Source organism: Phoca vitulina, unplaced genomic scaffold (assembly GCF_004348235.1).
Source record: "Phoca vitulina isolate PV1807 unplaced genomic scaffold, GSC_HSeal_1.0 scaffold159, whole genome shotgun sequence".
Classification (NCBI taxonomy): Eukaryota; Metazoa; Chordata; class Mammalia; order Carnivora; family Phocidae; genus Phoca; species Phoca vitulina.
This window is the reverse complement of record NW_022589862.1, coordinates 94384-160115: the sequence shown is the minus strand read 5'-3', so window position 1 is coordinate 160115 and position 65732 is coordinate 94384. Positions and strand designations below refer to the sequence as shown.

General features: G+C 40.1%; 1 gene segment (V, D, J or C); it reads left to right on the top strand.

Annotated features, from left to right (window-relative positions):
* The first annotated feature begins 5021 nt into the window (after nt 1-5021).
* Nucleotides 5022-58731, top strand: LOC116628969. The segment is given in 8 exon segments: nt 5022-5085; nt 5174-5475; nt 43041-43051; nt 43403-43452; nt 50665-50994; nt 52714-52839; nt 56889-56936; nt 58589-58731. Coding segments are annotated over 8 exon segments (1053 nt in total).
* The last annotated feature ends 7001 nt before the right edge of the window (nt 58732-65732 follow it).

Genomic DNA, 65732 nt, shown 5'->3' with positions numbered 1-65732 from the left:
CACACACACACACACACACACACACACACACACACACACACACATGCCCTGTAGTCAGTGAGCTTCCTGAAAGAGGAGGCATTTTACATTCTGATATTCATTAAGTTTACAGGCTGACACGAGGTGCAATATAGTACTAACGTACATGTATCACTAAAAACCTAACAACCTTCATAAACAGCAATTCCTTCTCATACCAGCTACATTTTTGGTCAATATTTTTCTGACATTTTATATTTACAGGTATATAATATTAATAGGTCATATAGAAAAGTCCAGTCACTGCCCCAGTGTCTATACAGGAGAATTTTTATTTTTTATTTATTTTTATTTTTTATTTATTTATTTATTTATTTTTATTTATTAGAGAGAGAGAGAGCACAAGAGGGGGGAGTGGGAGAGGGAGAAGCAGACTCCCTGCCGAGCAGGGAGCCCGATGCGGGACTCGATCCCGGGACTCCAGGATCATGACCTGAGCCGAAGGCAGTCGCCTAACCAACTGAGCCACCCAGGCGCCCGTATACAGGAGAATTTTTAATATCTTTCACTGGATTACTCTTTTTTCCCTCCATAACTGTGTACTCAATGTAAGCTCATCAGGAAGGAACATCATTAGCGTTCTCTACTGGTTCACTTCTCCGCCAGCACCCACTCGCGTTTCTTACGGAATTCAGTGTAAAATCAATACAACTCAATTCTTCATTTCCCCAGTAACTGATTAAGTCTCTACCGCCCTGCTCTGTGTTCTGAATCTGCTGCAGGGATCGTATGTACACGTGCAAGGAGCAAATAAAGGAGAGACTGAGGGATGGATGAGTTCACAGAAGTCAAGACACACTAATTGCAAGATTAGCCTGGACTCAAATCTCAAACTGAATATCACAAGAAATGAGAGAACGCTTTCATGGTGCTGGAGAGGGACGGGTTTTCTTAAACAGGACTCCAAAGTAGGCAAAGTACGTGCCAACAAGAGATTGACTACAAAACTGAGAATCTCTAGTTAATGAAAGGGCTTTAGACAAAGTTTAGACAATTGATAGATTAGCTGAGGATATTTGTAACAACTAAAACTCAGAATGGATAAATATCTAAGAGACATAAATTTGTTCAAGTTACAAGTAATTAAAATGATTATTATCATCTTAATTAATTTTTAATAATTTAATGTTTATGTCATTGTATATTTGTATTTATATTTAATATTAATCAATTACTGTTAATAGTATAGAAAATAATAAATAACAATCTTTATTAGCTGGAAACGTTCCTAAGTGTTCTGCATGTTGTACATTATTTAATCTTCATGAACCTTTGAGGTAGCTGCTGATTTTCCTGTCTGCAGATGAGGAGCTGAGAAACAGCGGTAGGAGCACTGACTCCAGGGCTCACAGGCAGGACATGGGGGGCCCGGCAACAGCACAGGAGGCCTGGCTCTGCTGTGCGCTGTAGCCTCTGCGAGCCAGCCTCCCCTTTGCTGCACCTAAAGCACACGGAGAAGCTCGTCTCTGAGGGAGACACTTCATGGACACCCGGTGTAAACAGAGACCCTCAGCTTCCTCATCATCAGACAGGAGCCCAGAACCTCCTCAGACAACGTGATGCTGTGTGGGAGCCCTCAGGCTGGTAAAAACTTCGCTGTCAGATAACAGGATGGACGGTGGTTATGGAGAACGTGGATGTGTATTTCCCGGGACCAGCAACTATGGGATCAGATTCCCGGGGAAATGCTTACTCCCAGCGTGCAGAGCTCTTGAGCTGTCGGTGACAGGCTTGCTGGTGAAGCCAGCCTGGGCAGCAGTACGAGTGTCTGTCACTGTCAGTGGATGAATTAACGCAGTGGCTGTAGCCAGGGGCACCAGGAGCAGCACCGAGGAGCAGTGAACTGGGGGACAGACAGATGGACAGACACGGATTGACAGGAATGCTATGCCATTTATATAAACGTAAATATGCATTATTCACAAGCAAATCTCTGTAGTTTTCACAGGTACGTAAGAGACCAAACATATCAGTCTATTCTCTCATTTGAGGCTGGGAAATTGGGGCCGTGCAAGGAGGAGCCACTTACCCAAAAACTACCACCCATACTGAGTACATATTTGGAAAAAACAGGTTTCCTGCCTAGTATTTCTGGGCCCTTCCCCTCACTAAGCTGATCTTTGTTGTAATAGACTACATTCACCTGGGCTCCAACACAGAGGACTATAAGGTGTGTGTCATACCTGCAATGGCCAGCAGGGGGTGGTAGAAGTCAGTGTAAGTAATAAGTAAAATAATGTAGGTTTTTAAGAGGGAAGCACATTATTTAAAACAAATGGGAAATTTAATAAGATCAGGATTTGCATTCAAAGAAACAACTCAGGGAGAACAGAAATTAATCTCTGAATCAAAAACATCCAAGCAGGGTACGTAGGGCACATGCTTCGTTAACCTGGCTGACTTGAAGTTCATGGTGTGCTCTTCTTAGTGGGGCTACTCAACCTCTCAAAGCCTCTGTCTCATCTGAAGAATGGGATTAATAACACCTGTTTTATGCTTGCAGGGAAGGAATCAATATGTACCATGTATGACATTCAATAAAGTGTATTTGACATTATTAATGGATCAATGATTACTGTTATAACCTTAAAAAAATTAGTCTCTCCAAAAGGCAAGCAGCTATTGTTTCACCAGTGTTAGAAGAGTCTCTACTACATTCTGAGGCCCAGCACTGTTACCTGAATGACTGCTCTTCAAGAACAGTTTATGCCCCTTGCTCCCTGGCATGTGAGAGATATTCTTGAATTCTGCAATCTCACTGAAATTTTCCTCATGACCCCTTACTCTTTAGAGGTTAAACATAACTCTCTCTGTCTCTGTGTATATATATGTTGAATTCTATGTATATGGAATGGGTGGTGTGACAGGTTTTGCATTTGTTAGCTTTGTGTTTGAATCAAGGCTCCATTATTTATGTGATGGCACAGATGAAATATTTTAAGATTCTAGTTAGCTGCTCTGTCATATGTGGTTGTTATAACTATGTTGACATGTTATTATAAGGAATAAGTGGTTATAAGAGTCACATCATACTTCAGACTGACTGATAGTATTTATTTACAAAGCTACCAACTTGGTCCAATCCCTGGCCCATGGTGGATGGTGTCCCCAGTGTGAGCATTATTATTCCCATTTACAGGGACTTTCCCAAGGACACACATCCTCCAAGTGGCAGGGCTTGGACTGGAGCAGTCATTCTGTCCTTGTCAATGTAATAAATCCTCCCAGAGTTAGGAGGTATCATTCAGACTCTTCCAAGTGTCCCATTTGGCAGCTACGTACTGAGAAGGACCTCTCCCCTCAGCGTACCATTGATCAGATGACATCATTGCCTGTGCAGAGAGCTGGGCTCCCAGGCTTGGCCCCATGACTGGACCATTCCTGAGGCCAGCAGGTCTGGGAGGCTGGCAGGAACATGGAGTTGGTCTGAACCCACCGTTCCCTGCAGACCGTGAGCTCCTGGCAGCCTCAGAGCCTGTGGCAAAAGCAGACAGATGGGAAGCTTTGATTGCAGTTTCTGAAGTAGATTTCTCTTATTACCACTTTAAGAACACTCTTTCTGCTTTAATGTGATGACAATTTTATGTTTTCTTATTTTTGAAACCACGAGTCTTCTGTCCCAGGAAGGATTTTCCGGGACTGCAAGGCATTGAGCTTGCCTGGGAGCGTCTGTTCTCAGAGCTGCTCCTGGGACAGCAGGAGCACATGGGGTCCTTGAGCAAAGGACGGTCACCTCAAGTCCCTGTGCTTCCTCACCTCCCAACTTCTGTGATGACACTTGTTATTTGTACTTTTTGATAATAGGCATTCAAATAGGTGTGAAGTGATATCTCATTGTGTATTTGATTTGCATTTCCCTGGATTTCAGATAAACAACAAATAATTTTGTGGTTTATGTCCAAATATTGCGTAGCATTTTGCACTATTTTTCCATTAAATCTGGCAACCCTATGTGAGGCTACCTTTTTGCCTCAGGAACAACAGCAATTCTCTTTTAAATTAATTTGCTTTGCTTGCGTTCTCGTGCTCGTGCATGCACACACACACACACACACACTCACACACACACACATACATACACCTGATTTTCCATAACTGTAATATTCCCTGTAATACTACACTATGAGGACCCCAGAAATCATCTACTGCAACTAGTCCAGTTTTAAGATGAAACACAAATCCCCAACATTTCCTGAGCTTTTTCTTTGCATCTGGGACAGGACACAGGCTTTGCTCACATTCCCTGCTTACTCTGCATGCAACCTAATGAGGTCCCTTTGACATATGAGGAAAAGGAGAACTAGCTTGCCCAAGACTACACAGCTATCATGTCATGTTAGGGCATTTACATGTTCTGAGGAGACCTCTGGGAGAAATGCCCCAGTGCTATCTCAGGGGGCCTGCTGCCTTTTCAGCAGGGATCTCTGCTCTGTGCTTGTCCCTGCATCCCGAGCAGCCTGCACACCCATTGCTCTGTCAGTACCAAGTGGCCATTTGAGGCTTGAGATTTGTCTCCAGGCAGACCTGGCTCACAACCCCATCACCTAATCCTCCTTAGGCATGTTGCCTTGGAATGGTTACTTAAAATACCAGCCAGGCTTTCCCCATTTCTAAATTGAGGGTATTACCATTCATCCCACAGGGTGATTTTCAGATGTGATTAAAAAAAATGAGCAGAAACCAATTAGTGTGGTGCTCAGGTGTAGTCGAAGTCCAATCAAGGATTGCTGTTATCACTGGTATTCCCCTTGCACAAACATTCCTCATTGTTTCTCAGCCCCCTAACCATGGATGATCCCTCCACCCCTTGTGGTCAGACCTGTCCCTGCCCTCTGGCCCCTCCCTCCCTTTCTCCTGCCTCTCTCTCATCATTACCTGCAGGTGCCTCAAGGAAGCAGAAGCTCAGATCCTAACCTGCCCTCTGCCACCACCCAGGCAGTCTCCTCCCAGCAAGTGCATCTAGGAGGTCACCCTGGGTTTCTTTCCAGGTAGGAAGCAGAACCATGCTGGGTCTCCTTGCCATCCTGTGCACTCTCCTGTTTCCTGGTAAGTCCAGACACGCTCCCCCCGTGCAGGGTACCCTGAGGCTCCTGGCCATCCCTGTCTCACCACTGTCCCCTCCTCCCCCTGGCAGGTGGTGGAGCAGGGCTCAAGCTGGATCAGCCTGCTTTGGTGGTGGTGCGCTTGCCCCTGGACAGCTCAGCCACCCTGCCATGCAAAGTAGACACCTCGGTCAGCTATGTCCACTGGTACCGCCACCAGGAGGGTACGGCCCCCAAGAGGCTCCTCTACCTAGACATGTCCAGGTCCTATGTGCAGAGGGATTTTCCCATGAAAGCGGACAAAGTCAATGCCAAGAAGGGCAGGGAGAGCAACAGCTGTACTCTGTCGGTGCTGAAGCTGGAGAAGCGTGACGAGGGCGTGTACTACTGCGCTGCCTGGGAAGAGCACAGCCCTGTGCTCTGACCAGGTCCCTGAGCAAAAAGGTCTCTGTCTCCCAGGGCGCTCCATGCCCAGCATCTTCCACCAGCTCTGGGTCCCTGGGGTTGCCCTGGGTCAGCCTCAGCACCCCAGACTCTCGCTCTCTGCGGGTCCACTGCACAGAACCCTGCAGGCTAAGGAGCCCCTGGCGCGCAGTCTGGCGCAGACCCAGCGAGCTGTCCAGTCTGGAGGGACTTTTCTAAAGATTGTCCAGCGCAGTGTTTCTGAAGCGCTTGGAGCAGAATCTGTGCTGCTCAATGCAGTAGCCACTAGCCACTAGCCACATGTGGCTCCTGAACACTCGAAATGTAGCTAGTGCACTAGTGCAAACTGAGATGGGCTGTTTGTGTAACATACAAATCACATTCTGGAGACTATAAAAACAGATGAAATATCTTAGTAATTTCTATATTGATTACTGTTGAAACACTATTTTGGATATGTCGCAGTAAATAAAAACAGTCCTAGAATTTTGTTTCTTTAACTTTTTAAAAAATGCCACAGTTAGAAAATGTGTCTCAAATTGTGACATACATTTATTTCTACTGAACAGAGCTGTGACAGACCGGTGACTGAAGATTCTGGCCATCACCAATGAAGAATGTGAGAATAAAGTATTGTGAAAATCATTCCAGAGAGAGATTTACCATAAAATGATTGAAAACTGAGATTGGAAGTCACCTTCTGATTCCATTTTCTAAGTTGCTGCCCTGCCCACTGCTAGTTACTTTACAGTGGAGAATCAGGGATCAAAAGCACAGAAAACAGCAGGGCTAGCTTCTCAGCATCCTCATGCACTGGCAAGCTTGGTGCTCAACTCCTGTGGGGGGACATGATCCTCAGGCAGGTTGATGCATCAACCTTGGATGAGGCCGGGGCCTACATCCTTCCACTTCTCCTTGAATGCTACTCCATATGGGATTTGGGGGCCAGATTCCCTGGACCTCTGTTATCGCCTCTGTAAAATGGGTGTTTTACCTGCCACGATTATGTGACTGATTTCTGTTAAAGCAAAATTGTACAGATAAGATACCAATATGTTTACTAACTTCTTATAAAGTTTGTCAACTTCTTGAGAAAAAAAAAGAAAATCTATATTACTGATCCTCCAGTCCCAAACAGGAAAACACCTGCTGCCATATGTGGGGAAGAAGCAAAAGCTCTCTGAGGAGGTCTAAGCTGAATTAATTGTATTTTCAATCAAAGATTCAAATTTTATGTACACTTAATAGCATTGGTAAACATGATTATTGAGAGGAAAGTCCAAAACACTTATTACAATTTCGTTACAGAGAAATTAGCTAAATATGAAGACACTGTCATGAGAAGTCCTCCCAAGTCAATTTAAATCTCAGTTTGCAACATGGGTCTATAGTGCCTTTGAGTTACAACCTGAGAGGACAATGGTCTTGTGCATGGAGAAAACAACCCCTATGTGGAGAGAACAAGTCATTTTTGGAGTCATTTTCTCCTCCTGCCCTTCTCCTTGAGGATAAGGTGAGCTTCACCAAGGACACTTTGACCACACACAGTAAAGCCAAACCAGCCAGAGACCAATAAGCCCTCCCATCCTAAGTAAATGTTTGCTAATTAAATGGTTGTTTAAATGGCTGATTCTAACAACACTGAAAGCATCTTGTTAGAATGTACAGGACCAAGTACAGTGGTGACTCCATTAATGTCTGTTGAAGTGAGATTGATATTTTTACTATTAGAGAGGGGCTCACATTACCTCACAGGTGGGGGATTTTGCATAGATGGATGCTTGAAATATCCTGATGATTTGGGCTCAACTCATTTATTTCATTCCTGAGGTGGGTGAGACACAATGATTTTGAGTAATAGAAACAACATTATATTATGAAATTGATGCTGAAAAAAGTCTAAGAACATCTCAAAAAATCAGTTTTCATAGTTATATTATCCATTCTCAATTGATCACACACACTAGTAGTGGGCAAAATGTCATGTCTGTTACATGAGAGTCATCTTCTAAAAATCACAATTCTATAAATTTCTGGGAACACCTGGAAATCTATGCTGATTGTTTTGTGTTGGGTGTTCTTTATGTTCCACCCCCAGAATGGGTTCAGGGACACCATCTTGGGTAGAGGAAAGGGCACAACTTGGAGAGGTCACTTCTAAACATTGGGATCAGGAGAGTTTTTACTATGTTACTTCCATACCCTAATTGACTCATGGAAAATCTGTATGGCTTTTGATTTTTATTTTAAAATTTATTGTTAAAAAGAATTCACATGTTACTTAATATTAAAATTCTTGCATATTATTGAACACTTAGACACATGAAGTCTGATGGTTAGAAATGTGTGTAATAGCCTCTGTCTTGACCACTATTTCTCCCCTCTTCTCCAACAACCTTTGCTTCTTTTACAAAACAAAATCTTGTTTTCTCTGCTGATTCCTACTGACTCCATCTGCCAAGTTAGAGACCAGGTTCATGCTTGGAGAGCTCAGAGTAACTTCTTCGGCTGAGTGGGTCTTTTCCCCAGTGAAGGACAGATACCAGGTACTATAGACAGTGGCAGTGATACTGAGTCTTCTAGTAACACTGTACTTAATTTCCTTGGTTTCCTTACATCTCTTTTGTCCACATGCAGATGAGCGAATGAGATCATCCCAAGCAGAATTGCACACAACCATAGTTTTTTTCAACACAGTTGTTTGGCACTTCTATTGCCTGAAAACATGATCTGCTACCATTCATGGAAGTTTGCTAGAAAATCAACCTCACATGTTCATCTGGAGACTGAGAGGAAGATAGGCTTTCAAGTAGGACCCTGTGTATCCCCTGCTGTGGGGGGACAGATTTCTCCCCTAGGCAAAGGACAAGAATGGATGCTGAGGGGCGCAAAGGATGATGGATACTGTGAAATCTCCTATTTCCTCCTCAGGATCAATGCTCCACTTTTCTCCCCATTGCTCTGTGCCCCAGGAACCTAACCCCTGTGGATTACAGTAATGGGAATCTTTGCTCTGATTTCCAATGGAAAGTTGGCCAATGGAATTTGAAGTTCAAAGAACCATCACCATGTCACCTGACAAAAGTATTTCTTCTTGGGAACTAGATTTCCAAGCCTGTGGATCCAGGGCCCTGAGAAAAAAGAAACACATTCCTCCAGTGAGTTGAGTGGTATAAAAGAGAATTACTTCTCCCACATGCACCTCTTATTCCTGGACATGAAGCTCTGGGTATGGCAGGAGTTGTCACTATATGTTGGTCCCTGTGAGGATACAGGCCTCCTTCAGGGAGGGAGCCCTAAGCTCACTCTCTCCCACTTCTCAGTCTCTTGCTGCTGCTTCCATTAGCTGCTCCCAAACAGCAACCAGAGAATAAGGAAAACCATCTGTGCAGTCCATGAGGGTCTACCTCGTAATGCCCAAGGCAAGGTAAAGAGAAGTAGACTGTCCATCTGGAGGAACAAAAGAATAAAAATCAACTAGACAGTCAAATAAATAGGTTGTATTTGCCCCCAGATAACTAAAACAAGTTGCAGAGTTGGGAGATTTTATCTGGTTCCTTTATTTCTCATTACACAAAGCCACCAAAGTCCCATCTCTAACAGACCAGGATGTGCCCTGTTCCCTCAGTAAGAAAACAGGGAACTGGACAAGTGTTGAGAGATTATCATTAAATGTTGTGCTTTTCTAGTTGATGAATTTAGTAGAGAGGAGCATGTAGATTATTTCTAATGCTTTTGTTCTTCAGTTAAATCAGGGATTCTGAGGTATTTGCCGATTTATTAGAGGTAAGTCATCATCACCTAAGTAGAATAAAATAAATAAAGAGATCTCTATCTCTGTCTAGAAGAATGATTATAGGGCTTTATGAACCAATATTATGATGAATTCAATTCTGTGTTCTTGATGTTCTTTAATACAATAAACAAGTGTGCAGTAGTGAACCAATCTTAACTCTTATGAAAAGAAAGTAGAGAAATGCCTGCCATTTTCATAATGTCAACTAAAATCCAGCCTCTCACGTTTGTTATAATTGTTCTATCATTTCTGTCCTTCCTTCATCTACTTTCCTGCCATTTATGAGTCAACATTTAAATGTTTCACTCACAAACTGATCATTCCTATCTATTGTGAGTTCTGTTGCCTTTACTTTTTTAACTTCTAAATTGAAGTTACCAAATAATTACCAAAAATCTGTAGTTATATTCTGAAAGTGGTAGAATTAGTATTTGTAATCCACATGTCAACATATTACTTTGATTGCTTTCCTTTGCTCAAAGAAAAAGAATTAAGTTCTTTTGAAATTTAATAAACATAATGTTCTGATAAGATTTTAATAATAGCTATTTTTTTACTGAAACCTCCTTCTGTACTAGGTAGGCAGTGTATTAAGCACTTTATATACTTCTTGTTATGTAATGCCTCAGTATCAGAGGAAAGGGAGTCTGATGGCTACCATTGTACCCCCACAGATGTCACTAACCCTGCTCTAAATGTCTGATTTGACATAATTTCCTATTGATTTGCTTTCCTATTTAGAGACTCTGTTGAAATGGTCTGATTATCTCGGAGAGAAGTAAGGTTCTCAGAGATTTTCGATAACTGAAAAGCTAAATCTGAAGGTGCTGGCAATGAATAAATTGGAATTATATCCATTTAGCTGCCAGATAATATGCTACATGTTGAGTCTGTTGAGGAAATCATGTGATCATTCTAAAAATCCTGCAGATACACCTATTTCATGGAAGAAAGAATTGATGCTTAGACAAGAACAGAAGGTGCAAGGGGGAAACTTTACATCCCATGGCGTGGTGTGAGTCAGTGGTGGTGGGTTCAGGGTTGGTTATGGCACAAGATAGTTCTGACGAAGAGGCTGAATCCTAAAGACCAGCAGGACAAAGGGCTGGAAGAAGGTGGGAGGAAGACTGTAAGAACTAACTCCGCTCTTCCCATGTGTAGTGATGTCCTCATGAGAATGAGTAGGAGACAGACAAACAAAGGATGAGGAATGTGCCAAAGGAGATTGTCCTAACTTGAAAGAGTCTGTTTTAACCCAGAGGAAACTATTTTCAGTTGGTAAGGTTAACACGTCCCTCCAATATCAGAATGAAGAAGAGATGACATACATACATTATCAACAATAATGACACTTCCTTTCCCTGCAACAAACCTGGAGTTGCAGCCTCTGTTTGTTGTTACCAGTGTGCCCTGCTCATGTGTGCCTATGTGAGGGGGCACAGTGGGGAACAAAATCCATCCCATACCCACCCTCCTCTATACCCTGAGCAGAGCTGTGTCAGCTTGGAGAAAGAGTGACTTTTTCTAATTATTCTGCAAAGGCTGTGTCCTTTTTTATTTAGTTAAAACGGAGACTTCTGTGCTACAGAGACTCTGTTCAGAAGGTAGTAACTACATAGTTATGTAGACAAGAGCCAGCGTTTTGAAAAACTTAATCTATGAAGCTTTCTGACTCTAAAAAAGATAAACTAATCTACAAAAAGTGTTGTTCAAGAACCAATGAAAATACTATTGTTTGAACCTAGGAACCAAATTTTACAATTCAAATCCTTGAGAGAAACTGACGGTTATGAGAAATGCAGTAAAACAGCAACAACAAAAGCCAGTATTTGCATAGACCCCAGGGGCCCCAGACTGTGGAGTGAGAGGAGGAGGTCAGCTGGAGCATCTAGAGTTGACTTCTGTGGAGCAGAGATGCTCCCACCCCAGTAACTGCTGTGAGATTATGAGATGAGAAATCCAAGATGCTTAGCATCCAGCCTGGAGGAGGGCTCAGTATTATCATCAGTACTTCTTTTAAATTTCACATCTGTCTCTACCCCTTACCATGAAATAATTGGGACAATTAATTTAGAAAAGTCTCCCTTGAGGCACATTTGCAATATTTCTATCTGCACTAGATATACCTGTGTCTATGTCTCTGTCAGTCTTTGTCTTCATTTCTGTCTCTCTCTCCATATCTCTCGGTCTACATATCTGTGTCTATATCTCTGTCTCACTCTCTCTCTCTTTACAGTTAGTAGCCAAAATGACACAACCAAAATATCTATATCCACAGTAGAAAAAAGGATAATTACATTTATGTACCATACTCAACATTGCACCTGCCACCTTAGTCATTTATTGGTACCAAAAAAAAAAAAAAAAGAATCAGACTTTGGGTATCTGATACATATTTGGTCTCTTATAACACTTGCTCAGAGGCAATATGAGAACAATAAATAGGCAGCACTGAGACATCCTGTCTCCTCTACTGCAATTCTTTTTATACAGTCCACAGAACACAGTAGATGAAACCACGTGCAAATGTACAAAATCTTAGAGGAGCCAGACAGTCCGCCCCAAGAACCGCTCTTCAGTTCTGGACTCTCATCCTTTCCACATGGGCAACCTCAGCCCTAGTCCCAGCCTCAGCCTCAGCCCCCACTCTGTGCTCCCTGACAGGTACCTCAGTCCTAAAATCAAGGGGAAAAGAAGCAGACAGTCCAGTCACCAGCTGTGCCTGCAGGCTGTCAGCCCTCCTGCTCCAACTTCCCATTGACCTGATGGTCTCCTGATGAGCGCTTCTGGCTGGGGTTGCTGAGAACAGCCTGAGTCAGGAACCATCAGGTCTTTGTCCTGAGAGGGTTCTAGGCAGTATGGATGGTACAGGCTTTATAACAAGGGACTTGAAATGGAGGGAGGGCAGGTGACTGTGGTCATAGACCTGACTGTGAGGGCCAGGTGCAGTGCCAAATGAAGGAAGATGAACGCAAGTGCTGCTGGGATACAAGTGCTCCCAAGGAGGACCTATGTCTCTGGTGTCTGTGACCTTGCCAGGGTCTGCACATGCCTTGTCTCTCGTGCAGCCTCCGTACACCCTTGCTGAATTAATATGTGAATCAGTGAATTTCAGGAAGCATTATTGAGGAATAATATTTAGAGTATTTCCTGTAATGAATCTTAAACATGCATTCTAGAACCTTGATAGAAATATATACACAGACACCTCTGTAAATACATACATACATACATATGTACTTATACATGTATACATATTCTTATTGCATAGTGGTATAAATATATTATGTTATAAAAAGTACATATGGAAGAAATAAAGTATCTTATTTAAGATTGTGGGTTCTAGATATAGATCCTCTGGTGCAAATTACTGTTCTGCTACTTGCTCATGTCAGACCTTTGATAAAATTCCTGGTGTGTCAAAAGCCTCCCTTTTCTCATCTGAAAGATGGAAACAATAAAAGCACCAACTTAGTAGACTTTGTGAAGATTAAATGAGATAATAGAACCAATGTGTTTGTAGCACAGCACCCACCATGTAGAAATGCCTTCAATATTGTGAGCTATTAATGTTATGAAAAATAAAGAAAATAAAATCTCTATTTTTGAAAGTATTCAAAATAATGAATAAAAGATAAATTCTGCCTTTGTTTTCTTCCCTGTTTGAAATAATTCATGAAGAGAAAACACATTTTTTCATGAATGTGTCTGAAGTGACCATTTATCTCCCTTCTTGGCTCCTAGCATTTGAAACACTCGTCTATGTCCAGGAAATTCCCCACCTTATGAATCTTAGTGAAAGAATGAATTTATTCCCAGTATAGGAAGGAAAAATGTCAGATATTGTTTCTCAGCCTTCCTTTTTTAAATTTTCTTTTTTTAAAAATTATTATGTTATGTTAGTCACCATACAGTACATCATTAGTTTTTGATGTAGTGTTCCATGATTCATTGTTTGCATATAACACCCAGTGCTCCATGCAATACATGCCCTCCTTAAGACCCATCACTGGGCTAACCCATCCCCCCACCCCCTCCCCTCTAAAACTTTTAGTTTGTTTCTCAGAGTCCATAGTCTCTCATGGTTCATCTCCCCCTCCGAATTCCCCCCTTTCATTTTTCCCTTCCTTCTCCTAATGTCCTCCATGCTATTCCTTATGTTCCACAAGTAAGTGAAACCATATGATAATTGACTTTCTCTGCTTGACTTATTTCACTTAGCATAATCTCCTCCAGTCTCATCCATGTTGATGTAAAAGTTGGGTATTCATCCTTTCTGATGGCTGAATAATATTCCATTGTATATATGGACCACATCTTCTTTATCCATTCATCTGTTGAAGGGTATCTTGGCTTTTTCCACAGTTTGGCTATTGTGGACCTTGCTTCTATGAACATTGGGGTGCATATGGCCCTTCTTTTCACTACATCTGTATCTTTGGGGTAAATACCCAGTAGTGCAATTGCTGGGTCATAGGGTAGCTCGATTTTTAAATTTTTGAGGCACCTCCACACTGTTTTCCAAAGTGGCTGTACCAACTTGCATTCCCACCAACAGAGTAAGAGGGTTCCCCTTTCTCCACAACCTCTCCAACATTTGTTGTTTCTTGCCTTGTCTATTTTTGCCATTCTAACTGGTGTAAGGTGGTATCTCAATGTGGTTTTGATTTGAATTTCCCTGATGGCTAATGATGATGAACATTTTTTCATGTGTCTGTTAGCCATTTGTATGTCTTCTTTGGAGAAGTGTCTGTTCATGTCTTCTGCCCATTTTTTGACTTAATTTGTTTTTTGGGTGTTGAGTTTGAGAGGTTCTTTATAGATCTTGGATACCAGCCCTTTATCTGTAGTGTCATTTGCAAATATCTTCTCCCATTCTGTGGGTTGCCTCTTTGTTTTGTTGACTGTTTCCTTTGCTGTGCAGAAGCTTTTAATCTTGACGAAGTCCCAAAAGTTCATTTTCTCTTTTGTTTCCCTTGCCTTTGGAGACGTGTCTTGAAAGAAGTTGCTATGGCCGATGTCGAAGAGGTTACTGCCTATGTTCTCCTCTAGGATTTTGATGGATTCCTTTCTCACATTGAGGTCTTTCATCCATTTTGAGTTTATTTTTGTGTATGGTGTTAGAGAATGGTCAAGTTTCATTCTTCTGCATCTGGCTGTCCAATTTTCCCAACACCATTTATTGAAGAGACTGTCTTTTCTTCATTGCATATTTTTTCCTGCTTTGTCGAAGATTATTTGACCATAGAGTTGAGGGTCCATTTCTGGGCTCTCTATTCTGTTCCATTGGTCTATGTGTATGTTTTTGTGCCAGTACCATGCTGTTTTGGTGATTACAGCTTTGTAATATAGCTTGAAATCAGGTAACATGATGCCCCCAGCTTTGTTTTTCTTTTTCAACATTTCCTTGGCAATTTGGGGTCTTTTCTGATTCCATACAAATTTTAGGATTGTTTGCTCCAGCACTTTGAAAAATGCCATTGGTATTTTGATCAGGATGGCGTGGAAAGTATAGATTGCTCTGGGCATAGATTGTTTAAATAGACATTTAAACAATGTTTATTCCTCTGATCCATGAGCATGGAATGTTTTTCCATCTTTTTGTGTCTTCTTCAATTTCTTTCATGAGTGTTCTGTAGTCAGATGCTTTACCTCTTTGGTTAGGTTTATTCTGAGGTATCTTATGGTTTTTTGGTACTATTGTAAATGGAATCGATTCTCTAATTTCTCTTTCTATAGTTACATTGTTAGTGTATAAGAAAGCAACTGATTTCTGTGCATTGATTTTGTATCCTGCCACATTACAGAATTGCTGTATCAGTTCTAGTAATTTAGGGGTGGAGTCTTTTGGGTTTTCCACATAAAGTATCATGTCATCTGCGAAGAGAGAGTTTGACTTCCTCTTTGCCAATCTGAATACCTTTTATTTCTTTTTGTTGTGTGATTGCTGTTGCTAGGACTTCTAGTACTATGTCGAACAATAGTGGCGAGAGTGGGCATCCTTGACGTATTCCTGATCTTAAGGAAAGGCTCTCGGCTTTTCCCCATTGAGAATGATATTCGCTGTGGGTTTTTCAAAGATGGGTTTTATGAACTTGAGGAATGTTCCCTCTATCCCTGTGCTCCAGAAAGTTTTAATCAGGAAAGGATGCTGTATTTTGTCAAATGCTTTTTCTGCATCATTTGAGGGAACCATATGGTTCTTCTCTCTCCTCTTATTAAGTGTTCTATCACATTGATTGATTTGTGAATGTTGGACCATCCTTGCATCCCCAGGATAAATCCCACTTGGTCGTGGTGGATGATCCTTTTAATGTATTGTTGGATCCTACTAGATAGGATTTTGTTGAGAATTTTGGAATCCATATTCATCAGGGATATTGGTCTGAAATGCTCCTTTTTGATGTGGTCTTTGCCTGATTTGGGAATCAAGGTAATGCTGGCCTCATAGAATGAATCTGGAATCTTTCCTTCTGTTTCTATTTTTTAAAACAGCTTCAGAATATGTATTATTTCTTCTTTGAATGTTTGGTAGAATTCCCCAGGGACTCCATCAGGTCCTGGACTTGTTTTTTGGGAGATTTTTGGTCACTGTTTCAATCTTTTGACTGGTTATTTGTCTATTCAGATTGTCAATTTCTTCCTGTTTCAGTCTTGATAGATTATAGGTTTTGAGGAAGGCATCCATTTCTTCCGGGTTGCTCAATTTATTGGCATATAGTAGTTGATAATAATTTCTAATAATTGTTCCTATTTCCTTGGTTTTAGTCGTGATCTCTCACCTTTCATTCATAATTTTATTAATTTGGATCCTTTCTCTTTTCTTTTGGAGAAGCCTGGCCAGTGGTTTACCGATCTTATTAATTCTTTCAAAGGACAAGCTTCTACTTTTGTTGATCTGCTCTACTGTCTTTCTGGTTTCTAATTCATTGATCTCTGCTCTAATCTTAATTATTTCTCTTTTAATGTGTGGCTTAGACATCATTTGTTGTTTTTTCTCCAGTTCTTTAAGGTGTAAAGTTAGTTTGTGAATTTGGGATTTTTCTATTTTTTTGAGTGAGGCTTGGATGGCTATGTATTTCCCCCTTAGGACCACCTTTGCAGTATCCCAGAGGTTTTGGATTGATGTGTTTTTGTTCTCATTGGTTTCCATGAATTGCTTAAGTTCTTTGATTTCCTGGTTGGCCCAAACACTTCTTGAGCAGAGTGGTCTTTAGCTTCCAAGTGTTTGAATTTCTTCCAAATTTTTTCTTGTGATTGAGTTCCATAAAGCGTAATGGTCTGAGAATATGCAGGGAAGCATCTCAATCTTTTGGTATCAGTTGAGACCTGATTTGTGACCCGTATGTGGTCTATTCTGGAGAAAGTTCCATGTGCGTTCGAGAAGAATAAGTATTCTCTTGTTTTGGGTGGAATGTTCTATATATATCTATGAGGTCCATCTGGTCCAGTGTGTCATTCAAAGCTCTTGTTTCTTTGTTGATTTTCTGCTTAGATGATCTGTCTATTGCTGAGAGTGGAGTATTGAGGTCTCTTACTATTAACATATTATTATTAATATGACTCTTTATTTTGATTAACAGTTGGCTTATGTAGATGGCTGCTCTCATGTTGGGGGCATAGATATTTACAGTTGTTAGATCTTCTTGTTGTATAGACCATTTAAGAATGATATAGTGTCCTTCTGTGTCTCTAACTAGTCTTTAGGTTAAAATCTAATTTGTCTGATATGAGAATTGCTACCCCAGCTTTCTTTTGAGGCCCATTGGCATGAAAGATGGTTCTCCTTCCCTTCACTTTCAATCTGGATGTATCTTTATGTTCAAAATGAGTCTCTTGTAGACAGCATATGGATGGGTCCTGTCTTTTTATCCAATCTGCAACCCTGTGCCATTTTATGGGAGCATTTAGGCCAATCACATTGAGAGTGATTATTGAAAGATTTTATTGTCATCATGTTGCCTGTGAAGTCCTTGTTTCTATAGATTGTCTCTATAAATTTCTGTTGTATATGACTCTTGGGGTCTTTCTCCTTTTATAGAACCTCCCTTAATATTTCTTGCAGGGCCAGCTTAGTGGTCACATATTCTTTCAGTTTCTGCAAGTCCTTGAAGCTCTGCATCTCACCATCCATTCTAAATGACAGCCTTGCCTGATAAAGTATTCTTGGCTACTGTTTGGTACCCTGACTATAACTTGCCAGCCCTTTCTGGCTTGCCAGGTCTCTGTGGATAGGTCTGACGTTATTCTGATGTTCCTCCCTCTGTATGTAAGGAAACTTTCCCCCCTAACTGCCCTTAAGATGGTTTCCTTGGTTCTAAGATTTACGAGTTTTACTATTACATGCCGGGGCATTGGTCTGTTCTCCTTGATCTTGGGAGGGGTCCTCTCTGCCTCTAGGACACAAATGCTTGTTTCATTCCCCAGATTAGGGAAGTTCTCAGCTAGATTTGCTCAAATATATCTTCTAGTCCTCTCTCTCTCTCCACCCCCTCAGGGATCCCAATAATTCTGACATTGGAATGTTTCATGGTGTCACTTATTTCTCTAATTCTGCTTTTCATGGATTTTAAGCTGTTTGTTCCTGGCCTCCACCAGTTCCTTCTTTTCTATCAGTTTGTCTTCTAGATCATTAATTTGTTCTTCTGCCTCATTTACCCTAGCTGTTAGAGTATCTAGATTAGATTGGATCTCATTGATAGCATTTTTAAGTTCTGCCAGATCAGCTCTCATTTCTCCCCTTAGAGAATCTGTGTTGCCATTAATCATTTTCTCCATCCTAGCTATTGTCTTCATAACTATTATTCTGAAGTCTATTTCCGACATCTTGTTTATATCTACATCCATTTGTTCTGTGGCAGAGGTCACAGTCTCTGAGTCTTTCCTATTTGAGGGGTTCCTCCTCTTAGTCATTCTGTTGAGGGGTGGTTGAGGGAATGTACAGAGTCCAAATTATTGACCACAACCCAACAGGTGCAAGATGCTTACTTGTTTTCTAGGGACCTTAGGGTTGTTGGCCTCTTTTTCTTCCAGCCTGTCTTCTAGGAGAGGGGCCTGCTGTGCTGTTACTCAGGCAATCCTGTATGTGCAGAGTTGTCCTGCTCCCTGTGGGGGGGATGGGCTCAGTTAAAACCCATTTTGGGGGGCTTTTGTTCTCTGGCAGCTTTCCCTGGCAGCTTTCCCCATCTCTTCCGAGAGTCAGAGCAGAAGTGACTGTATCTAAACCTCTGCCTCACGACAGAGAGATCGCAATCTGTTCTTCAGTGAGGTCTCTAGGCCACATTGTCTCCATTTCTGTCTGTGCTGCTAAAAACTGCAGCGTCCTTGGTTGTGCACCCCACAGCAGCACTCCCAGCCCTCACTTCCAGGTCCAAGCATGTCTCTGCTGTCTGTGCTTCTAAAACTGCCAGCCACCCCCAGCTCATTTTTTTAGAAGGACTGGAGGAGGGGCAAAGGGAGAGAGAGAATCTTAAGCATGCTCCAAGCTCAGCACAAGCCCAATGTAGGGCTCAATCTCAGGACCCTGAGACCATGACCTGAGCCAAAATCAAGAGTCAGACATTCACCAACTGAGCCACCCAGGTGCCCTAAATATTTGCTCTTCTGAAAGTTAATATTTATTAAACATGTAATATTTTAAAATTAAATTGCTGAGTCTCATTTAAATTTAAAGTCATTTAGAATGCTAAGTCTCAGCATCCAGAGACTCAGTATGTGAGTAAGGTTCAGGCTGAGACAGGGAATCACTGCATGCCATTTTTATAACATCTAAAAGAAATCCCTCTGTAACATAACTATTACTGGTCCATTTTAAAACTAAAAAAATTAGAGCTTAATGAATTTAGGCTTAATGTTGAGCCAAAGGTAGTAAGTTCATGCCTTCTGAACTGGAATAATGGGCACTGAAAGGTTTAAAGACTGCAATTCCTTAAGTGAACTCTAGGGGGTCCAGTGAATTAGAATTGGAGCAAGGCCCTTTTGCTTGGAGGTGTGGGGAGGTTGTGCCAGTATGATCTCATCGGAATAGAGCTCAGAATCCATTGAGGCTGTTAGATGTGTCGCCATATTGGGCCACTGTTGATTCTCCCTGTGAAAGAAGAGAGGGAACCTGCCAAGAGCAGAAAAGCCTATCTGAGTGTTTGTGTGTGTGTGTGTATGTGTTTGTGTGTGTGTGTGTTCTCCCTTCTGGGCATATGTTAGCTCCTGTAACCCACATCACCTAAATATTCTGTTCCAGTATAATCAGCCAGCATGTCTGACTCCTGAGGTAACTGAAGTACTAAGGGGGTCAGTGACTTATCCAGGTCCACAGCTGGTACTGGGTGAGGTGGCAGAGAAGGGGAGGGACCCATATCAGCTGACTCCTCTTGGCCGTTACACTGAACCACTTCACTGCAGGACAATAAAAGGAAAAATACACTGTCTCCCACAGCAGAGACAACCGATACTGAACACTAACTGACACAAATTGTTACAATGTGCTGCAGCACAGGTGTAGGACCTGAGGGATTAGGTGTCTTCAGAGAATAAGTAAAATGCCAGTAAATTCTCAGTTGCCTTTTCAATATAAAAGGCCTGTCTTCATGTTCCTGAGCAACGTTTCTGCAGTACAGGATTCCAAGGGGAATGGCAGAGTGGGTGTGAGAATCACCCTGCCACACCCCAGACAGACACATTTACCAGGAATTTCTTTCCAGATTGGAAGCCCTCTTACCCCATCTGCCCAGCACTCACAGGGAACAGGAAGGCCCAGAACTACTCATATTTGTGGCAGATAATGAACAACCCCAGGGAACTATCTAAGCCACCACTTCTGAGAAACCAGAACCAGCCCCACCCTCCTGCCTTGGGCCTGACAAGTTCTGTTAACAGGGACCTTTCTTACCTTGTTGCTGGGGACCCAGCCAGGCCAACAATATGCCACTGCTGAAAGCTATCATTTTCTTGTCTCCCAGGCCTGTGAGTTGTCCCCCACGAACTTCAGTTTACAGAAAACCTCAAGAAATTCTTCTTGTTGCCTTTTTCCATATAATTTTTTTCATGGGAATTTCCCTTCTTTGCTTGCAGTTGGCCACAGGCAGGTAAAGTTGGAGCAACCTGAAATATCAATATCCAGAGCAAGAGATGAGTGTGCACACATATCTTAGAAAGTGCCCACTAGCTTAACAAAAGAGCCATGCACTGGTACTGACAGAAACCAGATCAGGGAGAGAATATCTCACATTTGTCTCAACAAAGCTTACTTAGAGCCACTTAAGTGGGAAGAACAAGAAACTTCCACTTCAACCTTGAAAATAAATTTCTTAAGGAAACAAGATGGGGTCATGTACTACTGTGGCTGCTGGATTTGGACCCACAGCATTAGAGTTGCCAAGAGAAGCTGCACAAGAACCATCTTCAGGTCTGACCACACCCACATCCTTCTCAATATGGGCAACCACAGAGGTTGCAGAGCTGGGTGCCCAGCCAGAGCCTCTCCCTCTGCAGTGTTTCCTGAGCTTGGCAGGAAAATGTCTTAGATTCTGTTCACACAGTGAGCCCCATATGATATCGGCAATTATGATACAAATTAAAGCAGTTTGAACTGATATCCTACCAAATTAGGCTGTCTGGGAACTCTGAAAATACAGAGTGAATGGTTCACAGGAAAATCCATTTGTCTGTTAATGCACTGTAGAGAGAGATTTCTAGTACCTGAATGGTTCAAAATGAAGACAGGAAAGGGGTATACAGATTACATAAGTATTTCTTATTATCACTTCCAATTTTATTCATGGGCATTGCAGTTTTTCAGAGGTAGAATGATCTGTCAAACATAAAAATTCCATGCCTTTACTACCATCCTGTGGCCATACTGAAAGAATCTACTGATTGTTATAACCCTAAGTATATGGCAGTTATTTGGGTATAGGAGACACCAAGGTATAAATCGTGTATCCTAGAGATAGAAGCAGCACCTCACTCCACATTCAGGGTCAATACTAGGACAAAAGGAACACACGCGTTCAATGGGAACAGGCCCCTGAGAACAACAGGTGCCTGCAACATGGTGGATATGCCTCTAAAACCTTGTTCTCTGGGGTTCTGGAAAGAAAATCAAAAATCCTGAATACGTATCAGATGGTTAAAAAGAAGGATAATGGATACTCCCTTTATCTGTAAAGAAAAGATGGCAAAGGCCTCTCACAAATTAATAAAATTAAAAATCATGATTGAGAATAAAATTCTGTAATTAGTAGCTGGATGGTTGCCAGTTTTCAACAAATAGTGATAACCACAAGTATTGTGTGAAATTACAAAACCTCCTCCCCCACCTCCTTAGAGTCCACTTTCAAATGTTGAGATAAGATCTTTACTTCAGAAGAACTTGATACTTTTGGTAACTTGGCTATCTGAGCACATAATCACGATGCATGCAGTTTACCTCTGGTTCCTGAGATCATGACAACACCTTCATTCTCTCTTTCTCCTTCTAGCAATCAGGTGGTGCTATCAAGTGTAGAGATGCTATGGAAGCAGAATGAATTCCTGTGACAGCAGTGTCAGAACCTTCCCAGGGGCAAACTCAGGATTTTGTGTCCCACACCCTGCCCATCATGATTCCTGACTGTGGTGAGTTCCAGGGGGAGGAACCGGAGGGCCTGGGTCTCAACAAGGCCTCACCTGTCCCCTAACACATCTACAGAAAGAAGGTAAGAAGACCCCTGAATAAAATATGGAGTCAGAGAACAATGAACACTTTCTAGAAAGAAGTGAATGAAGGGCGCCTCGGTGGCTCAGTTGGTTAAGGGTCTGCCTTCGGCTCAAGTCATGATCTCAGGGTTCCTGGGATCGAGCCCCACATCAGGCTCTCCGCTCAGCAGTAAGTCTGAATCTCTTTCTCCCTCTGTGATCTCTCTTGCTTTCACTCTCACTCAAATAAATAAATAAAATCCTTTTTTAAAAAAAGAAGTGAATGGGGGCGCCTGGGTGGCTCAGTTGTTAAGTGTCTGCCTTCAGCTTAGGTCATGATCTCAGGGTCCTGGGATCAAGCCCCGCATTGGGCTCCCTGCTCGGCAGGAAGCCTGCTTCTCCCTCTCCCACTCCCCCTGCTTGTGTTCCTGATCTCGTTATCTCTCTCTCTGTCAAATAAATAAATAAAATCTTTAAAAAAATAAAGAAAGAAAGAAAGAAAGAAGTGAATGAAAAGAGGGATTAAGTTTCTCACAGTATCTGTGCTAAATATTTTACACAGATTATTTTATTTAATTCTCAAAAGAGCAGTGCAGAATGGATTGAATTGGCCATGTGGGGAGATGGAGCCACCCTGACTTTTCAGCACACAACAACCATGAAACACTACAGTGATGACAGGAGGGAAAGGATAGCCTTATCTATGTGGCTTTGAAGTGACAAGATAGTATGTGGCTGTCAAAAACCTGTTTTTAGAAGAATTATACATCAAGTTTACAAATTTATTAAGGGACAGAGCAAATTTCCTCAGGTGGGGCCTTGGTCCGTCAGCATTTCTAAAATTTCCAGGGGGTCCAGAACATGTTGCCCCAAGAGAGGACTTGATCAAGATGGAGGGCCAAAGGTAGAGTCAGTATTTCCAGCACTAATGCAGTCAGTATTTTTTGTTGTTGTTTTACATTTAATAATGAGATTATTTATATAAGAATATAAAATATAATTGTATATATAACACTTAATATGTTTATATATTTATATTTTCCCATCTAATATTACTATACTAATATACTAATACTAATACTACTCTGTCACAGCCTGAAAAAAAAAAAAGAAAAACTAAAAAGCTACAATTAACCATAATGGCAATAGTATTTACCATGGAACAGGGGGTCTGCAAACTCTGCCCACACCAGGCAAGTCCCAGTTTTGTAACTAAAGTTTTATTGAAACACAATCTTGACCATATGCTTACAAATCATCTGTAGCTGTTTCCACTACAAAGACAGAGTTGAGTAGTTGCAACAGAGACCCATAAAGCCTAAAATGTTGACTATTTGGCCCTTTACAGAAGATGTTTGTCAATCATTGCCCTCAATGATATACTGTGAGTGACATTTATTTTTATTTTATTTTATTTATTTTATTTTTTTAAGATTTTATTTATTTATTTGACAGAGAAAGACATAGCAAGAGAGGGAACACAAGCAGGGGGAGTGGGAGAGGGAGAAGCAGGCTTTCCCGCTGAGCAGGGAGCCCGATGCGGGGCTCGATCCCAGGACCCTGGGATCATGACCTGAGCCGAAGGCAGACGCTTAACGACTGAGCCACCCAGGTGCCCCTATTTTTATTTTATGTTTCCCTATTTCTCAGTGATTCCTCAGCAACCCTTGTTATATATCCATTCTCCCCATACTGTCTATTTTTAATTAAAAAAAATTTTTTTTTATTATGTTATGTTAATTACATACAATACATCATTAGTTTTTGATGTGGTGATCCACGATCCATTGTTTTCTTTAACACCCAGTGCTCCATGCTGTACGTGCCCTCCTTAATACCCATCACAGGGCTAACCCATACCCCATCCCCCTCTCCTCTAAAACCCTGTTTGTTACTCAGAGTCCATAGTCTCTCTCCCTCCAATTTCCCCCTCTTCATTTTTCCCTTCCTTCTCCTAATGTCCTCCATGCTATTCCTTATGTTCCACAAATAAGTGAAACCATATGATAATTGACTTTCTCTGCTTGGCTTATTTCACTTAGCATAATCTCCTCCAGTCCCATCCATGTTGATATAAAAGTTGGGTATTCATTCTTTCTGATGGCTGAATAATATTCCATTGTATATATGGACGACATCTTCTTTATCCATTCATCTGTTGAAGGGCATCTTGGCTCTTTGCACAGTTTGGCTATTGTGGACCTTGCTTCTATGAACATTGGGGTGCATATGGCCCTTCTTTTCACTACATCTGTGTCTTTGAGGTAAATACCCAGTAGTGCAATTGCTGGGTCATAGGGTAGCTCGATTTTTAATTCTTTGAGACACCTCCACACTGTTTTCCAAAGTGGCTGTACCAACTTGCATTCCCACCAACAGTGTAAGAGGGTTCCCTTTCTCCACAACCTCTCCAACATTTGTTGTTTCTTTCCCTGTCCATTTTTGCCATTCTTTTTTTTTTTTTTTAAAGATTTTTATTTATTTATTTAACAGAGATAGAGAGAGAGCACAAGTAGGCAGAGTGGCAGACAGAGGGAGAGGGAGAAGCAGGCTCTCCGCCGAGCAGGGAGCCCAATGCAGGGCTCGATCCCAGGACCCTGGGATCATGACCTGAGCTGAAGGCAGCCACTTAACCCACTGAGCCACTCAGGCGCCCCCATTTTTGCCATTCTAACTGGTGCAAGGTGGTATCTCAATGTGGTTTTGCTTTGAATTTCCCTGATGGCTAATGATGATGAACATTTTTTCATGTGTCTGTTAGCCATTTGTATGTCTTCTTCAGAGAAGTGTCTTTTCATGTCTTCTGCCCATTTTTTGACTTGATTATTTGTTTTTTGGGTGTTGAGTTTGAGAAGTTCTTTATAGATCTTGGATACCAGCGCTTTATCTGTAGTGTCATTTGCAAATATCTTCTCCCATTCTGTGTGTTGCCTCTTTGTTTTGTTGACTATTTCCATTGGTGTGCAGAGGTTTTTATCTTAAGGAAGTCCCAAAAGTTCATTTTTGCTTTTGTTTCAGTAGCTTTTGGAGATGTATCTTGAAAGAAGTTGCTGTGGGCGATGTCAAAGAGGTTACTGCCTATGTTCTCCTCTAGGATTTTGATGGATTCCTGTCTCACATTGAGGTCTTTCATCCACTTTGAGTTTATCTTTGTGTATGGTGTTAGAGAATGGTCGAGTTTCATTCTTCTGCATGTGGCTGTCCAATTTTCCCAGCACCATTTATTGAAAAGACTGTCTTTTCTCCATTGCATATTTTTTCCTGCTTTGTCGAAGATTATTTGACCATAAAGTTGAGGGTCCATATCTGGGCTTTCTATTATTTTCCATTGGTCTATGTGTCTGTTTTTGTGCCAGTACCATGCTGTTTTGGTGATTACAGCTTTGTAATATAGCTTGAAATCAGGAACGTGATGCCCCCAGCTTTGTTTTTCTTTTTCAACATTTCCTTGGCAATTCGGGATCTTTTCTGATTCCATACAAATTTTAGGATTGTTTGTTCCAGCACTTTGAATAATGTCTTTGGAATTTCGATGGGGATGGCATTGAAGGTATAGATTGCTCTGGGTAGCATAGACATTTTAACAATGCTTATTCTTCTGATCCATGAGCACGGAATGTTTTTCCATCGTCTTCAATTTCTTTCATGAGTGTTCTGTAGTTCTTAGAGTATAGATCGTTGGCCTCTTTGGTTAGGTTTATTCCGAGGTATCTTATGGTTTTTGGTGCTATTGTAAATGGAATCATTTCTCTCATTTCTCTTTCTACAGTTGCATTGTTAGTGTATAAGAAAGCAACTGATTTCTGTGCATTGATTTTGTATCCTGCCAAATTACTGAATTGCTTTATGAGTTCTAAGAATTTGGGGGTGGAGTCTTTTGGGTTTTCCACATAAAGTGTCATGTCATCTACAAAAAGAGAGAGTTCGACTTCTTCTTTGCCAATCTGAATACATTTTATTTCTTTTTGTTGTCTGATTGCTGTGGCTAGGACTTCTATACTATGTTGAACAATAGTGGCTAGAGTGGGCATCCTTGACATGTTCCTGAACTTAAGGGAAAGGCTCTCAGCTTTTCCCCATTGAGGATGATATTCGCTGTGGGTTTTTCATAGATGGAATTTATGAACTTGAGGAATGTTCCCTCTATCCTTATACTCTGAAGAGTTTTAATCAGGAAAGGATGTACTTTGTCAAATGCTTTTTCTGCATCATTTGAGGGGACCATATGGTTCTTCTCTCTCCTCTTATTAATGTGTTCTATCACATTGATTGATTTGTGAATTTTGAACCACCCTTGCATCCCGGGGATAAATTGCACTTGGTCTTGGTGGATGATCCTTTTAATGTATTGTTGGATCCTATTAGCTAGGATTTTTTTGAGGATTTTGGAATCCATATTCATCAGGGGTATCGGTCTGAAATTCTCCTTTTAGATGGGGTCTTTGCCTGGTTTGGGATTAAGGTAATGCTTGCCTCATAGAATGAGCCTGGAAACTTTCCTTTGGTTTCTATTTTTTGAAACAGCTTCAGTAGAAAAGGTATTATTTCTTCTTTGAATGTTTGGTAGAATTCCCCAGGGAATCCATCAGGCCCTGGACTCTTGTTTTTTGGGAAGTTTTTGATCACTGCTTCAATCTCGTTACTGGTTATTGGCCTATTCAGATTGTCAATTTCTTCCTGTTTCAGTCTTGGCAGTTTAAGGGTTCCCAGGAAGGCATCCATTTCTTCCAGGTTGCTCAGTTTATTGGCATATAGTTGTTGATAATAATTTCTAGTAATTGTTTTTATTTCCTTGGTGTTAGTCGTGATCTCTCCCCTTTCATTCATAATTTTATTAATTTGGATCCTTCTCTTTTCTTTTGGATAAGTCAGCCCAGTGGTTTATCGACCTCATTAATTCTTTCAAAGAACCAGTTTCTCGTTTTGCTGATCTGATCTACTGTTTTCTGGTTTCTAATTCATTGATCTCTGCTCTAATCATAATTATTTCTCTTCTAATGCATGGCTTAGGCATTGTTTGTTGCTTTTTCTCTAGTTCTTTAAGGTGTAGAGTTAGTTGGTGAATTTGGGATTTTTCTATTTTTTTGAGTGTGGCTTGGATGGCTTTGACCATGGCTATGGTCCCCCTTAGGACCACCTTTGCAGTATCCCACAGGTTTTGGACCAATGTGTTTTCGTTCTCATTGATTTCCATGAATTGTTTAAGTTCTTCTTTGATTTCCTGGTTGATCCAAACATTCTTGAGCAGAGTGGTCTTTAGCTTCCAAGTGTTTGAATTTCTTCCAAATTTTTTCTTGTGATTGAGTTCCAGTTTTAAAGCATTGTGGTCTGAAAATATGCAGGGAATAATTTCAATCTTTTGGTATTGGTTCCGACCTGATTTGTGACCCAGTATGTGGTCTATTCTGGAGAAAGTTCGATGTGCCCTCAAGAAGAATGAGTGTTCTGTTGTTTTAGGGTGGAATGTTCTGTATATATCTATGAGGTCCATCTGGTCCAGTGTGTCATTCAAAGCTCTTGTTTCTTTGTTGATTTTCTGCTTAGATGATCTGTCTATTGTTAAGAGTGCAGTATTGAAGTCTTCTACAATTAATGTATTGTTATCCATATGACTCTTTATTTTGGTTAACAGTTGGCTTATGTAGATATCTGCTCCCATGTTGGGGGCATAGATATTTACAATTGTTAGATGTTCTTGTTGTATAGACCATTTAAGAATGATATAGTGTCCTTCTGTGTCTCTAACTACAGTCTTTAGTTTAAAATCTAATTTGTCTGATATAACAATTGCTACCCCAGCTTTCTTCTGAGGTCGGCTGGCATGGAAGATGGATCTCCATCCCTTCACTTTCAGTCTGGATGTATCTTTAGGTTCAAAATGAGTCTCTTGTAGACAGCATATGGATGGGTCCTGTCTTTTTATCCAATCTGCAACCCTGTGCCATTTTATAGGAGCATTTAGGCCATTCACATTGAGAGTGATTATTGAAAGATATGAATTAATTGTCATCATGTTGCCTCTGAAGACCTTCTTTTTATAGATTGTCCCTATAAATTTCTGTTGTATATGACTCTTGGGGTCTTTCTCCTTTTATAGAACCTCCCTTAATATTTCTTGCAGGGCTGGTTTAGTGGTCACATATTCTTTCAGTTTCTGCCAGTCCTGGAAGCTCTGTATCTCTCCATCCATTCTAAATGACAGCCTTGCCAGATAAAGTATTCTTGGCTTCGTGTTCTTCTCGTTTAGTTCCCTGAATATGTCTTGCCAGGTCTCTGTGGATAGGTCTGATGTTATTCTGATGTTTCTCCCTCTGTACGTAAGGAATCTCTTCCCCCTAACTGCCCCTAAGATGGTTCCTTGGTTCTAAGATTTGCGAGTTTTACTATTACATGCCGGGGTGTTGGCCTCTTTTCCTTGATCTTGGGAGGGGGTTCCTCTCTTCCTCTAGGACAGGAATGTTTGTTTCATTCCCCAGATTATGGAAGTTCTCAGCTACGACTTGCTCAAGTATATCTTCTAGTCCTCTCTCTCCACCCCCTCCAGGATTCCAATAATTCTGACATTGGAACTCTTCATGGTGTCACTTATTTCTCTGATTCTATTTTCATGGATTCTGAGTTGTTTTTCCCTGGCCTCCTCTTTTTCCTTTTTATCTATTAAATTGTCTTCTAGGTCACTAATTCGTTTTTCTGCCTCACTTACCCTAGCTGTTAGATTATGTAGATTAAATGGCATCTCATTGATAGCATTTTTAAGTTCTGCCAATTCAGCTTTCATTTCTGCCCTTAGAGACTCTATGTTGCCATTAACTGATTTCTCCTATCTAGTCACTGTCTTCACAATTGCTAGCCTGAATTCCATCTCCGACATCTTGGTTATATTTGCATCCATTTGTAAATCTGTGGCATAAGTCATAATCTCTGAGTCTTTCCTGTTTGGGGGGGTTCCTCCTCCTAGTCATTCTGTTGATGGGTGGTTGAGGGAATGTATAGAGTCCAAATTATTGACCACAACCCAAGCAAGATGCACTTGTTTTCTAGGGACCTTAAGGTTGCCGGCCTCTTTTTCTCCCAGCCTGTCTTCTGGGGGAGGGGCCTGCCGTGCTGTTACTCAGGCAACCCTGTTTGGGCGGAGTTGCCCTGCGCCCTTGTGGCAGGGGATGGGCTCAGTGGGAAATGGTTTTTTGGGGCTTTTGTTCTCTTATGGCTTTCCCTGGAGGCTTTCCAGGTCTCTTCTGAGAGTCAGAGCAGAAGAGACCATTTCCAACCCTCTGCCTCAGAGCAGAGAGATTGCACTCTGTTGTTCAGTGAGCTCTCCAGGCCACACTATCTGTTTCTTTTTGTGCTGCTATAAACGGCAGCATCCTGGGTTGTGCGCCCCTCAGCTGTGCTCCCAGTCCTCGCCTCCAGGTCATGGCACGTCTCTGCCCTTTGTGCTTCTAAAACCACCAGCTGCTCCCAGTTTGCACACGTGACCCTGCCACTCGGTTTCCGTCTAAAGTCCTTTCCCCACTGCTACCGGTCTGCGAGTCTGTCCCTGGTCCCCAGCACAGGAGGCTATCGCTCACTGGAGGCATAGGATCCCCACGGCCAGACTCCCTCCTGCTGCTGTTTATCCTCAGATATCCTCCCGTGGAATCACAGCTCCCCGCTTTGTACCTTGAAACCAACCGCCTGCGATATTCTGTTTGTAGAGATCCAGATCTATCTTCTTACATCTCAGGCTTATTTCATGGGTGCTTAGAGAGGTCTGGTAGATATCCAGCTCAATTCTGGGGACCAGTTGGAATAGGGTCCCCTACTCCTCCACCATCTTTTCCCCCCATCATCCATAATAACTGTCTTACTGTGGATAAATTGCTTAATATATCTTTGATTCCTCACTTGAAAATGGAAAATATAATTATATTTACTTGAAAGAACTGTTGAGAGGGTAACTTAAATAATGAATATAAAGTTCATACAAGTGCTTGGAGCATGTCTAATGCTCACTATATTGAGGCTTCACTTGCTTGTATGGGTTATTATGGCATATTTGAACATAATATAACAAAATATGAAACAAAACCCATAACCTACTCTTTTCTTTTTTATTTTAAGTAATAGAAATAAGTGAAAGTAGACAAATTTTTCTTTCTGACATTTCTAATAAAATACCTGCTGACACTTCTAGAATGCTGCCATGCCTATTCATTTCCTAACTGTCTATGATGGCTTTTATGCTACAATGGCAGATGTGAAGATTCACAACAGAGACCTTAGTCCAAAAGCCTAAATAAAATATTTGTTATCTGGCCTTGCAGAAAAAATTTGACAGCCCTTCCTGTGCAAGAAAGAGTAAGGGAACGAGTTTGTAATTATAACTAAAATTCAAGATGTAATAAGAGAAAATATTGACAAAGTTTACGCCATGAAAATGAAAGCAAAATTTGCATGGCAAAAAGCACCATAAGTTAAAGGACAAAAACAAACTATTAGGGAATATTTACAACCTGTATAGCATATAATGGTCAACTATCCCCAAAATAAAAATGATTTTAAAAATGGAGGTAAAACATTTAAAATATCCTATAGGAAAATGAAGATATGAAAAGTCTACTCATAAAAAGAAATATAAAAAGAGATCTTAACATTATACAATGTTGATGAATTTCACTTATAATAAGATAAAGTTCAATTAAACCTACTGAAATACCATATCTCACTCATAAGACTGTCAAGAATATAAGTTTCTAGGGGTGCCTGGGTGGCTCGGTCGTTAAGTGTCTGCCTTCGGCTCGGGTCATGATCCCAGCTGGATTGTGCCCCGAGTCAGGCTCCCTGCTTGGCTGCTTCTCCCTCTCCCACACCCCTTGCTTGTGTTCCCTTTCTCGCTGTCTCTCTCTCTTTCAAATAAATAAATATAATCTTAAAAAAAATAGATAAGTTTATAATACTCTCTGTTGGTAAAGCTGTGAGAGAAAACAGGCACTCATACATTTCTGGTAAGGATTCAAAATACAACATGGGGGAGTTTGGAAATATCTAACAAATGTTCATATGCATTTACTTTTCACCTAGCAAGAATATTTTCAGAAATTTACTCTAAAGGCACAATTTCAACATTATTAAAATATATATGCCAAAGGTATTCATTGGGTAACTGCAAAATGTGATATACATAAATATCCAGACACAGGAGATTGCTCGAATAAATGATGGCATGTACACACAATGGAGGACTATACACTGTAACATAGAAGTGAGATGCAAAATCATTGTAATTTATATATCAGAAATTCACAATTGGAAATTGAAATTTAAAAATAGTACCATTTACAATAGCAACAACTGCAATATCAAAAAACCTTTAGGATATTTAGTGAAAAATTTTCCAAAAATATGAAGGATTTGTATGCAGAAAACAATAAAATTTTAATGACAGAAGTTGAAGAAGAACTAAATAAATGGAGAAGTATACCATGTTCATAGATTGGAAGACTCAATATATTGAAGATGTCAAAACTTCCCCAAAGGGTTAAGTAGATTCAATGTAATCCCAATGAAAATCCCAGGAGGACTTTTCATGGAAGTGTAATCCCAGTGAAAATCCCAGGAGGACTTTTCATGGAAATCAATAAACTGGTTGCAAAATTCATATGGGAAGGTAAAGGACATACCATTGCCAAACCAGTTTTGAAAAGAGTTTTAACACTTACTATTAAGCCTCAATGATCAAGAAGGAGAGTATTGGTGATTCATATATGCATAGATAAGAGGAAAAGAATTCAGAACTAAGGCAACCCGTAAGTTAACTAATTTCTAACATGGTGCTAAGGAAATCCAATGAACAGAGAGTAGATTTTTCAACAAACAGTATTCAAACAATTGTTCATCTGTGTAAAAAACAAAACAAAACAAAACAAAAAACAAGAACAACTCAATTGGTACCAAACACCATATACACAAACTAATTAAAACTGTTTTCTAGGTTGTAAATGTATAACCTAAAAAATGAAAGTTCTAGATGAAAATACAGAAGAAAATCTTTGTGACCTTGGGTTAGGCAAAGATTGCTCATATAGGACACCAAAAGCAAGATCATAAAAGAAATATTTGATAAACTGCATTTCCTCAAAATTGGCATTTCTGCTCTTGCAAGACTAAAAAAAGAAGGAAAATGGAAAATGTCAGGAAATGGAAAGGAAAAGCCACAGATTAGAAGAAAGTATTTTCAAAAGACAAATCAGGGAAGAACGTGGTGTTCAGAGTACTAAGAGAAATATCACAACTCAGTAATAAGAAAAGAAACCCAATTAAAAATGGGAAAGACAAATAGTAGAATTAGGCAGAAATCACCTCAAATTTACTTTTCTTCTGTTTTTCATAGAATTTTATTTTATTTTGTTATTTTTTATTTATCTTTAGAAAATATTTATATATTCATGCGAAACAGAGAGAAAGAGAGAGAGAGGCAGAGGCAGAGGCAAGCTCCCTGTGGAGCAGGGAGCCCGATGCTGGACTCAACCCCAGGACCCAGGGATCATGACCTGAGCCAAAGGCTTAACTGACCGAGCCACCTATGTGCCCAGTTTTGGTAGAAGTCAGAGCGCTACCCATAGCACATACCTTCCCCAATGTCTATCACCCAGCCACCCCATCCCTCCCACCCACCACCACTCCAGCAACCCTCAGTTTGTTTCCTGAGATTAAGAATTCCTCATATCAATGAGGTCATATGATACATGTCTTTCTCTGATCGACTTATTTCGCTCAGCATAATACCCTCTAGTTCCATCCACATCATTGCAAATGGCAAGATTTCATTCCTTTTGATGGCTGCATAATATTCCATTGTACATATACACCACATCTTCTTTATCCATTCATCTGTCAATGGACATCTTGGCTCTTTCCACAGTTTGCCTATTGAGTACATTGCTGCTATAAACTTCAGGGTGCACGTACCCCTTTGGATCTCTACATTTGTATCTTTGGGGTAAATACCCAGTAGTGCAATTGCTGGGTCGTAGGGTATCTGTATTTTAAACTTTTTGAGGAACCTCCATACTGTTTTCCAGAGTGGCTGCACCAGCTTTCATTCCCACCAACAGTGTAGGAGGGTTCCCCTTTCTCCGCATCCCCGCCAACATCTGTCATTTCCTGACTTGTTAATTTTAGCCATTCTGACTGGTGTGAGGTGCTATCTCATTGAGGTTTTGATTTGGATTTCCCTGATGCCAAGCGATGTTGAGCACTTTTTCATGCATCTGTTGGCCATTTGGATGTCTTCTCTGGAAAAATGTCTGTTCATGTCTTCTGCCCATTTCTTGATTGGATCATTTGTTCTTTGGGTGTTGAGTTTGATAAGTTCTTTATAGATTTTGGATACTAGCCCTTTATCTGACATGTCATTTGCAAATATCTTCTCCCATTCTGTCGGTTGTCTTTTGGTTTTGTTGACTGTGTCCTTTGCTGTGCAAAAGCTTTTTATCTTGATGAAGTCCCAATAGTTCATTTTTGCCCTTGCTTCCCTTGCCTTTGGCGATGTTTCTAGGAAGAAGTTGCTGCGGCTGAGGTCGAAGAGGTTGCTGCCTGTGTTCTCCTTTAGGATTTTGATGGACTCCTGTCTCACATTGAGGTCTTTCAACCATTTTGAGTCTATTTTTGTGTGTGGTGTTAGGAAATGGTCCAGTTTCGTTCTTCTGCATGTGGCTGTCCAATTTTCTCAACACCATTTGTTGAAGAGACTGTCTTTTTCCCATTGGACATTCTTTCCTGCTTTGTCAAAGACGAGTTGACCATAGAGTTGAGGGTCCATTTCTGGGCTCTCTATTCTGTTCCATTGATCTATGTGTCTGTTTTTGTGCCAGTACCATACTTTTTTGATGATCACAGCTTTGTAATAGAACTTGAAGTCCGGAATTGTGATGCTGCCAGCTTTGCTTTTCTTCTTCAACATTCCTCTGGCTATTCGGGGTCTTTTCTGGTTCCATACAAATTTTAGGATTATTTGCTCCATTTCTGTGAAAAAAGTGGATGGTATTTTGATAGGGATTGCATTGAATGTGGAGATTGCTCTAGGTAGCATTGACATCTCCACAATACTTGTTCTTCCTATCCATGAGCATGGAATGTTTTTCCATTTCTTTGTGTCTTCCTCAATTTCTTTCATGAGTATTTTATAGTTTTCTGAGTACAGATCCTTTGCTTCTTTGGTTAGATTTATTCCTAGGTAACCAATGGTTTTGGGTGCAATTGTAAATGGGATCGACTCCTTAATTTCTCTTTCTTCTGTCTTGTTGTTGGTGTATAGGAATGCAAGTGATTTCTGTGCATTGATTTTATATCCTGCCACTTTACTGAATTCCTGTATGAGTTCTAGCAGTTTTGGGGTGGAGTCTTTTGGGTTTTCCACGTAAAGTATCATGGGATCTGCAAAGAGTGAGAGTTTGACTTCTTCTTTGCCAATTTGGATGCCTTTTATTTCTTTTTGTTGTCTGATTGCTATGGCTAGGACTTCTAATACTATGTTGAATAGCAGTGGTGATAGGGAACATCCCTGCTGTGTTCCTGACCTTAGGGGGAAAACTCTCAGTTTTTCCCCATTGAGCATGATATTTGCTGTGGGTTTTTCATAGATGGCTTTTATGATATTGAGGTATGTACCCTCTATCCCTATACTCTGAAGAGTTTTGATCAAGAAAGGATGCTGTACTTTGTCAAATGCTTTTTCTGCATCTATTGGGAGGATCATATGATTCTTGTTCTTTCTTTTATTAATGTATTGTATCACGTTGATTGATTTGCGGATGTTGAACCAACCTTGCAGCCCAGGGATAAATCCTACTTGGTCGTGGTGAATAATCCTTTTAATGTGTTGTTGGACTCTATTGGCTAGTATTTTGGTGAGAATTTTTGTATCCGTGTTCATCAACGATACTGGTCTGTAATTCTTTTTGATGGGGTCTTTGTCTGGTTTGGGGATCAAGGTAATGGTGGCCTCATAAAACGAGTTTGGAACTTTTCCTTCCATTTCTACTTTTTGGAACAGTTTCAGAAGAATAGGTATTAATTCTTCTTGAAATCTTTGGTAGAATTCCCCTGGGAAGCTATCTGGCCCTGGGCTTTTGTTTGTTGGGAGATTTTTGATTACTGCTTCAATTTCTTATCTGGTTATGGGTCTGTTCAGGTATTCTATTTCTTCCTGGTTCAGTTTTGGTAGTTTAGAGGTCTCTAGGAATGCATCCATTTCTTCCAGGTTATCTAATTTGCTGGCATATAGTTGCTCATAATATGTTCTTATAATTGTTTGTATTTCTTGGTGTTGGTTGTGATCTCTCCTCTTTCATTCATGATTTTATTTATTTGGGTCATTTCTCTTTTCTTTTTGATAAGTCTGGCCAAGGGTTTATCAATCTTGTTAGTTCTTTCAAAGAACCAGCTCCTAGTTTCGTTGATCTGTTCTACTGTTCTTTTGGTTTCTATTTCATTGATTTCTGCTCTGATCTTTATTATTTCTCTTCTCCTGCTGGGTTTAGGCTTTATTTGCTGTTCTTTCTCCAGCTCCCTTAGGTGTAGGGTTAGGTTGTGTATTTGAGACCTTTCTTGTTTCTTGGGAAAGGCTTGTATTGCTATATACTTTCCTCTTAGGACGGTCTTTGCTGCATCCCAAAGATTTTGAACAGTTGTGTTTTCATTTTTATTTGTTTCCATGAATTTTCTTAATTCTTCTTTAATTTCCTGGTTGACCCATTCATTCTTTACTAGGATGCTCTTAAGCCTCCATGTATTTGAGTTCTTTCTGACTTTCCTCTTGTGGTTGAGTTCCAGTTTCAAAGCGTTGTGTTCTGAAAATATGCAGGGAATGATCCCAAACTTCTGGTACCAGTTGAGACCTGATTTGTGACCTAGGATGTGATCTATTCTGGAGAATGTTCCATGGGCACTAGAGAAGAATGTGTATTCTGTTGCTTTGGGATGGAATGATCTGAATATATCTGTGAAGTCCATTTGGTCCAGTGTGTCATTTAAAGTCTTTATTTCCTTCTTGATCTTTTGCTTCAGTAATCTGTCCATTTCAGTGAGGGGTGTGTTAAAGACCCCATTATTAGTGTATTGTTGTCGGTGTGTTTCTTTGCTTTTGTTATTAATTGCCTTATATAATTGGTTGCTCCCATATTAGGAGTATAGATATTTACAATTGTTAGATCTTCTTGTTGGATAACCCTTTAAGTAGGACATAGTGTCCTTCCTCATCTCTTATTATAGTCTTTGGTTTAAAATCTAAATTGTCTTATATAAGGATTGCCACCCCAGCTTTCTTTTGGTGTCCATTAGCATGGTAAATGGTTTTCCACCTCTTTACTTTCAATCTGGGGGTGTCTTTGGGTCTACAATGAGTCTCAGACAGCATATCGATGGGTCTTGTTTTTTTATCCAATCTGATAGCCTGTGTCTTTTGATTGGGGCATTTAGCCCATTTACATTCAGGGTAACTATTGAAAGAGATGAATTTAGTGCCATTGTATTGCCTGTAAGATGACTGTTACTGTATATTTTCTGTGTTCCTTTCTGGTCTATGTTACTTTTAGGCTCTCTCTTTGCTTAGAGGACCCCTTTCAATATTTCTTGTAGCACTGGTTTTGTGTTCGCAAATTCCTTTAGTTTTCGTTTCTCCTGGAAGCTTTTTCTCTCTCCTTCTATTTTCAATGACAGCCTAGCTGGATATAGTATTCTTGGCTGCATATTTTTCTCATTTAGTGCTCTGAATATATCATGCCAGTCCTTTCTCGCCTGCCAGGTCTCTGTGGAAAGGTCTGTTGCCAATCTAATGTTTCTACCATTGTAGGTTACATATCTCTTCTCCCGAGCTGCTTTCAGGATTTTCTCTTTGTCTCTGAGACTCGTAAGTTTTACTACTAGATGTCAGGGTGTTGACCTATTTTTATTGATTTTGAGAGGGGTTCTCTGTGCTTCCTGGATTTGATGCCTTTTTCCTTCCCCAAGTTAGGGAAGTTCTCTGCTATAATTTGCCCCAATATACCTTCTGCCCCTCTCTCTCTTTCTTCTTCTTCTGGGATCCCAATTATTCTATTGTTGTTTCATCTTATGGTATTGCTTATCTCTCGAATTCTGCCCTCGTGATCCAGTAGTTGTTTATCTGTCTTTTTCTCAGCTTCTTTATTTTCCATCATTTGGTCTTCTATATCATTAATTCTCTCTTCTGCCTCATTTATCATAGCAGGTAGAGCCTCCATTTTTTATTGCACCTCATTAATAACCTTTTTGATTTCAACTTGGTTAGATTTTAGTTCTTTTATTTCTCCAGAAAGGGTTTCTCTAATATCTTCCATGTTTTTTTCAAGCCCAGCTAGTATCTTTAAAGTCATCATTCTTAACTCTAGTTCCGTTTCTAATGTCCACACTGATTAGGTCCCTGGCAGTCGGTACTGCCTCTTGTTCTTTTTTTTGAGGTGATTTTTTCCATCTTGTCATTTTGCCCAGAGGAGAATAGATGAATGAGAGAACAAAATGCTAACAGGGTAACAACATCCCCAGAAAATATACACTAAACAATCAGAAGAGTTCTGAAACCGGGGGAAAAGAAAGGGAAAGATAGAAAAAAGAAAAAAAAAAAAAAGAAAATAAAAAGATAAAAACAAACAAATAAAAACAAAAAGAGAAACAAAAAACAAAATATGATCAAATATGATCAGGCTGTTGCATAGATCAGTGCCACACACTAGATTTTGGGCATATTTCGGTCTGTTAGAAGAAAGTGCCTCCCAAATTTTTAAAGAAATAAAATCTTATATATGTACAAAAATATGGGTTAATACGATGAAGGGTTGGAATATGACTGTAAACATGAAAATTATAAAAGATTTTATAAAAGGAATTGATAAGAATTTGGTTTAAAAAAACAAAGAAGAGGATTTAAAAAAAAAGGGAGAGAATGTGATCAGGCAGGAGACTAGAAGAAAGCCATACACTAGAGATTTAGGGTATATTTTGATCTGTTAGAAGAAATTGTATCCCAAAATTTTAAAGAGAGAACAACTCATATATATGTATACCAAAAATAAGGGTAGCTACTCTGAAGGGTTAGAATATGACTCTAAAAATGAAAAATAAAAAAGATTTTTTAAAAAAGGGATTGATAAGATGTTGGTTGAAAAAGGGAAAAGGAAAATTTCAAAAAAAAAGAAAAAGAACGTTAAAAAAAATTAACTTTGAAAGACTAAAGAATCATGGGAAAAAAGCCCTGAATTCTATATGCAGTAGTCCCCTAGCACTGGAGTTCTGCCGTTCTCATTGATGCGTAAACTTGGTCTTGGCTGGCTGTTCTTGCTGATCTTCTGGGGGAGGGGCCTGTTGCCATGGTTCCCAAATGTCTTTGCTGGAGGTGGAATTGCCCCGCCCTTTCCCGGTCAGGCTAAGTAATCTGCTCGGGTTTGCTCTCGGGAGCTTTTGTTCCCTGCAAGCTTTCCGTGCAGCTTTGGAGGAGGAGAGTGAAAATGGCGGCCTCCCAATCTCCACCCCGGAGGAGCTGAGAACTCAGGCCCCGCTCCTCAGTGAGCCCCCAGAGAAAAGCAGTCAATCACTCCTGTCTCCCTGGTCTCCGGCTGCACTCCGTGCTCACCCGGCCTGTGACCGAGCGTTTCTATCTCTGGCACCCAAACCCCTGTGGCATCTCCAAACCCAGCAGATCCCTGCGGTGCACTCCCATGCCACTCCCCCCAGGGGTGGAAGGGGAATCTCCCCGGATCTGCCGCTTGTTGGGTCCCTGCTGGAGCAGCAGTGGCCCGACTGTGCTGTGGATCACGGTTTATGGCAACCCGGAGCTGAGAGCCCGCACCTGGGCTCCGTCTCTGCAGCCGGCTTCCCCGCTCCGATACCTGGGAGCTCTGCCGCACTCAGGCACCCCCGGTCTTTCTGTGACCCCGAGGGTCCTGAGACCACACTGTCCCACGAGGGTTCCACCCCCCACTTAGCCACTGGAGCGACGTCCCTCAGCAGAGCCGACTTCTAAAATTTCCGATTTTGTGCTCCGCGGCTCTAGCACTTGCCAGAAGCAGCCGACGGAAGCCCCCTCCCCCACCATCTATCTTCTGAATTTCGCCTCCGATTCACTTCTCCGCACGTCCTACCTTCCAGAAAGTGGTCGCTTTTCTGTTCAGAGAGTTGCTGCTATTCTTTTCTTCGATCTCCTGTTGTGTTCGTAGGTGTTCAGAAGTGTTTGATAGCACTCTAGCTGAATTCCTGGGACCAGACGAAATTTAGGTCTCCTACTCCTCTGCCATCTTGCTCCTCCCTCCCCCTTTCCTACTCTTAATCACAGGTTCATAAGCTGTTGGAACAGGAAGGGCCCTTTGGACATACGTAGCCCAATCAATGCCCACACAACAAATGGGATGTGGGGGTCCAGGGATGGCAAATGCCTTGTCCAAAGCTAGTTAACCACAGAGGCAGGGCTACAGCTGCTTTTCCAAAGATCACAGAATAGCTTCCAAGAGGCTTCTTCTTTCAACATATCAAAGAACTGGGTTTGTTTTCCAAGTTGAGTTTTATTTTTTATTTATTTATTTTTTTGTGATGGCAAAGTCTTTTTGCACAATTTATTTAAAAAGAGACAGCTGTAAAGTAGAAATGCAGATGTTTTCCTGTTGTAAAGATAGCAGTTACAAAAGAGAATAAATATGACACTGGGAAGTATTTTTTTTTTTAATTTTTATTTATTTATTTGACAGAGAGAGACACAGCGAGAGAGGGAACACAAGCAGGGGGAGTGGGAGAGGAAGAAGCAGGCTTCCTGCCGAGCAGAGAGCCCGAGGCAGGGCTTGATCCCAGGATCCTGGAACCATGACCTGAGCCGAAGGCAGATGCCTAACGACCGAGCCACCCAGGTGCCCCGACGCTGGGAAGTATTTTTAAAAATACAGAAAACCCCTGGTATTTGTGAGCATTCCCAAGTTGAGTTTTAATAAGGAATCTATTTTTCTGTGGGAGATAGAATTCTACAAATTTCTCCTTTTATTCTAGGAAAATATAGTCATCTCAGAAAGTATTTTTTCATTTTGCTTTCCCTGAAAAAAATTTGTGTTGTCAAATGGCAAAAGTGGCTTACTAAAAAGTGGAGACCATTGTTCACATTTCTCAAGTATATTTCTATTGGCATGTTCGCTTTTTCAGTTAGTGAAGAGTATTGTCTTCAGAAATACAATCCTAAACTGCTGACACAGTAGGCCTGATGTTTGTGAGAACAGAAGAGGTTTCCTTTGATGCATCTCTGAGCAGTTTCACATACTTGAGCACCTGGAAATCAAAATCTCTTAATTCTCTGAACACTGTTTCTGGTAATTTAGAAAAGTCATTGGATGACCAGTTAGTCCTGATCTTCTTTTTCTTTCTTTTGTTTTTTCTTTCACTTTCTTTCTTTCTCCCTTTCTTTCTCTCTCTCTCCCTCCCTCCCTTCCCTCTCTATCCCTTGCCTCTCTATTCCTTCCTTCCTTCCCTCCTTCCACCCTTTCCTTCTTCCTTCCTTCCCTCCTTCCTTCCTGTCTTCCTTCCATCCTTCTTCCTTCGCTCCCTCCTTCTTTCCTCTCTCTCTCTTTCTTTTTCTTTTTCTTTGCTCTCATCATATCCATTTTCTATCCGCAGTTTTCCATGATTGCTGCCTCCATCAAAACAGACATTTGGATCAATTAATCTGAGGAACATAAAATATCAGATGCCATGAAGCCTATATTCAAGGACTTTTAATGACCTCAAAAGATCAAATTGCCAGTACAAGGTTTCTACCTGCTGGCCCTGACATGAACCTCAGGAGAAGGCTTACATTTTTGTAGAAGCTCTAGCTAGTGTGATAACCTCTAACCAGGCTGGATCAAGATATTTGTAGAAGGAACTAAGTTCATAGTAACTCCTCCTGGTAAGTAACTTAGTTCTTTTTATATCCTGTGAATAAAAAACTGAGAGATGCTTTTTAGAAAAAACAATGTAGAATCAACTTAGCATTTGGACAGCAATTTTGCAGCTACTCGTCGCTATATATGAAACAAAACTACTTTGTAAATGGTTTATTTACTTCCCTGCTTGCAAGCAGATTGAAATTCTACTTTTAGAAAATATGTACATAAAAGCATAGATGCAGGCCTGAAATTAAAATATTTCTGTGACCTTGTCTGTGATATGTTTGTGTAAGTTATTCATTCAAGATGATATTCATGTAGGTGGCCTTTTAAGTGAGAAACACTTTGATGAAGTACCTGTTGTATTAATAGTGCTCCTTTCTTAATGAACAGTGTTCCTTTCTGTAATAACCCATAAAAACTGTATGATTGCTTTTGATTTCATCTTTAAGAGCAGTGCAAAAAATTTAACTCTTACAGTAGATGACTATAGAACATCATCTTATTATTACTCTAGTTTCTTGGTGGGTAGGCTCAATTTAGTCAAAAACTGAGCTATTGCGGCTCTTGTGATATTGCCTAGAGATGGTCCAGTTTAATGGAATTTGTGAGCTCAGTAAACTATTTCAGTTCCAGAATCCATGAAAAGAAGCTGTCAGCATGGTTTTACATCCTTGTTTTTTCATTTATTGAAGACAGTTTCTATGATGAAAGCTAGAGGTAAAAGGGTACACAAGACACAGTCCCAACACTCAAAAAGCTTGTAGCCTAGTGGATAAGTATTCTAGATTGCAGCTTGATTGACCCCCATGTATTTTGGCCTGCGGTTGCCAGACACATAGAATGTTGGATTCATGAGCTCTTTTGCTTTCTTAATTTATATAATAAATACTTATTGCTTATAAAATCTATATATTTGTTTAGTGGAAAATTTGATAAAGGGCCCAAAACCATCTGATTGAAGACAATAATACTATTAGCTAATATTTATTGAGAGTCAGATACCATACTGCCTAGTTTCTGTGCCTTATCTCAATCCTTAAGAGCACTATACAGGAAATTTTCTTATTCCAATTTCACTGATGGGGAAACTGAGGCTTAGAGTTCAGTTATTTGCTTACATTCACATGGCTAGTTACTATGCCAAAGTTTGGGACCAAATAGTTCCTTGTTTGTTCCATAATGCATGGTCTATACCATTATATGCTATTAGAAACATTAAGCCTGGGCGCCTGGGTGGCTCAGTCGTTAAGCGTCTGCCTTCGGCTCAGGTCACGATCCTGGGGTTCCGGGATCGAGTCCCACATCGGGCTCCCTGCTCGGCGGGAAGCCTGCTTCTCCCTCTCCCACTCCCCCTGCTTGTGTTCCTGCTCTCGCTGTCTCTCTCTCTGTCAAATAAATAAAATCTTTAAAAAGAAAAAAAAAAAAAAAAAAAAAAAAGAAACATTAAGCCATACTTTTATTCTGAATATACAGTCTTTTGTAGTCTGACCTTTTAAATAGACTATGTAGTTGAATGTTTAATAGTAATAGCTCATAATTTGTATGACTCCTCATGCAGAAAACAATGCTTCTGCTTCTAATCATGGCATTAAAATTGCCTCTCTTCCCCCCCAAGACTTCAAGTAAGTCATGTTGAATATTCATTTATTAAATTCTCACAATGTGATTCTTAGGGTATTTCTATAAACTGCAAGTCCTTTTGTTACCATTCAATTCAGTCTTTCTGTATTGGCATCAAATTTGCTGGAAATATGGAAGCTGGCAGAAGAACGGGAGCAGTTGTACTACATGCAGGACTCACCTGCAGAACTCAGAGCTGCCTTTGCACTCCGGCTGGGACAGCTGCAGGGAGAGCAAACCAAGCAGGATCCTCTGATGGGCAGCTCAGAATTGTAAGTCCATATCCTGGAACTTGATAGGGTAATTTCAAGTTCAAAGGAACAGTCTTTCAGGAATAAATGGGTTAAAAGATCATCATTAATATTTCACACTCTGTAACAACTCATCTGTTCTAGTATCAGTGAGGACTGAAATCTGGAAAGAACTTATGTTAAAATCAAACCAGATGTCTACCCTTCAATGTGTAGAAATAAAAAAATACCTATAAAATATTGAACATTCATATCTTAAATATTAAAATATATTATGTCTATTTTTGTTCCTCTGTTAAAGTCACAGAAGTAGTAACTGTAAATTACACTCTAGGAAAAGAACTGATATGACACATGAAAACCTTTTAAGAAAAAAGATTTAGAAGTTTCAGGAACATGGTGAGAAAAGGTAAAATTAGACTCTCCAATGCATGTGAGATGGGAAAGACAGACCCAAGCTGTCCAGGCAGAGAGGGGTCAGTTCATCCATTCTTGACTACATTCATATCTAATGTGATTTTACTTGAGATTTATCTTTGTTTAATGTTAGCAGTGTCTATTTATATATATTTATATAAATATTGGAAAAATATGGACACAATTTTAAAAGAGGCACACAGGGAGATTTCTGTAAAAGCTTTTCAGACAGTGTACATGGAATAGCTGGTGGAATGACAAAGTGTTTGGTCCTGGCACATTGCTCAGGATTACAGGTAAAATATGTTTTAATTCTTCCCTTAAGGTAGGGAGACGAGGTAGGTGATGCAGGGAGGGCAGGCTAGGTGCTGGTACTGGCTCAGAATTCTAGGATTTCGTCCCAGTTTGGTCATAAATAACAGTGGGTTACTTGGAGAGGTAGTTGACTCTGTCCTAGTCCTAGGAGGTAGCTGCTGCCTGAGCTAGAATGGAGGAGATTAACAAGGAGCTAACTAGCTAGAGCAACTGGGGGTCCCTACAGGGTGGAGCTGTTAATCCCTTAGGGATTTCTGTGTTGAAACATTTGTAAAGAAATTTGTGTATCTTATTTATTAGATTCCAAAAAATAACCACAGGAAAAGAATGAACAAAAAATTGATAAACTTGCCATTTTGTCTGAAGGCAATTCGTATTAGGTATCGACATATTTAACTGCATAAATGTATCCAGGAATGTCGTAAGCTGGGTTTGTTTTTTCCAAATTCAGACTAGTAAATTTGTTCATTCTTCATTAGCCTTAGGGATGAAATTTGGCCCGGATGAGGGAGAACATCTCACAGGGATGTTTCTACCCTATAGAATCTAGTCAAATATTTTCAGAGAATCTTCACAAGGCTGGGGAAACATTGGAAAAGTGAATGGAGTGATATATTTTGGTGTCTTTCTGGTTGTGATCATAGGCATGCATGAATTCATAAATTGAAAAGTAACTTTCTAGTTGCATTTCCCCCCCAACTGACTGCAATATAAATCCTAGCAATCTAATTAAATAATGGTGACACAGATGTAATTCATGAGGTCCTGAAATTTTTTTTAAAGGAGAGTGTGGTGCAGAGAAAAATGTGTCACATTCTGGATGTTTTACTTTCTGTGTAATCATCCTTCAGCCAATAAATTTTGATTCACTGGTTATTGCTCTCTTAACAGTATAGAAATAATACATGCCCATTAGGGAAAAATTGGAAAAGAGAAAAAATAAAGTATTAAAAATTTATAGTGACACTTATTCTGTTAACATTTGCTATATTTCCATCCATCATTCTGTCAAGGTAACAGCCATCTCACACGGATGTTGTAGAACTAAATGAAATTAAATATGGTAATATCTACTGCATAGGTTGGGATGTAGTAATTCATTAAAAAAGTCAGTTCTACAAATTCCAATTATCACTCAGTGGAGTTCTTTTTAAATCAGGAGTACAGAAAATTGTATTAATTATGATCTAGTCTACAGGTCACTTAAGAATAATTGGTCAGTATTTGCAGAATACTTTCAATTTCTAAGACTCATTGTTACATGTTTCTAAAAATGAGTAGAATGTAGTAAGCATTACCTCATATATTGTTAACCTCAACATAAGTTGATCTCTCCCTTTTCAGTGGAAACGTCTGGATATAAACAAGGGAGATGTTTTATAATTGAATATATAGAATTATACTAATATACATAAAAAGTCAAGTATTCACTTTTTTAATAAGACATTTTATTTTTTATTTATTTGAGAGAGAGAGAACATGCATGCGAGAGAGAGAGAGAGAGAGAGTGCACAGGAGCTGGGGGAGAGGCAGAGAGAGAAGGAGAAACAGACTCCCAGATGAGCAGCGAGCCCAATGTGGTGGGCTCCATCCAGGATGCTGGGATCATGACCTGAGCCAAAGTCAGATGCTTAACAGACTGAGCCACCCAGGTGCCCCTCAAATATTCACTTTTAATAGTTTATATCTTCATTGGATTATACCTACAAATTAAAAATTGTATTATTACAAATATCACTTGAGAAATACTGTTTTTTTTAACCTCATATTTTATTAAAAATTTTGTTCAGATTCTTCACATGCATCTAAAATGTATACTTTAGGGGCGCCTGGGTGGCTCAGTTGGTTAAGCAACTGCCTCCGATCCCGGAGTCCTGGAATCGAGTCCCGCATGGGGCTCCCTGCTCAGTGGGGAGTCTGCTTCTCCCTCTGACCCTCCTCCCTCTCATGCTCTCTCTCTCTCAAATAAATAAATAAATAAATCTTTAAAAAAAATAAAATAAAATGTATACTTTAGAGCAAATTTCTGAGTCATCTTAGTTAGGGTCTGAGTGTCTGGGGATATTTTATGATGATGTCTTTGGATATTTTATTGGAACAGACATTTATCCACTTACAAAATAAAAGCATTTTTTTTTTCATTTATTCTGTCATTCTGTATATGTACAATGTAAGCATAAAGTATAGAGACTTTAGTGCCAGGTAATATTTACCAAATCCATATTAAACTTCTTTATTTATTTTTTTTTTTTACCGGTGCGACCTCTAAACTGGCTTTAGTTGAGTTTATTTCAGGTTGATATCTTGTCCAAGCGTATTTTTCAATCAAAGTAGAGTATTAGAAGAGCATCTTTTAAAATGAGAGATTGCCCAAACTGAAACATAGGGGAAACTCTGTTTTATGAGGCATAATTTGGGGAACAAAAGCTTCATCTTATGTTCTGGCATTTCAGTGTGTTTGAATTCTGAATTCTGAATTCAGTGTGTTTGAATTCTGAATGTTTTGCATTTATATCACAGAGTGGGATTTGCAAATATCTTCTCTCATTTTTCATGTCAACTTTGAGGTAGACCTTACTAAACTATCAAGTTCTGGGGCAGAAAAAGAAACAAGCTCTAATGCACAAACTATTTCTCATTTATTTATACTGCCTATTTCCAAAATCTATTTGAGGAGACCTAAAATAAAATATGCAAGGACAGTTAGACAATGAAACAAAAATAGAAGACCAAAAGCACTAAGGAAATGAAAACAGAAGAAAAAAGGCCTGTGATTATCTAGCACGAAGCATAGGGTAAAATTTTATGTTCAAAGGTAAGGGGAAAATGTAATGGAGTACATACTTTTTATTAACTGAGAAAATGAAGCACACCTAATTTTCAAATATGTTTTTCCCACCTTAAAATGAGAAAAAGACTTCAATGCATGAATCCTTTAGGAGCAATGTGAAGTGAAAGAGTGAGCAGTGCCTTCCACATCCATTTTAGAAAATGGAAGAAATGGTCTTTAACAAACATGTTTCATGTTACCACTGCATTATTACTATGGGCACCATGACATTTAATGTCATTCACAAATGATGACCTTCAGCAGACTTGGTCAGGCAGGTGAGTGTCTAGTGATCTAACATGACAATAGGAGGCTTGGATGTCAAGGCAACCGGCCATTGATTTAATCATTCCACCATGAAGGCCCACTGTAGATGTTTGAAGCCAAACTTTGGACATGAGCTGGAACAAAGTCAGTTTGAGGTAGAAATTTCTGAGGAGAGCTTGGAATGCTCATAGATTGTGCTGTCGGTAGGAAAAGTGCCATTTGCTTTGGACAGTACAAGTGAATCAGTTCCATGAAGTGACCCCCTATTACTGGGCTTTACTAGCTTCCATTTGATTTTCTTAACACTGGAAAGGCATTGGATAAGATAAGACAAGTGATTCCCTAATAACTGTTGTGTGAAAGACACATTTTCAGTGATCATGGTTCAGAGAATTCCAGACATAGTAGAGCAAAGAGAGGTGCAAACGAAGGAATGAATCTTGATGCTCGATTGACATAGGTCCAATTGTTATCCCCAAATACTGCATTCTTATTAGTAAGAGAAGGTTTGGTCTCATGAGATTAAAATGTGATGTTGGAGCGCAAAATCATCACAAACAAATTGCTAATAATGGTAATGATAATTATAATTATAATCTCTCATTTTCATAGCATGTTTAGATGTGGAAATCTTAGAAGAGATTTGATACCAATCCTTCCAGTAAAGGTCAGCATAGCCAACATTGTGCAAACACTGTAATAGGATCTGCCCTTGTGTCTGTGTGGACTTGCATGAAGTGCTCATGCACGACATGTGTAATTGTCTTGAAAGCATTTGGCCCAAGAAGAAACTTGATCATGATAGATAAGTTGTGTGAGTTGACACATTGCCTTTTCTGATGGTAAAACGGTGTTGCCCCATTTTTAACCTAAAGGGAGAATTGTATCCATTATGGAGAGTGGTTTGTAGCCAACTGTATTGACAGAGCAGAAATTCTCCAGAGGATTCAGCTCTACTTCTAACCACTCTAGTGGAAAGTTACCTTACTGTCCACTGATATACAAAAACCTTGAATTTAGAGGTATTTGTTTAATGGACTTTTCCCTAATTTGGCACAAATTTTTTTTTTGGTATTTTTAAGTTTTGTATGTACTTAAATCTTAATCCTTTATCTTAATTGATATCATGTCTAACAGTAACAAGTTGGGCTTCACACTGGTATTTAGTAGAAAAACAAAATTTTAAATTTTATTTAGAAAATGCTTTGGAATATAGTTAGGGATACAGTTAGTACTTTTAAATATATTTAGAAATGTCATAAATTTGAAATTCATATTTACATAAGAAATAGTTTTAAGTATTTTTTAATAAAAATAAGAAAAATAAAAGAGGAATTTTGAATCAATATTAATATGCAGATCTGAAATACCATACTTAATTGAAAATGTCATTGCATTTGGTTAATTTATATAGAATTCATACTGCTTCATAGTCATCAAATATATACAACTCAGGCAATTTACCTGAAAATTTTTTTGATTATGAATATTATAAATGTATTGGGAAAATTTATTTATTTTGTAAAACGGTTTCTGTTTTATAAATTAATGAAATGATTTGGCCATAAAAAACACTCTTAATAAGTTTTAAAAAGAATGTTGTGGAGCACCTGGGTGGCTCTCCGATTAAGCATCTGGTCATGATCTCAGAGTAGTGGGATTGAGCCTTGAACTCCATGTTGGGCTCCAGGCTGAGTGTGGAGCCTGCTCAGGATTCTTACTCTCCTTCTTGTTCTGCCTCTCCCCCACCACTCTCTCTCTAAAATAAATAAATAAAATCCTAAAAAAAAAAAAGGAATGGTAGGGTGCCTGGGTGGCTCAGTCGTTAAGCGTCTGCCTTCGGCTCAGGTCATGATCTCAGGGTCCTGGGATTGAGTCCCACATTCGGCTCCCTGCTCAGCGGGAAGCCTGCTTCTCCCTCTCCCACTCCCCCTGCTTGTGTTCCCTCTCTTGCTGTGTCTCTCTCTGTCAAATAAATAAAATGTTTAAAAAAAAAGGTAAAAAAAAAGCATGTAATATAATTCCATAAAATATAGGCACCGATCATATATAATCAATAATACTATTTAATGCTTAGTTAACTATCACATTGAGAAAGTTATGGAAGTTCAAGATACCTTCTATTCTGAAAAGAATGAAACTTCAGAGCTCTAGCTAAGTAAAAGTGACAGGAGGTAAGCATAATGTCTTGCCATCCTGATTTTTCCAACTCATGATTTGATTTTCAAGTTCCTTACTATGATGAATCAGAAGTATTCCTATGAAAAACCGAACTTTTTAAGATGAAAACTAGATTCTCTAATGTATTGACTAGAGGCAAAAATTCTGTAAATACCATGTACTCTGAAAAATAAATCTTGCTTTATATAACATGTTTTTTAAATTAAAGACAAAATATATGGTTGAGGAAATATACTGTGTCTTACTCTTTTTTTTTTTTAAGACTTTATTTATTTATTTGACAGAGAGATAGAGCCAGAGAGCACAAGTGGAGAGAATGGCAGAGGGAGAGGGAGAAGCAGGCTCCCCACTTGAGCAGGGAGCCCAAAGCAGGGCTCGATCCCAGGACCCCGGGATCATGACCTGAGACGAAGGCAGACGCTTAACCATTTGAGCCACCCAGGCATCCCATACTGTGTCTTACTCTTATAATTAGTAAAATACTATTTGCACTATAAGGAAGATGTACAAACTTAAAACAAGTGCATTATGACCTAATATTTATTTATACCATAAATAAAAAAGTCATCATTGCTTGCTTACTCATTGAGTATAAAAATCAGGAACTTTGGTGCACAAGCAAAAATTCTGAAGAATTTTTTTTCCTTTCTTCTCAAAGGAGGAACCTATTCATTTTTTTCTTAGGAAATGGCCCATGAAATTATTATTCTAACTCCAAACAACTGGAAAGAGAAAATTAGTAAACAATTTGTGTTTCAGTTGGAACTCAAATTGGAAAGAATTCTATTTATAATTTAAATCATCAATTAATAATAATGTATAACCAAGGAATATTCCAGCCTTCAAGTGACATGCCCTTGAAAACCATGATGTTTCATTATATAATTTGACATTATGTCTGCAAAAAACCCAGACTATAACTGTTAACATGACACCATTAGATGATATAACTTTGTTCAGCAGGTGAAATGAAAGAAAATTGAGGGGTACTACAAGTTCAGCAGGCTTGTAGGGCAGATTCAGATTTGGGGAGAGATGATAAGGGTCAAATATGGTGTCTTCTTAGACAAGGTATCTTCAAATGAAATTCCAATATAAAATGTACTTTTAGTGAACATTTCCTGAAGCAAAACAAAATTCTGACCACTGCATTACTTGATTGGGTTACTATATGAAAATTTCTGAAAATAATCAATAATTTTTTTAAAATAGAAGTTTTGGCAATATGGCCATTTTATTTCTAAATTTCAGGCATTGTAAATAATTTGGAGGTGCAGCATTAAACATTGCCCTACTCAAATTCATGCAGTGGTTCAGATGTGAGAATGAGATGTTCTATAGAATCAGAAATCAAGGAGAAGAATTCCAGTATCAGAAATGGGCATGAGATCCCTATTTGTAAATAAAAGGTCAGCTTGATAGATTCCCACTCAAACAAGTGAGTGTGTATTGTTTAAAAAAATTCCATGATTTGATCCAGGGCTTTTCACTTAATAGCTGTGACTTTGGGCAAGTTACATAACCTCTAGACCCTCTTTTCCCAAGGAAATTAAGAAAATAAGCACCTCATAATCTTCTGTGGATGAAAAGCCACAGTAAGCACTAATTCTATAGGAACTTTCTTTCCTTTTATTATGTGCTGGGTGTTTCCAAACCCCACAATGTTTGTGTTTCTCTAATTATGTTTTTTTAAGATTTTATTTATTTATTTGACAGAGAGAGAGAGCACAAGTAGGCAGCGAGGCAGGCAGAGAGAGAGGGAGAAGCAGGCTCCCCGCTGAGCAGAGAGACTGATGCAGGGCTCCATCCCAGGACCCTGGAATCATGACCTGATTCGAAGGCAGACGCTTAACTGACTGAGTCACCCAGGCACCCTCCAATTATGGTTTAATTGTTATTCCTTTTTCTCCAACAGATAAAAGTCCTGATGAAGACATTTACCCCAAGCCCACAATTTTTCTTCCTTCAGTTGCTGAAATAAAAATCCATAAGGCTGGAACATACCTTTGTCTTCTTGAGGGTTTTTTCCCTGACATTATCAAGATAGATTGGCAAGAAAAGGATGGCAAAACAATTCTGAAATCCCAGCAGGGAGACACTATGAAGACTAAGGACACATACATGAAATTCAGCTGGCTGACTGTGACTGAAGCGTCAATGGATAAAGAACACAAATGTATCGTCAACCACGAGAGTGATAAAACAAAGGTTAATCAAGAGATTCTTTTTCCTTCAATAAACAAAGGTATGTGCATATAAACATGAATATAACCTCCTAGAACCCTTTTTTCAAAGGGAAAACCTTACCTTTTCTGTCAAGTATTAATGAAAACAAGCAAATAGAAAATTTTCGCTAATGTTGTTGCCTTTAATGAAAGCATAAATGTCCTGTTATTTCCCCACAGAATTAAACTAGTATGGGCTTTGAGGGCACCTGGGTGGCTCACTTGGTTGTGCATGACTCCTCATTCAGCTCAGGTCATGATCTCAGGGTCTTTAGATCAAGCCCGGTGTCAGGCCCCATGCTCAGCATGAAATCTTCTTGAGGTTGTCTCCCTCTGTCCCTTCCCCCTGTGCTCTCTATCTCTTGAAATAAATAATAAATCTTTTTTAAAAAAACAGTATGGCCTATGGAACATACAGAGAAAAAAAGAAAGACAAATTCACTTAGCCTTTCTCACCTCAGTTTCATCATCCAAAATATTAATGTCACAGTGATGTTTTTTATAGTAATTTCATGGATTAAATGAAACAATATACGTGAAAGCACCTAGCAACTTCACATACAAGAAATTCTCAGAGAGTCCAATTTTGATGGTTTTACTTGATCAGGAAATAAGAACAATTATATATCTTTCAAGAATGTTTTTCTGAACATCACAATCCTTCTCACTTCAATTTTGCTCTACTCAAAGTATGACCCATAAACAATGAGTTATAGGGGAAAAACGCTGTTCATTTGATGGAGCCGAATCATAGCTCAACCAGAATAGTAATTAGGCTACTGAGGTCTTAGTATGGTCTTGAGTTTTTCAGATTTGAATTTTATATATCAGCAAAAGGTGAAGTTTAGTAAGTAAAGACTGGGTGAGGCTTGCATGTATAAAGGTTCTTTGAAACTACACAATGAATGTATTTCTTACCATTGGTAAAGCTACTCAGCAAACATTATTGCAGTCCTAGTGTGTGCCAGGCCTGGTAGGCATGCAGGATGAACTACTGTCCCAAGGAGGATCACTACAGTAGAGAGAATACACTTTTCCTAATCACTCAGTGTCACTCATGATTCAGGCATAATTCAGGCATGGTGTCCCAAAGGAACCCAATTGGTGTAGATGCCGGACATATTTAGATAGTGTGGGTGGACGGCTAAAGTGCCCTGGCCCTGCTGTGATCGAATAACTCACTAGACTCAGAAATCAAGTCCTGGCGTTAACATCACAGACCAAGGCCCCAGAGGGCCCATAAGAAGGAACAAGTTTGTACTTTGTGGTTCACAAGCACTTTTTAAGCAGTGGGGAACAAGCACATAAGAAGACGTGTGAAGAGCTTTCTATATACAAGTTTACATTTCTGAAGTAAGTCTTTGTGTTCTTAGAGTGTTGAAGAAAACCCACTTAGTTTAAGGCTCAAGTCACTAAACCAAGACTTAATCCCTAACATGAGTGCAATTTAACCCCCCAAAAGAGTAACCTTTAGCCAGTCAACATGGGAATTTCGTGGTCAGCACCATGAAACACCCCTTTCTTTCCCCTCCAGAGGGTGACCTTGCCTAAAACAATGGATTCTTTGAATTTTCTTTTTTTCTGCTTCCTCTCTATTGTTAAAACCTTTTCCTTTCCTGTAATCCTTTTGAGCTCCCCTCTACTTGCTAGATGGGATGCTGTGTGATTTATTAATTGACTGATTAATAGCGCCATTAGATCTTTAACATTTACTTAGTTGAATTTTTGTTCTTTAACAGATTTGATGGCAGCGATGGAATCCGAAGTGGACTCCCAGGGGCCTTCAGAGACAAAGCAAAACACAGAGGTGGTAACTGTGAGCCCTTTGAGTTCACAATCCTTCTCGCCTGTTCCAGGGGCTGTGGGTGAGTTCTTCTTGGTTCTAAGCTCCATTCTCTTTGTGTTCAAACTCCTAATCTAACTGACTTTGCTTTGCAGGGCAAGCCAGCTTGGGCTGGCAGAGTGTTATGCTAGCATGTTTGTCTGGAGCTCTGTTGAACTGGTATATTTGCCCAGAGTCTAACTGAACTGGCAGAAGGGTTGGCTCACAGCCAAGCCCCTAACCTTTCAGACCAAGTTCCCCAGGTGGAAACCTCAGTAAGTTTCCAGGAGAATTGGTGGTGGTGCACACAGAGTCTTCCTGTGGTCAAAACTCAGTAACATCTCTTACTGTCTGTACACTAATGTGCACATAATTTTAGTCTTCAGTGTAGATAAAGGCTACTGCCAACAGAGGAACAGGAAGGTGGAAAAAGCCACAGAAATTGGTGGGCATGAGTCAAGCATTTAGAGGTTGTAAGAGCATTTGCTACCTGAAGCATTTGCTACCTCAAGAACACTCCCTTGATTGTATGAGTTAGTCAGGAAATGGGTTGTATCAGCACTAGGTACCCATCAACCTCAAGAAAACTCCTGTGCAAGGAGCTACACTGTAAAACACAAAGTTCTCAATACCAGACACATCCCTTTTAGGTGTTTTTTGGCTCTGAGAAGCTCAAATTCTTTTTTTTTTTTTTTTATGAATGCCAGAAAAATAGTATACTATTTTTATTTTTTTTAATTTTTTAAATTTTATTATGTTATGTTAGTCACCATACACTACATCATTAGTTTTTGATGTGGTGATCCACGATCCATTGTTTTTGTATAACACCCAGTGCCCAAATTCTTAACTAATGGTATCCTTAAATTCTAAAGAGATTAGCTCACCACTCTCTGATATACCTGTTTATTTTTCTTTTTTTAATTTTTAAATATTATTTATTATTTTTTTCTGATATATCTGTTTATTTTTCACCTAAGAACTACAGTCCCAGATTAAAGATATGTAGCAAAATTGCAAAATCTTTATTTTTAAAGATTTTATTTTATTTATTTGAGAGAGAGATAACGAGTTGGGGGGCAGAGGAAGAAGGAAAAGCAGACTTCCTGCTGAGCCGGGAATCTGATGCAGGACTGGATCCCAGCAACCTGGGATCAGGACCTGAGCTGAGGCAGATGCTTAACTGACTGAGCTACCCAGGTGAGCCCAAAGTTGCAAAATCATAAAAGCTTCTTTTGTGTCTTGAGGAACTGGCTTGGTAACCATCACGTTGGAGACCCCAAAAGTACATAACAGTTTACCATCAATGTCTAACCTGTCAGATCCATAGTCCGGGAAAAACTGTTTACTCTCCGGAGGCTTCATGCCTCCTCCCTCTGGACTCTTTGAACATCTGCAGTTGGATTTCATTCCACTGCCACTTAGTGTGGGTTGTCAATATTCCCTTGTCATTGTGTGTATATTTTCTGCCTTTCCCTGATGCCTGCACTGTGGTAAAGACACTGTTAAAAATGGGTTTCCCCCTTGGGGCACACCTTCTGTGATCTCCAATGACCAGGGCACCTACTTCACTGGGCAAATCATAGGAGCCTTTAGGAAAATCTTGCAACGTTCCTGGAATTGTCTCAGTGTACAACCTCCTGCTCATCCTTTGTGTCGCCTGTTAGTCTGACCAGCTAGTGTAAGTCTCCAATGTCTGACACTCAAGCCTGTCATCACCAGGTTACGGAAGCCTTCCTAGTTCACAATTAAAAGGATTCTCTCAGTCACAGGTTGCAGCCTGGTGATTAGGTACTTTAGACACAACATCAGAGGAAGACAGCCCTCGACATCCCAGTAGATGAGGGACCTTACCAAGTGCTCCTGCTGTAAAACTAAACAGTGTGGAGGTTCCTCAAAAAATTAAAAATAGAGCTACCCTATGACCCAGCAATTGCACTCCTGGGTATTTACCCCAAAGACACAGATGTAGTGAAAAGAAGGGCCATATGCACCCCAATGTTTATAGCAACAATGTCTGCAATAGCCAAACTGTGGAAAGAGCCGAGATGCCCTTCAACAGACGAATGGATAAAGAAGATGTGGTCCATATATACAATGGAATATTACTCAGCCATCAGAAAGGATGAATACCCAACTTTTACAACAACATGGGTGGGACTGGAGGAGATTATGCTAAGTGAAATAAGTCAAACAGAGAAAGTCAATTATCATATGGTTTCACTTATTTGTGGAACATAAGGAATAGCATGGAGGACATTAGGAGAAGGAAGGGAAAAATGAAGAGGGGGAAATCAGAGGGGGAGACGAACCATGAGAGACTATGGACCCTGAGAAACAAACTGAGGGTTTTAGAGGGGAGGGGGTAGGGGGATGGGTTAGCCCAGTGATGGGTATTAAGGAGGGCATGTATTGCATGGAGGACTGGGAGTTATACAGAAACAGTGAATCCTGGAACACTACATCAAAAACTAATGATGTAGTGTATGGTGACTAACATAACATAATACAATTAAATTAAATAAAAAAAAAACCTAAAGGTTGAACCTTGTACACATCTCACAGCTACAGAAGTCTCCACCTGACACCTGGTCCTGCCCAGACATAGAGTTTCTGAATCAATTTAGAGTAAGAAAAGTAGCTGACATCCAAACAGACTGCTTTCACCTAAACAGGGGTTCAAGACTTCATACTTTAACTAAATATGAAATCCTTTCTCCCTTTTTTCTTTTACTCTGGCAATAGCCTATATTTCCCTGGTCATTGCCAAGGGGGTTAACCTCTGGAATTTAGAGCAATATTTTATTTCAGGCTAGCAGAAAATCTAACCCTAGTCCTAATTTTTCTCAAGGTAAATAAGACATCTCATTGGTTGACTCCCCTAAAGATATATCCTAAGTTAGTAGGACTACCAAGAAGCCACCAGGATTCACTCCTTTGGCTGGCCCTACTTCCCTGGTTAGGGATAGCTGGAAATGAGGTATGATCAAGACTTTCTCCTCCATTCTTAAAATTGTTGCAGAATCCCTCCGAAAGCAATGGGTAACCAATAAAAATCCTTAGACTCTGACCAAAGCAGTTCTTGAAAGTAAGATAGCCCTTGATTATGACTCAGCTGAGCAAGGCTGGATCTGTGCTGTAGGCAGCACCATGTGCTATACTCAGATGAACACTATTGGGGAAGTTAAAACCCAATAAGATCAGATCAGGGTGCAAACCACTTGGCTTAACAGAGGGGCTTCTTCAGCAGGGTCTTTCTTACTTATTTGACTTTAATTGCTTTGAGTCTTGAGACCATGGCATCAAATAGCACTCCAAATATGGGGAATTAACCTGTTTATAGGCATCATAGCAATCTGCCTGGTGTTTTATGTTCTCTCAAAAGCTTGGCATGCAAATTCAAAGCCAGTAATCTCTAAGCAAATGATCTTTTTAAGACTGGAACATCACAAAGAATGAAGAGAATGACCAACTCAAAAATTGTAAAACTGAAGTGGTAACCTGGGAACATCACGAGGGTTAAGCAAAAAGGTGAATACCTGTGAATATCACCTAGAGTAACAACAGAAACTGTGAGAACTTCAGAGCAGTTGCTGGGAGTGGTGTTAATGCCTTCAATTTTGATCCTATCTCTCAGTTAAGCTAAGAGTTTGATCAAAAGGCAGGGTTGTTAAAAAGGAAAACCACAGGCTCAAAATGTACTCATTTAGTTTAAGACCACAAGTCAGTAAACCATGTCTTCATACCTACCCAAGTGCCATTTCAACACCCAGAACTGCAACCTTTAACCTGTGGACATGGGAATTTCCAAGTCAGCACTAGGAACTTACTCACTGAATCTACTGAATTACACAGAATCAGACCAACCATTTCGGGAATTGTGGGGCTCAAATTAGTAATGGCTGTCCTCTCTGTTGACTAACTGTTATCTATTTATCATCTATCTATCTACCTATCTATCATCTATCTATCTATCTATCATCATCTATCTATCATCATTTATCTGTCATCTATCTATCATCTATCCACAGCCCAGACAATGTCAAAGAAGGAGATGAACAATTGAGTAATACATGTTTTCATTTCTTTTAGAGCTCACTGTTATTAACTCCACAAAAGATTCTCTGAATGATGAAAACAGTAAGTTTTTGTCTATGTTTGCCTTTATGTTATGCTATAGCATTTTTTCCACCTGATCAACATAACTTTTGAACTTCCCTGGCTTCAGGGAGAAACCTCAGAACGGCTAAATCTTGCAAAATAGATTGAGTGATATTTAAAGTCAATCCATCATTTCTCAGGAGTGTTCTTCACACAGTAAATGCAGGTTTGGGTGTGAGAGGACTATAAATTAGGGGTGCAGTGATGTGCTCTGAATTCTTTCAACAATGGACTTCATTCACTTCTGTGACCTTTGTTTCTACTGACTGAGGAAAACATGATATCAAGTTGCTTCTAGGTATTTTTAAGTCTTTGTTCTTGCTGGTGGTTAATAACATGAACTGACACTGAGAGCTTCTTGTACAGAAGGTGTTTTGCTGCCCTGTAAGTGCGTTTTGTTTAATTCCCGTAAGAGTCACTGCCAAGTTTATTCCCATTTTACACATGAAGGCAATGAACAGAAATTATTTAAGTCTCCATGCTACACAGTGAGATCGATGGCTTCATCCCAGACCATCTGAATCAAGAGTTCATGTACTTCCTTAGTTTTTATCCTTCCTGAAATCCCAAAGCCAAGGCCCTGAGACAGGTGCACACAGGAGGGGATGTGAGTCCTGGGTTTCAAGTGTCACAGACTGGACTTAAACTCCATTCTTTTAATTATCAGCTGCATGAGTATGGGTAAACTATTTACATTTTTTTGAACCCACCAAAAATGACACAAATACCACCTAATTCAGTTATAGAAGATATTACATGGCATATGTAGAATGTAGAATGCATAGGCATCTCATTTAGATGCTACATCATAAGTACTAGCTCCTGGCTCTTTCTCCCCATTTGAACAAAGGTAATGATGAAGAGCATTGGTTCTAGCCCTGCTGATCCACCCTCCATGTTCAATATCAAGGGACTTCTTGACTCTAATCATCATCATCATCATCATCATCTTCTTCATTATCATCTTCATCCCACTTTATAGTTTTGCTTCATCATTTTGAAGTTGTTGGTATTTATTGCACTTGGAGATGCAGAATTACAGAGCAGCTGCAAAAGTCTTCTTAAATGCTGTGTTGCAGGGATTGAAATCTGGATTCTAGTATTTACTAGTTGCATGGAATCAGGCAAATGGCTTCTCTCTCTGTCCAGTTTATTTGTAAAATGGGAATGAAAATTATAATCTCAAAGGTTATTGGAAAATTAAATAAGATTTAAGCTTTGCACACAAAGTTCTCAAAATAAGTGACATTTAGCTTGTACTTAATGGATAGTGCCTCTTATTCTTACTTAGAGACACAGTGGGGTTGAAGAAATGCTAAAAGATATTTATCACCAATGCCTTTTTTCCCATTGGATTCATTCATTATAAACACAACTTTACTTTTTAATACCTTGGAAATTCTAGGTGAATTTCACAGGTGTTTGACTTACTTGACCTGCAAACTGGGTTCTGAGTTGTCTCAGTGGTGGTAGTGGTGGTGGTGATGGTGATGTAGGTGTTTACTATCCATTGTGCTGGTGTGAGTGTCACTTCAACTAAGTCATCAGAAATGTATACTGTCACCTCTCTCCCATTAATAAGTCCTAGCCTTTCAGAACAACACATGAAATTAATAAAATGCTTCTTTCAGACACTCTGCAGCTGCAACTCATGAACACCTCTGCCTATTACACCTACCTCCTCCTCCTTGTGAAGAGCCTGGTCTACTCCACCATCATCGCCATCTGTCTGCTTGGGAGACCAGCACTCTATGGCAATGGAAAGAGTTCCTAACACATGGTGGCACCAAAGTTCCACTTCTTCCCACTGGCTATTGTCCCTAAAAGTGTCTGCTAGTGATCTAGTGTGGCTCCTTTCTGAGATTGGGTTATTTCAGTTCACATGTGTCTTTTTCTACCGTGTCATTACTTAAGAACAGGTTTACAAACCACTGGGAAAACAGAAACTTTCACTCTACAGCAAGAACAAATGCTGCCATGACTCAGGGGTGAGACCGGGGGGCCACAGGGGCTTTAGCACCACTCTCTCCTTAATGTCCACCAGCTCCTCAGCCACCCAGTCCCCATGCCTCTGAGTACAGAAGCATGCAGTCCCTTGGATGATTACCTGGAAGCCTTTTATTTTACATACCTGGAAGCCACCATCCTTGCTACCTGAAGCTTTACTGTTTTTCATAATGGGCACAATAAAAGAAATAAAAAATCTACTTTTGCTTCTGTGTTCTTTCATTTGGTGCAATCTAACTGAGAGTCCCACGTAAGGGACAGCATGACAACTGAGCCAACCAATTCAGCATTGGTTGTAATAATGGTCAATTCTACTTTTCTAATTCTTTCCCTCACATAGTCCTTATGATGCCTTCTTTGGGGCACTGGCCCCAAGGGAGTCACAACCAGTGGAGGTGCCCAGGCTATTTCTCCTTCAAAGATCAGCAGATTCAGACTCATTTTGTGTAAGACACTCTGGCGGTGACAGTATAATATTTCGCATGACTGGTGGGCGTGCTCAGACCTATCCCAGTGTGTCACGGACACCATGTTTCCTGATCTCACAAGAACCCCATGAGAGCTGCACTAACACTGGAAGGGTGGGGTGGTGGAGGGGTTAAGAGTTTGAACTTTGAATCCCAAGGGCTTGAGTCTATAGCTATATGAACTCTCTGTGCCATAATTTTATCAACTGTAAAATGAAGATACAGTGTGCTCTGTCTCCTGGAGTTGTGTAGATGTGATGATTTGATTTTGTTGGGTACATGCAAGTCCTCAATAGCATTTGCATCTACTGTTGGCAACTCTAAGTTAGAAATAACAGAAACACACACGCACACACACTACAAATTGGACATTCATTTACATGTATGTGTATATTTCTACAAACATGGGTGTAAAACAAAATGTTCAGTGTGTGGTAAGTTGGTGAAAAAATTAGTGGTTGTATATTTTTCTGTTTTCACTATGAATGCATTTAGTGTAATAACTTTTATATATTAGAATTCAAACAATGCCTCATTTCAAATTGGGATGGATTTTTTTTGTTTACTTACAATCAGCTTCAGTTTCTGTGAAACAGGTGCTTTTGGAAACCAAGTAGAGGTTCCCTGTGGAAACAACATAAGACCCAGCAGATAAAGGAAGAAGAAATTTAAGTTCAATCTACTCTTTGATTCTCAAAAATTTGTTCAGATCTGTTTGGACAAATGCCTGGGCCTCTACTTAGAGATATGGAACTGTTTCTGCACGTGGAAAGCACAGAGGCACAGAGGGGAACTAGCAGAGACTAAAGCTGTGTGGGCTGGTGTCACTGCTGGGACCCCTAGGCAGTGTCTACCGTGGCTTCCAACTCCTTAGCACCTTCCTTCCCCAACTGGACCTGGGCTGCCCTGGACTGGGAGGTGTGAAGAGGGGGAGGGTGGTGGTGCAGGAGACAGTGTGGGGGGCAGGAGGGCGCTGGTGTGGTGATGGTGTTTATTTTCTCAGGCTCTTTTTGTCAACGTGCTCTGTCAAATGTGGTTGATTCGTGGAAAATGCTTGAAGTCAAACCGGCCCCTGCTGGTTGGGGCTGTGCAAGCGGTGGCTCGGGTGTTGGAAGATGAAATAAGGACAGTTAAACCACAGCTGACTTTGCTCACTTCCAAAAGGCCACAGCTAATGGAAAGAACATATCCATCTGCACATGCTCATGCTGCCAAACATACTGTGAGGCTGTGGGTGGGGTGTCCCCCTATTTTATACCACGTTCATTCCAGTACCTGCAATGTGAGTTGGGATCGTATGACCAGGACTATTGAGACGCTGCTCCCTCAGTCCACTCCGATGACACTGCTCTGAAGGAAACAGCACACAGACTTCTTGTAGCATTAGGTGATCCCCGACATTCCACCAGGATCTGCATTTTTGCATGGCAGGTGATTTACTGAGGCTCTGACTTTCCGTCTCATTTTGTCAGTGTGGACAGGGTGACACGAGACCCACGCCCATGAAGCTACCAGCACAAGTAGACTGTAGACATCACAACAGCAGGTGCTTCTTTCCTCACAAGAACACAGACATATGGAGGCCCTGAGTTCAACTGTGTCATTGAATGTCATAGACTGAGTCATCTCAGTCCTTGTATTGGGACAAGTGGCTATAGAGTCAGGCTGAGCAAGGCTCAATACAAGACATACACATCATACAAGTATGCTGGGGGTCCAGCAGAGGAGGACAGTTCAGTAATGTGAGTATAAAGAGCAAGTGTCCCCACTCCCCACACCACCCAAGCAGGATAGAGAGAAGGTGCCCAGTCCCGGGATCCACTCTGTCTAGTCCTTGGTGGAAACAAAACTCTGTTTCTGAGATCACCACCCTAACTTTCACAGTCTGACTTCACAGCACATTCTCACCATAGACTTCACTCCTCTTAGTCTGTGCTTGAGAGCCAACCTCTGGGTGAGCTTTGGCTTCCATGCTACAGCTTCAGCCCAGCATGCATGGGAAAGAGCTCTTTATCAGGGTAAATTGTAAGCTCACCTCTTGCTTAGACATCATCTGTGTGCATGGTGTATATGTGACTCTCCTCTTGACACAGGATATTCTGTGACCACACCACTGAATTCTTGAGATTTGGGTCCAAAGGCCAGAATCTGCAGACCCTCCTTGCCCCTTTCTCCACCTTAAGAAACTCTTTCTGGTTAAGCCTCAACCTCCCGCACCCCTCCTGGTGGCACTTCTGTCATTTGGTCCATTCTCAGAGCAGCACAGATGGAACTCATCTGACTTGTAGAAATGCACATTTGACTCTGTCATTAAAATCTGTAGTTATTTCTTCAGGAAATATCTCTGGTGAAATAATACTTGTTTTCCGTTATGTACATTTTTTTCTCTAAAATCAGGAAAAAAATCTAAATGAAAGTAGAAGAAAAGTTAAATATTTATAATATTTCCCCACAATATTTTGCGTCCTCTTAAAATTATATTTATGTAGTATACAACAGTATGGTAAATATCCCATAGGACCATATTTATAAAAATAAAAACCTAAATACATATTTGCAAATCAGAAAGACAAGAAGAAAATACCCAGGTGACTTCAATCATTTCTGGATATTCCAAAATTTCTACAGCAAAATGACTTTATTACTTTTACATTATAATTTTTAAAACAGGGTATAAATAATATTGGCTGTGTGACCACAATTATGTGAACATACAAACACAAAATGAAGAAGAGACAAATTAAACTGTCAGCAGTGATGTGGTCACAGAGTTTGAAGGACAGGTTCTGTGATTCTTGTTCTATGCACATTTTTACAAAAAGCTTGTGTTACTCTCACATTCAGGGAAAGGACATAAAAAAGAGTAGCCATGGGAAGACAAGGTAGCAGGTGAGGGATAGAGCCTACTCACACACAAAGGAAGCAGCCTGCCTCACAATTGCTTTCCTCTTGTCAGATAATATACCTTAAATAAGATATTTTCTTCTCCTGAGAATGTCTGCCTGCATTATCACCAAGAACCTATCTGGTAGAGGAGAATAAATGAGAGAGAATCTTAAAAGATTTGTCCCACATCTTAACTTCACAGTTCAGGTGAAGTCTGTGGTAACATAAGTAGATATGTGTATGACGGTTGGAAGCCTTCACCCTCCAGCCTATTAAACTGCTGTAGAGACACTGGGGCAGATTAAATGCCTTCTCACTTGGAATTGAGTCTGAGGAAGATGATCATACCACATCTTCCTGTTTCCGGGCTTACTTTCCACCTGTCAAGCTAATGGCATTTGAGCCACAAGGAGCTGACATGTCTTGGAATTATTTGGGAGTCCTAAATAAAGCCAACCATTTAATTAAAACATAATAATGTGTATGCTTTGCACAATTTAAAAGTGAATGTTAGTAAGGCCCTCTGGCTATGGTCAACACATCTTCTCATGGATGACAAAAATAAACCTGGATTAGATCAACAAAACTAACCATTTCAGTGGCTGGGAAATGCCCAAATGTATGCAACAGTCTGAGGATTGTTTATGCTTGAAAAACTGCAGAATTCAGGAGACAACAATGGTGTTTTTTGCCTACAGTGGCTCCCATTCTTCCCCCTCCCAACAGCCAGCATCATAGGCATAAAGGTTCGTCCAAGATAGGACAGGCCATGAGAACTGGCAGCAGAGTTACACAGTGTAAGGAGCTGAGTTAATTTGGGGTGGGGAGTGACGTGAAGGCGAGCTGACAAGCTGTGTGGTGTGCAAGCAGGAAGGCCAGGGGCTCTGCTGAGGTTGTGGTCATGGCTGCAGCAAGCATGTGCTTGGCTGAAGCTGTGTGCATGCTTAGAGAGATTCAAAAGAGCCCAAGACAGCCACACACTGCTGGCCGACCTTGAGGTGATCTGCATTTGCAGAGGAGCCATCAAAAGACACAGAAAAAGTATAAGCTCGGAAGACTTACCCTTTAGCACATATGGTCTATGTGCTAATTGCCTAAAATATGAAAGTGCTACCCAATACCTACAACAAAACCATTTGACAGAAGATGGAAGTCTTAATCAAGTTCCTGGGACACAACCCTAGGTAATCTTGGTGACTACTAAGCTATGTAGACATGGGTGATGCCCAGGAAGCTAGGCTGAGGAAGAAAATAATTTAAAAAGAAAACAGGAGAGTCAAAGGTAGCCACATACTGCAGGATATAATATCACAGATTAAGTCCAAGCAACTTTCTCAGCATACAAACAGAAATGAAAGCAACCTTTTAGGGAAAACTCACAATCTAGAGTTGCTACAATATAATTTCAACAAAATATTTTCAACAAACAAAATAGGTACAGGTCTGTGATTCAACAGTCTTACACAATTCACAGCACTCAAAATAGGACAGGCAAAGAATTGGAAAAGTGCCAATATTATTAGGGGGAAACCCCACCACAACTCAATACAAACTGTCCTTGAGTGTGTCCAGATATTTTCTTTAGCAAAGACCTCAATGCAACTATTACAAATGTTTTTTAAAAAAATTAGAAAACCATGAATGTATAAAGAATGTATTAAGAATTCTTACAACTGAATAAGATAAAAAAGAATATAACTCACAGACCTGTACCTCTGAAACAAATAATACGTTATATGTTAAAAAAAAAAAAAAGAAGATAGCAGGAGGGGAAGAATGAAGCGGGGGAAATCGGAGGGGGAGACGAACCATGAGAGACTATGGACCCTGAGAAACAAACTGAGGGTTCTAGAGGGGAGGGCGTGGGAGGATGGGTTAGCCTGGTGACAGGTATTAAAGAGGGCACATTCTGCATGGAGCACTGGGTGTTATACACAAATAATGAATCATGGAACACTACATCAAAAACTAATGATGTAATGTATGGTGATTAACATAACATAATAAAAAAATAAATATATATTAGGAGGCTTAAAATACACATTTCTCCAAAGGAGGTATATGAAATACTTAAGCACCTGAAAATATTTTCAACATTCAGTCCACAGGGGCAAATGAAACCAACAAGGACACACCACTTCATACCTGCTACAATGTCTGTCACCAAACAGACAACCTCTAGGATGTGTCAGTGAGAACAGGGAGAAACAAGCTCTTTCTTAAAAAACTAAAGTATAATTAACATATAGTGTTATATTAGTTTCAGGTGTACAATATAATAAATCAACAATTCAATGAATTCCTCAGTGACTCTGACTCAGTATTTGTGGCATCTTTCCCTAGGGAATACCTTCCTCCCTGCAGAAATCAACAATATCAAAACCAAAGCACAGAGCAAATCAAAATCCCTGATTAGGTCAAACAAATGGCCTATAGTATGCATTTTGTTAGAGAAATGTCAATTGTAAAGCACAATAAATGGATAGCCTTTTACAAATGTATAAAGTGCTGTTACAATGGTGAAGAAATATTTATTCAATAAAATGGTCCCCACCAAAAGGAGGGAATTACAAGAGGACAGAAAAGAGGAGGAAGCCCGATGTGGGAGTTCGGCACACTCACACATGATGAGAGGGACCATCACAGTGAGGCTCAGGGCCCCGGGGGGTGGGGGTAACACTGGAAGAAGCTGGAGGAGCACCAGCCTCATTCCAGGAGCCAGGTGTATATACCACCTGCTACTGAGCCTGAGAACACAGGTGCTCTCGGTGTTTCATTCATCCTGAGTTCTGCTGTATTAGTGCCTCTGAAATTGACTGAGTCACATAAGCATTCAAGCTTCAGTCACATTAATAGTTGATATGCATTTAACCAAGCTCAATTTGATGTTTACACACAATTACAAAACTGACTTCCATTAGCTGTCCCTCCCGCTGCTCCGTGATAAGTTTCTCATAGAAGAACAGAGGGCACAGGATAAGTCTTATCTTGATCTGATTCAGGTGATTTAAAATTACTCTTGAACCATAATTCTGTCCTTATAGATTTCTACACTATAAATGCGATTATCCAAAATAAAACCATATACAAGGTTATTTTTTCTCCACTGTTACTTGAAGTTATAGCCATGCTTTACTTTCTCTAGGACAGGAGAACTTCTTTTCCTATTAGGCAAGGCAAACCGAGCCAGATGCTGACAGAGCATAATCACAGCATGTGTTGAAACATCCTGGGTCTCTGCATTGAGCCTCAATCATGTCACCAGCAAGAGGGCAGGTATAACCCCTGGGCTTCCACTCAGGCCATCATGCAGAGAAAAATTCCAGCCCAATAATGAACCATGCAGCTCAGTCCATCATGGGGCTTCCAGGTCAATGTCCGGGGGTCTCAAAGCCCACAGGTGATGAAAACCCCT